At 34.7% G+C, this 72,089-nt stretch overlaps 1 non-coding gene and 1 pseudogene across 1 annotated transcript; one reads left to right on the top strand and one right to left on the bottom strand.

The window, feature by feature from the left end:
- LOC108477604 (wall-associated receptor kinase 5-like) overlaps positions 1 to 1,065 on the bottom strand; it is a 10,042-nt pseudogene extending 8,977 nt beyond the window's left edge.
- Positions 1,066 to 55,667: 54,602 nt separating this feature from the next.
- LOC128291342 (small nucleolar RNA R71) lies at positions 55,668 to 55,774 on the top strand. The gene has a single exon (XR_008281118.1). It is a non-coding gene; the product is annotated as a small nucleolar RNA R71 (small nucleolar RNA).
- The last annotated feature ends 16,315 nt before the right edge of the window (positions 55,775 to 72,089 follow it).

The raw sequence follows: 72,089 nt of genomic DNA, 5'->3' as shown, positions 1-72,089 counted from the left end.
TGAATAAATTGTTTAATTCAAATTCATAATAATAGGTGAAGTCTAGATGAATTCTTTCCTCGGTATTGTCTATCTCATTGGTTATCTTTGATTATTTTCCTATTTCATTCTCTGTTGCGTTCTTAGTTAGATTAATTTAGTAATTTTAGGTTAAAAACAATCACTCCAATTTGTCGGCTCAATAATAGAAAAACGGTAATTACTAGCTAGTATTTTTAGTCCTCGTAGATACGATATTCCCTACTCACCATAACTATACTATTGATCGATAAGTACACTTGCCTTAGTCATATTTATAATTAGTTCAGTGAACATCAAAACCTTTCCAGATGAACAAGTATAATTTCCCAAGGTATTGTCGCAATTCCTTTCAGAAACACAATTGTGGAGGCTTGAATTTTTGCACTCATCAATATCTGAAAATCATTAAAAGAAACTGGTAATCCCAAAATAGCAAAACAGGAGCAGATAAAGCCATGACGAAAATGGTAATATGAGCATAAGATGGCTATACCTTAGCAACCATTGAGAAGATACGGGTTTCCACGGTAGCCATCCTTGCACTTGAAGATATGACCAGACCTGTTTTTAGGATCATAGCATATGCTATTTTATTTACAAGTATATTCAGGTTTATGCTCAGTTGCATTGCAACGTTCAGTTCCAATCGCCCAATCAAGCACCAAAGGAAGAGATTCTACGTTCACCAACTCATTAAAACTTTTATAGCTGAAACTGAACTCTTATCAGCAGCAAAGGCGTAGCACAAGGATTGAAGTCCCACAAATTTGTATGATTGTTGAAGCTTGTTACTGATACGTTAAGATTCTTGAGTCCACTAGGAATGAAGATCTGGTAGCGTCCTATACCGGAGCAAGAACCATCAAGGGGATGTGTCCTTTTTGTTGTAATATGACATGCAGCCCGTATAATATTCAGTATCAGTATCCTCACGTTCAGCCATGATAGTGGCGCAAGTGTCGCAAACAACAGCAGTGAACTTGTTTTTAGGCTTTGAGATAGTGAACATGGAAGCCCGCAGCCAAGAGTATTACCGTTCCACATTTCTGCGAAAGGCCTCGTAACAATCCCTAGCTACATATGCAAGAATTCCAGCTGACCTTCAAGCGTTATGTCGGTGATAAACAAGTTACCATGTAGTTGTTGTGGTCTAAGGGCCTGAAAGACTGGTTGCAATAGATTGAAAAATTCTGGTTCAAGTAACAGCATTGGTTCATGCCGAAAGGATATAATGCTCACATTTCCACACTTCTCCAATCAACCTGGTAAGGCTTGAGAATGAGAAGCCACTGATGCTGATGCGGCTGCAAGAAACCAGGCCCAGCTAAACAAGACAACTGTAGAATTCCACCCTCCATAGCCATTGCCAAAGGTAACAATAGTGATTATATGCACTTGATATATAGTCGAATGCTTGAAACTTTTAATGGTTTTTTCCATCTTCAGTTTCACCTTAACAGAACGATCAAGATTCAAGAATATAATGATTAAACTTTCTAAAAGCCAATTAAAGTTCATTGAATATGATCCAAAGTTGCCGCTTATGATACAAAGCAGCCGTTTTATGAACCAAAGCTACCCTTACTAATTAAATCAGAAACAAACACATTTTTGAAAAGCCGAACAAGAAAATTACTACAAAACTAAAATACTGTTTGATACAATATAGTTATAATTTCGATACGATGAAATATATATATCTTTAAAATATAGTTGAAGTATTCTGGGAGTTCTTTGTATTGTAGAGACCGGAATAAATTAATCCATGGGATATATTAAATAGATTAATTTAATTTTATATTATTAAAAGAATGAAATAAGTTTAAATTATAATTGAGTTAATATTTATTATAATAAAAATGTACCTTAAAATTTTTAAAATATTAACTCTTTTAAATAGTAAATAATATTTTTAACCGTAAATATTAGCTCAATTCTAATTTGATCTTATTTGATTCTTTTTAATAATAATACATAGACTAAATTAATATGGTTTATATAATAAAGAGACATCTTTAAATACATTCACCTTTAAAATATGATAGTAATTATAACGAAAACTCTTAAAATGAAATTAATGAAAATCAAAATATTTTTAACCCTAGATCAAACTCACTTCTTCGAACCAATAGAGTTGTGATTTAATTCTCCTCATTGAAATCAAAGCACAACACTCAATCTTTCTTTCTTTTTCTTTTCTTTTCACCATGCAATAAAAGTTTGAATGTAAACAGAAATTTGAGTAATCTTTTTCTTTTTCAGATTTAAATTTTTAAACAAAAAAAGCATATTTACAACAATTAGGGTTATCAAAATAAAGTAATTTTAGTGCTTTATATTTATTTTTTCTTTAAAACATACTGAGCATTTCACTCTAAAAAAATTGGGATTTTAAATTTAAATAGATTCAAGCATATCACATAAAAAATAGGTAAATTTTGATTTTCAAACATATCACTATAAGATTTTTGAATTTCTTTCACCCTACAACTTGTATATTGCTAGGTGAAAAAAAGGAAAAATGGGGTATTCTAATTTTATTTTAATAAACTAGATTAAATCTTAAATTTAAGGTTTATATTTATTTATTTTGATTTAAAGGTTAAAAATTTGATTTTTTTGTTTTATTTTAAGAGTACTCACTAATGTTGCCACTCTCTAAAATATAGTAAGATAATAATTTAAAGTTTAATAAAAGTTTTCAAATATATATTTTAAAAAATAAAAGAATAATTTTAAGTAGATAATCTATAATATATATATATATATACAAGCACAAGTTTAGAAAAATTTTTAAACTAACGAAAATACTATTTATTTTCTATCATATTACTAAATTGACATTTAAAAATAATTATGATATTTAATTTAAAACTATTAATTAAAAAGTTGACATAAAATAGAATTTGTAATAATTATACATGTACCCGTAATTATAATTTAATGGAAGTTATGATAATTATATATTTAAAAATAACTATAATTATAATTTACATTTATTACTTAAAAAATTAGTTAAAATAATTATAATTTTGTTATGAATATCTTATTAAGTGGATGTCCATCAAGAAAAGTTTTGATGTGCTTTAAATTCTAATAGTCATTAGAAGTAGATCTTTACTTCATTTATACTTCTTATGCCTATAAATAGAGACTTTAGAAAAGCTTTGTAAATATTCCAGTTGACCAATAAAATATGTTATCTCTTTGCTCTCTCATTTTCTTTGTTATTTACTCTTTGTCTTTTTATTTTATAACACGTTATCAACACGATTCTCTTTTATTTTATAATACGGTCACTCCAAATATGTTGCTCAAGTTGTTGTCGATTGCCTTTTAGAGCTATTGTAATTTCACTCTTCAATTGAGGCCTGCGCACTATGGGTAATCACTATCCAAAGAAATTTATATAATCCTTACGTGGGTGATAAAGATGATGTTAAAGATCTTGGATATATTTTATTATGATTTATTATATCATGTTTATTATAATTGGATACTAATCATGACAGCATGAATAGATAGATATTTTATTTGAAATCCATGTATGTTTGCAATGGTGATTATGAAATAAAGAATCTATTAGGACATTTATAAGTTCGTCCTAGTAAATCTATTGCATTCCCAAGTGAACATAAGTATAAAAGAAAATAAAACCAATATTATTCAAATACGTGGTAGTACAAAATTAGTCAAAAGCTCCAAAAGAGCTAATATATTAATATCTTGTGATAGTTAATCCATTAGTTTTAAAATATATTTATAATGGATCTTATATTAAAATTGTGAATGAAGAAAATATTATATTGCATATGAATCATTATTGCTATAACTATCTATTTTGAAAGGATGAAAAAAAATGGAGGATTGAGTTATTGATTACTCTTGTTATTGAATTGAATTGACTTTAACTATATTTGTGATCTTCTTTTGTCATCATCCCAATTAAGGGATTGAAAGCAAAATATTTGACTGTAAAAGATCTACTTATGAGCAATAGAATACGGTAATTCTATCTAAAGCTCGTTATGGTTAGATGCACCTGAACTTGCAAGTTTATTTTAAAAACTGTAAGTATAACTCTACAGGATTCAGAATAAATTCTCAATTAAAATTACGTGGAAAAATATTACTGATGAGAACTTGCAAGAGATAAAACTTATGTATGAAAAGTCATTGGTTATGTACCTATTATACACCTGGAAATTAGTAATTTAAACTTCACATTGATTTAGACATTTCAAGTAGTAAATGTCACAATAGTACTTATATATGGATGCAAAGTAAAAGGAATGACGGTAAAATTATCAATTTGTCACAATTTATATTAACATTATTAGTACAATTGAAATACATGTTAAAGTAAACAAAAAATTTACTGATACAAATGCATTTACTACTTGGTGTGACCAGTTAGACCATCCTGGATCATATATGATGCGAAAATTAATTAGGAATTCATATGGGCATTCATTAAAGAACCAGAAGATTCTTTAATTTAAAGAAATCTCATTTGTTGTTTGTTCTCAATGAAAATTGCTTTGTAAAAACTCACTAGCTAAAGTTGAGATTTAATGTCTTACATTTCTGAAATTAATATGGGCTCATTTATCCACCATGTGGGTGATTTTGATATTATATGATTTTGGTAAATGCATCTACAAAATAATCACAAATGTGTTATCAACTTGCAATCTGTTGTTTGCAAGATTACTTGTTTAAATAATTAATTTCAAATAATGCAATTAAGACAATTCATCTTGCTAATACTAATGAGTTTATATCTTAGTCCTTTATTGATTGAGTTTGAATTTTTTTTGTAAAAGTTTGTTATTTATGCGCATAATGGTTTAAAGAAATTATTTATTGAATGTCTTTGATTAATATCAAAATAATTTCTTATGAGAACTAAACTTCCTATTTCAACATGAGATTATGTTGATTTACGTGTTGTACGCATCAAGCCAATAAGTTATAATGCTCCACATTACAATTGGTTTTGGTCAAGAGCTAAATATTTCTCATCTTTGAATTTTTGTAAGTGCGTATATGTTTCAATTGTTCCACCACAACGCACAAATATGAAGGAATCCTCAAAGAGTGTTGGGAATATATATTAATTACAGGTCTCCTTGTATTATTAGATGTTTTGAAAGTATTGGAGATTCAACTATGACATGATTTGTGATTACTATTTTGATTCGATAGTTTTCCAGACATTAGGGGGAGAGAAATAATAACTCATAATGAGTTAGCGAGAGAGTAATTTGAACCAGAAGTTTAACAATGATAACTTATTACAAGTTTCAAATATGAAAAATTCTCATAAAAGAAAATAATAAATCTAGATTGTCATATAGTGAAGGCGGGTGCTCCAGAAGAGAATCAAGACATAACTAATAAGTAAAACTCTATAAGAGATTCAGGTTACTAAAATTGAAGATTCAACTATTTCAGTATAGTATCAATAAGTACTATCTACAGTGTTTTAGAACAGTTCTATCCAAGTACAAAAATACTTACAGGATCGACACCGGAGACTCAGTGTACCACATACTTTCTCAAATTATTCAAATTATTTAAATACCAATTCTTTTTGAAACAAAATTTTGGAACCCAAAATTCACAGCTAAGTTTTGCTACCTGAATCTGATACCACTAAATGTAACACCCCAAATCCGGCCTAGACATTATGGCCAAATCTGGAGAAGTCACAGAGAATGGGTTTAGTTGCGTAAAATCATTTTGGTTACTTAACTCATATACTCTATATCCATTTCAAAAACGTTTATTAATTAGTTTATTTACCAAAACCAATTTTACTGCGGGAGTCCATCAAAATCGATGCATTTAGAAATCTGATTCGTATTTCTTTAGGAAAACCTCTTTTTGCGTAAAAACCGTCAATTTCATAAAACAATTTAACTAAGCATGCAGAAAACCAACAAACCAAAATCAACAGTTTAAACCAAAAAGTCCAAAGATTCTCAAAAATTACAAACTCTCAAAATGAAAACTAAAAACATAAATAAAACCATAAATTACCAAGTTTACACAATTTACAGTCGAGTGGTCACCGTCGAGTCTTTGCCACACTGATCCGCTTAAGTCTGTGGGTTACTTGAAAAAATAGAAGACAGATGTGAGTTTATGAAAACTCAGTGTGTAACCCATCAGAATTAAGCATACAAACATACAGAATTATATACACAGTCGGAAACAAATACAGTTTCAAATTCAAAATCAGATTCAAATCCAGATTATAGAATCAGATATGCATAAATCCTACTCCCATCCTCTACACACCATCTTTAACCATCCCATCACACCATGTGGGTTTAAAACACCAACCCATCCATACACACCACATTGTGCCATTAAGACACATATCAGAATATATGCAACTAAGCTGCCAAAATGTAGGCGATTAACGCCGAACAGAATACTTCCTACTCATATACAAATCCCACCCAATAACAGATACAAAAATTAGATACAGATTTAACATGCTTAACATATATATATATACAGATATCAGATATACGTATAGCAGTACAGTTAGGCATACATTCAGTATCCTACTTAGACTAGTGTATCAGGGTATAATAGCATATAAATTAGGGTTTAATTAGCGCTTACCAACCCTACAGTAGGCCCACAGTCGATCGGAGCGACCCATGTGACCTTAGGAAATATTTCAGAAAATGGCCCACATGCCCGCGTGGTTTGCCCGTGTGGGCCCACACAGCCTGGTCAAAATCTACACGCCCTTGTGACATGCCCGTGTGGGCCCCACACTCGTGTGGCCCATACACCAAACTTGACCTAGCCTGTGTGGCCCATACGGCCATACTCACGTCACTACACGGTCGTGTACTGCGCACGGCCATGCCTTCGTCGACCACACGACTGTGTCTCACACATGGCCATCCACACAGCCAGCCACACGTACATGTGACATTGTAACGTGTAGGTTTGTGCAAGTGTACACAGTCGTTATCAAGTAATAAGTAAGTATCGAGTTATCGTCTCCATAGGGATTGTATTTGAGATAAGTCACTTAATTTGAAAAATTATATTAACAATTTGATAAATAAAAACAATATAATTGAGAAGTGATGAAAAATTAAGTATATGAAACTAAATGGAATGATCCCTAATGCAATTTATCCTAATTATGCAAACTATATGAATGAGATAGATTTTAGCAAAATTTAAACACAATTTGCAACAATTATAACATAAATAAACTAGGACAGTTACTTTAATTAAACTCAATTTATTATCAACATGTTTAATAATATTCGGAAAAACATTCCATGGCAACTCTATCTTTCATGAGTTTGGAAACCATGTTAGGTCCTTTTGGAAACCTTTACTTAGTAAATACACATTTTACTGATCTTTATTTACTAAGGGTTTCTTAGTATTCGTGTGAAGTAACAGGGACGTGTTAGGTTTGAAACAGTTTAATCACACAAATCTAAAAACTATGCAGATAATAGAGCCTGGTTAGGGTTGTTATGTAACCTGCAATTTAATCGGGTTAGGATCTAAATTGAGCATGCACATTTCAATTATGCGTTCAGTAGCTGTCATCTGGTTAGGATCGCTCAACTAATTCAAGTGCGTTTCAATCACGTATGAACGGATATAGACTTGATTTTAATTGAAATCGTGATCGATTAAGACACAAACATTATAAGCATGAATCTAATAAATATTATTTAATCAAAGCAATCATCCTAGCTTAAATAAAATTAAGCTAACATTGTTGTAAACAAGAACAAAGAACACATAGCAAACATATTTAAATTAAATTAAAGAAAAGAAAGATTAAACCCAATTCAGAGTGGCTGTCACCCAAGACTCTGACTAATGAGGCTCCTTCGTTCTTTTGCTTCACTCCTTTGATGATGGCTCTCCAAGTTGGCCGACCAAGGGTTCTTTAAGAGGTTCAAATGCTAAAATCTTTATGTAAAAATGATGATAGGTGTAGGGAGAAAAAAAGATTGCTAAGAGAATGAATAAGGAATGAGGGACGAGTGATGAGTGATGAGGGATGATTAGAAATGTGAGAATGAGGTCTTATTTATAGGTGAGGAGTGGGGGATAGTTTACTAAAAACAGAAGTTTTCGTCTTTTGAAACATCTTCCATAGGTGGCCGACCACAAATGGAGGAAGTTGAGCTGATTTTTGCTTGATTTTTAGAGTGCAAATCTTCAGGTAAATCTCCAATTTCTTCAACTCTTTAAGGACCTTATGCAATTAAACCAAAAATTGGTTTATGGACAGCCATGTGCAACCGAATTTCGGGTTGACTTGGTCCCCAATTTTGACGATTTTGTAATCCAGCAAAGCTATTAGACCTGCCCAGAATAAATCAACGAGTTAGAGGACCAAAGAATAAAATTTATTCAATTTAATTAATTAATTAAAAACCCAAATTATTAATGAAGTATTTAAAATGAATTATTAAATATAATTTTATATTTTATTATTTAATTTAATCATACATGGCCCACTTTATGACTTAAAAAATATAATATGTTCAAATTAATATAAAATAAGCCCGTTATTGCATGAAAACTATATAATAAAGCATGAAATCACATTTTAATAATTTATATGTTCTAATATCATATTTTCACATATTTTATTAATTTGTTAAACAATTACTTAGTTTTAACAACAAATTTAAGTAAAAAGGTGATAAATTACATAGGAAAAATCCTATATATTTTTCCTTTTACACACCCCCAAACTTAAATCATTTCTCGTCCCGAGTAATGTTCATGCACAGCAAAAGGTCTTGCTAAGGCAAAATTGCTAATTGTGTAGGCAGCATCAATCTTTGTCCCATAATCATGCATTAATAACTTCATGCTCATCGATCTTCTTTATTAACAAGTAATTCATATGCAAACATTCCTTAAGATTGTACTAAGCTTCAAAACATGCCAACATGAATCATAGTTTGCATGTATGTCACAACCATAGATAGCATTCTTCATTCAACATAATTTCCTATCAATCAAGAAAACAATCATAAGGCTTATTTTTTATCTTCATATGTTGAACTTAGGACTTCCTCTCCACTAACGTAGGTGACATAATCATCAAACCAATAGGTCTTTTATAAGGTTGTAATGAGACTCGGTAAAGGTAGGGATTTTAAGAGATGGGACATTTCTGTTTTAAAAATCTTAACTGTAACGCCCCAATTTTCGGGAATTCTGTGAATGTTGGCATAGGTTTAATTATGTTAGTGGGCCTCTAGAAAGCCCAAACTTAAGATAGAATCCGGCAATTTTAGTTAATTTTTGTTCCATAAGAAAAAGGGGGTGAAATTATGAAATAGGACCTATGTGAAAATGTTTGAAAATGCTATAGGCTAAATTGAAGTGGCCAAATAAATAGGAGTGCAAAATAGGAGGATTTGCATGACAAACCTCCCATTTTACATGAAGTGGCCAGCCATCATGTTGTTGTAGACAAAATGTACACTTGATATCCATAATTTATGGTACAAATTGATACAAATTGATAATAGGTTAGGTAAATGTTCCATGATAATGGGTTAGGTAAATGTTTCATGATAATGGGTTAGGTAAATGTTTCATGATAAGAATATCATGTCTTTTGTATTAAAGAATTAAATGGATAAAATATGAAGTTTTATTAAAAGAAAAAGGGGTGAAAAGAACAAAGTTTTGTCCATCTTTGTTCATCATAGCTGAAAATTAGAGAAGAGAAAGGAGAGGAGAAAGCTCTTGAGTATTCGGTCATTAGGAGGAAAAAAATTGAAGGTAAGTTCTTGGCACCTTGCTTCTATTTTGAGGTTCATGAGTTCTTCTTGATTCTACCTTAACTCTTGAAGTATATTTTGATTTTTGGTTGTATTGTGAGCATTTGGTCATGAATTAAAATGAAGGAAATGGTTGTTGTTTCATGTTCTTTTGATGAAAAATGGAAGATAGGTGAAGTTGAGCCAAACAAATGAACATGCATGTGCCTTAGATGCTAAAGGGAAAAATCGGCTAACATGTTGTGCTTTAAAATGATGAAATGGAGATTATACTTAAGTAAAATCATAGATATGTGATGATTGATTGGTGATATACATGTTTAAATAACAAGCATGCAAGTTAGGTGTGAAAGAGTGAATTTGGTAATAAATCTGCTTGGGACAGCAGCAGTAACGTGACTTTGGAAAATCACCATAAATTGTGGGAGAAGAATTAGAAGCTGAATAAATTATGTAATTAAAGCTTAATGAGTCTAGTTTCAAATGAAATAAACAAAAACATATTTTGAATTCTGTACAATGAGAAATTTGATTCGTAATGAAGAGTGGTCAGATTAGTCAAACAGTGAAACATGGGAAACTTTGAGAAAAATCTGGTATTGATTGGATAAACCAAAAATTCTGAAAATTTTATGGATAGAAGATATATGAGTCTATTTTCAAGGAAAATTAACGGAACTTGATTTGGAGTTTCATAGCTCCATTTATAAATGATTTAGTGACTGTTGCTCAGGAAGACAGCTTGCAGTGAAATTATGATTATGTGGTAAACATTGACAAAAATTTGTTAATGAGTTGCTTATTGTTTTCTTATAAGCTTACTATGATCTGTAGGTGTGGTTGGCGAATATTGTAAGGGGTTAATCGTAGTTTGTATTTGAATAGTTAGATTAACGTGTTAGTAATCCAATTGTAGGCGGTTCGTGTGTGGATCTCATCAAGATATCGTCGCAAGCATGTGTGTAACAAACACCCTCTTTCTTAGTCTAGATCGGCAAAAGTCGAAAAGCGAAATGCGAAAACCGTATTTTGTAGATTTGCGAGTGTGCGAATGCTCGTGAGGTAAATCGATTAATGTTTTTGGTAAGCTGCAATGTTTGGACTGCAAAGTATATGATTTCTGTGCCCTCGATATTTTTGGGCTTAATGGGCCAAAATTAGAATGATGGGCCAACGGGCCCAATTCGATAAGAACCCTCGGTACGTGATTCTGTTAGTACGTGAAAAGTAGGAATATGCATGAAAAACCCTAAAATAGATAAATTACTGAAATACCTTTAAAAGTGGAAAATTTATAATTTTACCTCAAGAGATAAATTACCAAATACCCTAGGGTTAAATTGACCTAAATGCATGTTTGATGTTCTTATTCACTTGCATGCCATGTTGTTATTATCGATGCATGGGATGGGATATTGACGGAGGAAGTACTGAAAGTGGCTTGTCCACGTCTTGAGGCTTTGCCTCAATTTACTAATAACTGAGCTGACAAGGTGCAAGAATGTGGAGTGTTAAATTTGGGTGGGTTGAGCTATTCCCACATGGAGTGTATGGCTGGTGCGGGTGGAGTGTAGTGGTTGGTGGGTTGAGTAGTCTCCCAAATGGGCTTGCATATGTTTCTTGATGTTGCATGTATTTTGAAATGGGCCTATGGGCCATACATTATCTGAATAAGGGCTAAGGCCCGCTTTATTATAATCTGAAAAGGGCTCGGCCCAGTACCACTATTACCCAAATGGGCTTGCATATGTTTACTAATGTTGCATGTATTTTGAAATGGGCCTATGGGCCATATCATTATCTGAATAAGGGCTAAGGCCCGTTTATTATAATCAAAAGGGCTCGGCCCAGTACCACTATTACCCAAATGGGCTTGCATATGTTTCTTGATGTTGCATGTATTTTGAAATGGGCCTATGGGCCATATCATTATCTGAATAAGGGCTAAGGCCCGGTTTATTGTAATCTAAAAGGGCTCGCCCAATACCACTATTACTGAATGGGCTTAGGCCCAATAGGCTTGAGTGACTTGGGCTTTGAATGGGTTTTCCTTACACACCGAGTTTCCCAAACTCACCCTTTTATTTTCATCCACGCAGAAATCCCCAACCATAGTGGGCTTGGAGTCGTGAGGGAATTTGAGTGGCCACCCGTTCGAAAGTTTGATTTTCTTCAGTGAACGGACATTTTTTAATTACGTTTGAGGTTTTGGGCTTTTAAATGTAATAAGGCCGCTTATTTATTTTGATGGTTTTATATGTTTTATTAAGATAGATAATATTTATTTTAAGCTGTTGAAATTGGATAGCTTTAGTAGGCGTTTTCAAAAACAACAGTTGATTTCAAAATAACACGACAACAAGCAAAGCTTCCGCAATGAAAGTATTTTCCAAAATTAATCACTTTTCCTAAAATGACTTAATCAAATCGGTTTCCTAGAAATATCCATGACGTTAAGGTGTGGCAATGGCGTATGCATGTCTAGGATTGGATCCGAAGGAGCTTGGTATAGCGATCCGATGGACTCACCACCTCTTTTCCGGTTTCCTACCGGTGCATGACTTCTTTTCACTTTAACCCTTAATGAATTAATCTTTTGAACATCAAGTACGATTTTCTGGACTTAGAATGGAAATTTTTTTACGTTTTGATGTGGCATGCCGGATCCGGCCATAACTTCTGGGCCGGGTTTGGGGTGCTACATTAACCTTTAACTTTGTCTTGGTTTTCTCGAAATACAACCTTTTTCTTTAAGTGAACCTTTGGAACACCCCCAAACTTATTTAGAACTCAAGCTCATACATTTTTCCTTTTTGGAGACTGAGCAAACTTTTCTTCACTTTTTTTTTTTAAGCATGAGCACATACATCTTTATGAAATTTCCTTAAATGTTGATTACCAAGACAACTTTAGTTAACATAAGTGCACAAAATTAGGATAACTTTAAAATATGGTAATGTTGCTTATAATGTAGGTTCATTGTAATAAACCGGCCTTGAAGCTCAAAATTTCAGTTTCAATGGTCAAATATCATAGGGTTGGCTTGAAACGGCTCAAATGATCCAAAGAAATAGTGCCTATATCATTTTAGATTTTTATGTCTCCTAGGATTTCTCCTCAAGAAAGTTACTAAGTCAATTCTAAAGATATAAACTTTTATGCATGTCTAATCTCAAAAGAAACTAAGTTTTCATGGCAAATATTACTAAGGCTAAGATCATACAAGCATTCCATTCTTTATGATAACATTCTTTCACTCAGATAAAATCATCATTCATACTTGCATACAAACTATCTCATTCACAAAAAATATCTCTAAACATTCATTTATTAAAACATACTGTAACATTCCAATTTAGGGTCTAGTCAGAACATTGATTTTGAGACCACAAATCTGAAATAAAAATAATTATTTTATGATTACTTGATGGTCCGTGAAATTATTGCATGCTTGTGTGAAATTTTCATTAAGAAATTTTATGCCTAAGGTGTCCAATTTGATAATGAGGACTAAATTGAATAAGTTGCAAAATACATGTCCTAGAAGCTTTGAGCATGAAATTGCCATGGATTTTTAATTAGAGGGTCTTAAATAGAAATTTGGCCAAATTCTAAAATTTTGGACAAAAATGGACATGAATAGTAAAAATTTGAAAGAAAAGCCTTAAGGGCATTTTAGTCATATAGTAATTAAAAGAATAAAAAGGGAAAAATGAAGCAAAATTTTCTCATCTTCTCCATGTATGTGCCGAAATTCCAAGAGACACCATAGCTAGGGTTTCTTCACTTTTCAAGCTCAAAAGTAAGTGCATCCTAGTCCCGTTTTTAATGTTCTTTGTATTTTTAAAGTTGTTATCAACTGATCTAGCCATATCTACCATTTATTTGAGCTAGGGTTCATGTTTGGAATTTGACCCATGTGTGACATGCTTGTATTTTGATGTTTAATGAAAGAATATGCAAGTTTGGTGTGTTGAGGCCCAATTTTGGCCTAGACTAAACCTACCTAACAAAACAAAAAAAAACAGACTAAACCTAACCCAATTACATGAGCCCAAGCCCAATCCCGAAACCCTAGTCCCCACTCAGCCCCTTCCTAGCCTCCCCACTTGCACTGACAGCCGTAACCACCCCTGGCCTTACCTGCTCCACCAGTCACCTCCACCTGCCATGCCCTACAAAAACAAAGCAAACAAGCAAGACAAAAAGAAATAGCAAAAGTAATAATAGAAAGGCTTGTACAATGGCTATAAAAGCTGATTCAAAAGCTTTGTAAAGGGTTCGGAGTTTTTAATACAAAAAAGATAGAAACTAGCAATTTTCCAGCAATACCAGAGCAGATCTAGTCTAAAGAAAAACAGTAAGCAGTAAGCAGATTCAATCCAAGGTAGCCAACATCTTTTCTTTTCCATATGCGCATCCATACACACGTATATACATAAAGATTTCATTTTTATTTGTGATTATACGCGTATATATCTAAAAAATAAAGAATATATAAAATAAAAAATAACTAAAAAGAATAGAAAAAAAACAAAAATTTTACCTTTTCCGGCCACCGTGCAAGGTGGCGGGCGCCGGAGACGGACAGCGGTCCGATGGGCGGACCGGTGACCGACTCATGGCCGGAAATCTTTTTTTTCTCCCCCCTCTCCCTTTTCTCTCCTTTTTTTTTTCTTTTCCCCGTTTCAAATGATTTTTTTTTAAAAATTTTCTCTTTTATAGGGACCAAAACGGTGCGTTTTGGTCCCCCCCATTTAAACGAAAATGACGTCGTTTTGGCCCCGGGTCGGAATGATCTGACCCGACCCACTAGGATCCGCGTGTTTTTATAGCGGAAGGGCTAATTGCGCTTTTGGCCCTTCTGCATTTTTATTATTTTACAATCAAGATTTTAGTTATTTTAATTTGGCCCAAAATACGTCGTGTTTCGCAATTCAGTCCTCGTACATACGTCGCGTTTTGATGGGAAGGAGTCATACGCGCGTTGCAATTTGGCTCTAAATGTAGCACCCCAAACCCAGCCCAGACGTTATGGCCGGATCCGACATGCCACATCGAAGCATTCAAAATATTTCCGATCCAGAAAGAAAACTTACTGAGTGTTTTAAAAGATGATTTCATTATAGGTTAAAGTGAATGGAAGTTGTGCACCGGTAGGAAAGCGGAAAGAGGAGGTGAGTCCATCGGACTGCTTAAGTACCAAACTCCCTTCGGATCCAATCCTAGACATGCAAACCGCCATTGCCATACCTTAATGTCATGTATATTTCTAGGAAACCGATTTGATTAAGTCCTTTTAAGGAAAAGTGATTAATTTTGGAAAATATCTTCATTGCGGAAGCTTTGCTTGTTTTCGTGTTATTTTGAAATTAATTACTGTTTTTGAAAACGCGCCCTAAAGCTATCTGATTTCAACATTTAAAATATAAATATTACCTATATTAATAAAACATATAAAAACCATCAAAAATAAATAAGCGGCCTTATTACATTTAAAAGCCCAAAACCTCAAATGTAATTAAAAGGATGTCCATTCACGAAGAAAATCAAACTTTCGAGCGGGTGGCCACTTGAATTCCCTCACGACTCTAAGCCCACTATGGTTGGGGATTTCCTCGTGGATGAAAATAAAAGGGGTGAGTTTGGGGAAACTCGGTGTGTAAGGAAAACCCATTCAAAGCCCAAGTCAGCTCAAGCCTATTGGGCCTAAGCCCATTCAGTAGTGAGTGGTCTTGGACGAGCCTTTTCAGATTATAATAAACGGGCCTTAGCCCTTATTCAGATATGATATGGCCCGTAGGCCCATTTCAAAATACATGCAACATCGGTAAACATATGCAAGCCCATTTGGGAGACTACTCAACCCACCAACCACTACACTCCACCCGTACCAACCATACACTCCATGTGGGGAATAGCTCAACCCACCCATTTAACACTCCACAGATTGCACTTTGTCGCTCGATTAACAAGATAAATTGAGGCAAAGCCTCCGATCGTGGACAAGCCACTTTCAGTACTTCCTCCGTCAATATCCCAATCCCATGCATCGATAATAACAACATGGCATGCGATAAATAACAACGATCAAACATGCATTTAGGTCAATTTAACCCTATGGGTATTTGGTAATTTATCTCCTAGGGGTAAAGCGTAAAGTTTCACTTTTAAAGGTATTTCAGTAATTTATCTATTTTAGGGTTTTTCATGCATATTCCTACTTTTCACGTACTAATGAATTACGCATCGAGGGTTCTTCTTGAATTGGGCCCATTGGCCCATCATTCCAATTTTGGCCCATTAAGCCCAAAAATATCGAGGCGCAAAAATCATGCACTTTGGTCAAACATTGCAGCTTACCAAAAACATTAATCGATTTACCTCACGAGCATTTGCACACTCGCAAATCTACAAAATACCGATTTTGACATTTTGACTTTTCGACTTTTGCCGATCTAGACTAAGAAAGAGGGTGTTAGTTACACACATTTATGACGATATCTTGACGAGATCCACACGAACCGCCTACAATTGGATTACTAACACGTTAATCTAACTATTCAAATACAAACTACGTATTAACCCCTTACAATATTCGGCCAACCACACCTACAGATCATAGTAAGCTTATAAGAAAACAATAAGTAACTCATTAACAAATTTTTGTCAATGTTTACCACATAATCATAATTTCACTGCAAGCTGTCTTCCTGAGCAATAGTCACTAAATTATTTATAACTGGAGCTACGAAACTCCAAATCAAGTGCCGTTAATTTTTCCTGAAAATAGACTCATATATCTTCTATCAATAAAAGTTTCAGAATTTTTGGTATGGCCAATCAATACCAAATTTTTCTTAAAGTTTCCCATGTTTCACTGTTTGACTAATCTGACAACTCTTCATTACGAATCAAATTTCTCATTGTACAGAATTCAAAATATGTTCTCGTTTATTCCATTTGAAACTAGACTCATTAAGCTTTAATTACATAATTTATGCAGCTTCTAACTCATCTCCCACAATTTATGGTGATTTTTCAAAATCACATTACTGTTGCTGTCCCAAGCAGATTTATTACCAAATCACTCTTTCACACCTAACTTGCATGCTTGTTATTTAAACATGTATATCACCAATCAATCATCACATATCTATGATTTTACTTAAGTATAATCTCCATTTCATCATTTTAAAGCACAAAATGCTAGCTGATTTTTCCCTTTAACATCTAAGGCACATGCATGCTCATTTGTCAACTTCACCTATCTTCCCATTTTCATCAAAAGAACATGAAACAACAACCATTTCCTTCATTTTAATTCATGACTAAATGCTCACAACACAACTAAAAACCAAAATATGCTTCAAGAGTTAAGGTAGAATCAAGAAGAACTCATGAACATCAAGATAGAAGCAAACTACCATGAACTTACCTTCAATTTTCTTCCCCAAGTGACCGAACATTCAAGAGCTTTCTCCTCTCCTTTCTCTTCTCTAACTTTAGGCTATGATGAACAAAGATGGACAAAACTTTGTTCTTTTCACCCCTTTTTCTTTTAATAAAATTTCATATTTCATCCATTTAATTCTTTAATACAAAAGACATGAAATGCCCATCATGAAACATTTACCTAAACCATTATCATGGAACATTTACCTAACCCATTATCATGGAATATTTACCTAATCCATTATCATGGAATATTTACCTAATCCATTATCATGGAACATTTACCTAACCCATTATCAATTTGTACCATGAATTATGAATATCAAGTGCTCATATTGTCTACAACAACATGATGGCTGGCCACTTCATGTAAAATGGGAGGTTTGTCATGCAAATCCTCCTATTTTGCACTCTTATTTATTTGGCCACTTCAATTTAGCCTATAGCATTTTCAAACATTTTCACATAGGTTTTATTTCATAATTTCACTCACAAATCACAAAATCAAAGCATGAAATTTTGCCAACATTCACAGAATTCCCGAAAATTGGGGCGTTACACTATTTCCTATTTTATTTCTAATTTCACCCCAAGAATTCTGTTTTGGTCTCAATTTCGTCCTTTTTTCGTTTTTATTCTTAAATAGTATTTGTAATATTAATTTTGCTATATTATTATTATATTATTGTTATGCACATATTATTTATACTAGACTTAATATTATTATTATTATTATTATTATTATTATTATTATTATTATTATATTTACTATTATTATTATAAATATTAGTGTATATTTTATTATTTATGTATATACATATACTCTTTATATATGGTTTCTTTTAATATTATTATATTTACTATTATATATATTATATTTAATATATTATTATTTACTTTCTTTACCTTATTATTATGTCACACTTTCTTTTGTATTTTTACTATTATTGTTATTATTATTATATTATTATTACATATTATTATATTTATATAATATTATTAATAGGTACTTTTAGCATTATTATTTCTAATATGTAAATGCTATGTAAATATTTTGATGCTATATCATATTTTTATTATATTATCTTAGGTATATATTTTTAATACTATATTGTGTATGTATTTTCAACGCCATATTATGTATATATTTTAATATTACATTATATGTATTTTTATGTTATGTATATATTTCTAATATTGTATATTAAGTATTTCTAATATCCTTACTATTTATATCATTATACGTGCGTATCTATGTAGCGTATTAATAAGTTCCTTTTATATTGTTATCATTTCTAATGTATGTGTATATATCGTATATGTTTTATATATATTATGTATATATTTTCAATATTATTAGTTATATTTTTATATACTATCCCATGTACATATTTCCACATCGTCTTATGTATATATCCTTAAACATTATTATATGTATATGTATATTTCTAATACCACATTGTGTATATATTATTATTACATTTATTTTACTCCTACTATATTTATTATTAATATTAGTATATATATTTTATTCTTGTATACTTTTATATATAGTATTGTTTTCATACGTCATTACATTTATATTTATACCTATTATTTTCACTATAATCACTTATTATTTTATTTTAATATTATCATGGGTTATTTGGTGTACATACATCTTTGTGTCATTATTATTATTAGTCTTATTGTTAGTATATGTTCTATTATATATAAATATATATATATACATATATATTTAATTACTTGTAATGTGCATGTATTTTTAACACTATATTATGTATATACTCTTAATATTATTATGTATTTTTAATACATATGTATGTACATACTTTTCATTAATATATATTTTCTCTCTTATGTTTTCTATTATTTCTAATGTATTGTATATGTTCATTTATATATATACATCTATTATGTATATGCTTTAATATTATTATTATGTATACTCTTTCTATTTCTATTATTACATATATTTTAACATACATACATATCTAGCATTATTAGTATATTTTTAATATTAAGTTTACGTCACCTTACTTATTATTCTTATATGTTTATATATGTTCGTTTTATTTCGCGTTTAATAATATTGTTATTATGTTTAATATCGCATACATTGTTATTGATTTAATATTATTATCGTAGTTATTATTTGTTTCAACGTATTTCTAGCTCTGTTATATTTTGTTACCTCCCGTTTTTGTATCATCTCGCTGTTCACCGCTTTAAAGATTTTTTTTTATTTCAATAAATAAGGCAATGTACCGATTTAATATTAAGTCATCGATTTCATCGCTATGTTGGGTGGAATTCGTCGGCTCGTGTTAAAAACGGGACATCCTTCTAAAAAAACGAAAACTAAAAAAAATCTCATTTTTCAATCGGATCACAATTAAATGTCAAATTGAATTAGTATTATTGAAAATCAAGACAACACATGTTTAATAAAGATACCAATTTTGGGCATCACGAGGGTGCTAACACCTTCCTTGCACGTAACCGACTCCCGAACCTAACTTTACTTTGGTTTTTGACATAGACCTAATCTCGGCCTTCTTTTGGTATAAAAATGAATTTTCTTTTAAAAGAAGAGGATTTATTAGGTGTCTGGTCACACCTAGAAAAAGGATCGGTGGCGACTCCATTTTTTAATAAAAACTGAAAGTCGATTTTCAAATTTCCAATAAGTCACCTCAATTAGCGACGAAGCAAAAATTTTTACATCGCTACAGCTGGCGACTCTACTAGGGAACATTTTTGAGAGTCTGAGTCGAATTAAATACATGTTGTCAAAATTTTCAAAATTCCTTGTTCAAATTAATATTTAGTCGTGATCCCAAAATTGTGTTTTTGGAAAATCATGCATTTGCATCGTGTTGTATATATATTCTTCTAACTTGTTTTATCTTGTTGTTTTTCAGCTTTAAATTTTCATGGTTTTAGTTTTGGTTTAGTTTTTAAATAAAACGTAAAGGTTTGTGAGTTTCTCCCCACACACCGTGCACTTGTATTTTTGCATAACATGAGCTCTCTACCCGGGCTCCGTCTGCTTAAGTGGAAGTAAACGCTATGCCTTCGTGAGTTAACTCGTCCCTCCATATAGGCTAGTGAATACTTCCGGGTTACGTATGACTTATGCTTTCGTGAGTTAACTTGTCCCTCCGCATAGGCATAAGTAAATGTAATCCCTCGAATTGAACTCGTGAGCCTGTGATGGGTTACGACCAAGGCTTCGTATTAGTCATAGTAGACGATAGTACGAACAATTCGAGTACCTGTCTAGAACCGAAACCGTATATAGTGAACCATATGAGCCACCTAACTAGAGCCATGCCGAACCTCTGTCCGTTAATAGTCTCCAAAATAAGTACGTGGAAGAAACGCCTCTTACCTTTTATTTCTTTATACTTTTTATTTGGATTTTTATTAATTTTCCTCTGTTCATATTTGTCGTACTAACCAAGGTATTTGTCTTTGTTTTAATTTTGCATCATGCATTATAGACATCATATCAGGAGGGTGTTGATTAAAGATCGGTTGCCAAAAATGGGTTTCTAATGGAAGATTCGATTATACAAACAATCGAGAAAAATACCGTGGTTCGGGACTGGTTTCTAAAAACTCAGAAAGAAAAAGGGGATAGTCTAGTGGAGGGATGTATTGCCAATCTACCCGAGCACGTAACTGTGAATGTTCGTCAGAATAACCTTGAAGATTTGGTTCGGGTTTGGAATCAGTGGGACTCGGACACTAGGGGTATCTTCACTGAGAGGTACGGAGATATAGTCCACCTGATCACTATCAACATAGATGAGTGTTTGATTCAAGCCATGATCAGATTTTGGGATCCGGCCTACCAATGTTTTACTTTCAATCAGGAAGACATGACCCCGACTATAGAAGAGTACGCTGCCTTGCTTCGTGTCGATAATGTACAACCCTTTAAGATGTATGTGAAAGAACCTAAGTCGATGACCTTCAAGAAAAAAATAGTGAAATTGACAGATATAACTGATACATGGGCCAAAAAATAAATAAATAAGAAGAATGAAGTCATCTGTATCCCGTGGTTTTCCCTACAAGATTTGGTTCTAAGTCATCCCAATATGTTGAAGAGAGTAGATCTTTTTGCCTTGGCCATTTACGGATTGGTTGTCTTCCCAAAAGTTCTGGGACATATAGAGGTGGCAGTAATGGACTTCTTTGAAAAGTTAAAACAAGTAATCAACCCTATCCCAACTATTTTGGCCGAGACCTTCAGATCCTTAAGCAGTTGAAGGAGGAAAGGGGAAGGACGCTTTATCGGATGCGCGCAGTTACTCAATGTCTGGATTTTGAGCCGTTTTTAGAAAGTAGAACGCAAACTGTACCACATGTTTTCAAAAACCTTTGCCCCGTTGGAAGCTTATCTTGAGAGAGAATGGCCAAAGGATGTCACTGAAGAGCATTGGGTTTCAGTTTTTCAGAACCTTCGAGCTAAAGATGTAACATGAAGAGCACCGTGGATTCGCCCTTCGGTTCTATTATACAAGGTGGGAAATCAAGATTGGGTGCCACTACTCGGGTTATGGGGAGGAGTTGGATACGCTCCGTTAATGGTCCAAAGGCAATTTTCTTCACGACAATTCATACCTGCCACTGAAGGATTAGCACAGTCCGAGTTTGCTTTTGCGAATGAGGGATATATGAAAAGGGTCTGAGATACCACAAAGCCTTGGAAGAGAATTCATCTCATGGAGTTAGCTCTATACGCTGACACTCTCACTCAAGATTATGTCATATGGAGAAAGCAACGAGTGAATAATCAGCACGTCTCGTCGATAAATTACACCGTCCAGAATCCTTTCTCAGAAGAAGTGCCATCTAAGCTAGAAATGACAAGACAAGAATTTGAACGAGAAAAGGCCAAGATGTCTCGGGACCTTAGTGCTCTTCAAGAGGAAAACTACCAACTGAAGATCGACGTTCAGATTGAAAGATTTAGAATCGAGAAAGTGAAAAAAGAAGCTAAAGTCGTAAGAAATGACTTAAGGGACCTCCATCTGGAAAATAAAAAGTTAAGAGGCACAATAAAAAAAGTGGGTTGGGCAAATCGTCAATAGAATAGAAGGAGGAAATTAGCAACATCAAAGGAGGGATGGAATTCTGGAAAGGGAAAGCGAAGAAAGAGGAAGAAAAGGCTACGCGGGCTATGATGGAGCTAAGGAAGAAGAACGCCGAATATGAAGCTATGTCTGCCGAGGTAATGACTAGTCGATCTAAACGTCAAGAACTAAAAGAGAGGATACGGGATTTAGAAGACATGCTGCAAGATCGTCAAAAACAACTAGATACTCTCTTGGAGGCTTTGGAAGAAAAGAATAGTCAGTATGATAGAGACATTCATGCTTATGAAGAGGGCCTCCAAGAAAAAGAAATGCAACTTAGCTATTTGATCAATGAAGTTCGTGGGGTAGCCATGCACATGGTACAATTATTAGAAGAAGCTGAAATTCTCATTTGCCAATTCCCTCCAAGTCGAAGATCAAACATATCAGAATTCTTAGCACGAGTAAAGAAATATGGCGATATAGCTAAGAAGTTTGTGTAATGGCTGAATCGAAAATGGCAAAATATTTTGTAATGGACTCTTTTGATAAATGAAACGCCTAAATAGGAGCCATCTTGAAATCAACACTAAATTCTTGCATATTCATGCATGACTAACATTCATTTGACATTTATGCGTTCATTCATTCATTGCATATCCCATAATCGTTCGCTAAGGTTAAAATATACAATTCGCAGTTGTAATATCGCAAGACTGGAACCACGTCATTTGTATAGGACACGCCGATAAGCTAGAGTAATGGAGGCTAAACTTAATGAAAGGATTGAAAGGATGGAAAGAATCTGAAGGGAATTACAAGAGCAGTTGGCCAAGTCGCAGTAAGAGACAAGAGACTTAATGGTGAGATCTCGAGAAGAATTGCTCGAACAGAAGGATCAAATGGCCAAGATGATGGAAATGATGTCAGCTCTGGTAAAAGGAAAGGGACCTATGAACCCTGACGTCATGGAACCACAGTCAAGGGTTAACCTCGATCAAGATCCACCCCATCCTCCAGGATTTACTCCACCGCACACCCACGCAACAAAAGAGGGTACGCTCAATGGGAACTTACAGGCCTGGAGCAACGACTGGTGCCACCTGTTAATCTGGGGCAAAGAATGTTCGTATCAAACCCGGGGGCTAGTCCTGCTGATCCACTCGTTCCAGATTTGGATGATCCAGCAGAAATAGCCAAGTTGAAAACTGATGATCACGAGGCTCAAGAGAAGTATAGGAGCTTAGAGGAAAGACTCAAAGCGATAGAAGGCACTGAAGTCTTCTCCGCACTAGGTGTTAAAGAACTCAGTTTGGTACCCGATCTAATTCTGGCTCTGAAGTTCAAGGTGCCTGATTTTGAAAAGTACGATGGGACAAGATGTCCAAAAGTGCATCTTGTCATGTTTTGCCGAAAAATGACCGGTTATGTGAACGAAGATAAGCTACTCATGCATTATTTTCAGGATAGTCTAGTAGGGTCGGCTCTTCGGTGGTACAACCAGCTTAGTAGAGAAAAGATCCGATCCTGGAAGAACTTAGCATCAGTATTCTGTGAGCAGTACAAGCATGTATTGGATATGGTGCCTGATCGAATGACTCTACAAATGATGGAAAGAAATCAACAGAAACCTTTAGACAGTATGCGCAAAGGTAGAGAGATATCTCAGCCCAAGTAGAGCCTCCATTGACTAAGACTAAGAAAACGGTCCTTTTCATCAACACGTTGAAAGCGCCATTCTATGACAAGTTGGTAGGAAGTGCCACAAAGGACTTTGCGAATATTGTGATATCCGGGGAACTTATTGAAAATGCCATAAAGAGTGAAAGGATGGAAGGTTCTGACAGTTCAAGAAGGGCAGTACCCGTAAAGAAAAGAGGGCCAGAAACCCATATGGTAGGAGCTGGAAGCTATTACAGTTCAAACCCATATCTAAACCAACCCCGACCTCAAAATTATCCACCTCCGAATTTCTATTATCCTCCTCAAAACCCTTACTACCAAGCACCACCTCCTTCCTACCCCGTATATGCTACGAACAACCAAAGACCCGTCGCCACATTCCTACAAAACAATGTACCTGCTCAAAGCCAACCCAGAAACGAACAAAGGCCAGCAAGACCCAATCCTGAGAAATCGCAATTTACTCCTATTCCTGTGTTGTATGGGGAACTGTACCCAAAACTCTTGGAGAAGTAATTAATATCTCCCCATTACATGGCACCCCTTAAGCCTCCATACCTGAAATGGTACGATCCAAACGCTAGTTGTGCATACCATGCCGAGAACTAGGGGCACTCTACGAAAAATTGCCTTGCCTTCAAAAGAAGAGTTCAAGGACTCATTGATGCGGGCATTCTGTGATTTGATGGTACTGGTGGTACGGCCGAAAACCCATTCCCAAACCACATGAAGGGAATGTGAGTGCAGTGGAAGAGGAGGACAAACGACAAAGTAGAAGATAGGTTTTTGAAATAAGAACATCTCTGCATAAAATCTGGGAGGTACTAGTTGAAAAGGGGTTACTCTGTCATCTTAATAGAGTATTCGAAGGAAGAAATGCAAAAGGTCTAAGTTTTTACGAATTCCATGGTATTGAGGGGCACGACATTCAGTCCTGCAAAGAGTTCAGGAGATTACTACAAAATATGGTGAATAATAAGGAGATTGAGATTTTTTATAAAGGCGAAGAGGCTGATAGAGGAGAAATATGCGCCTCTGACAATCAATCGTCAGATTTCCCGTATAGCACCGACCGACTGTTAATAATCTATTACGACGCGAAGAAGGAGTTGGTGAAACCAAAAGTTATAATCGAAGTACCATCTCCTTTCCCCTACAAGGAAATACGACGTCAATATCGTCACACCTGGAGATGAAAAACCCAAAGCTGTGACTGGAAATGTTGGGGAAGTAGGTCATTTCACTCGTAGTGGAAGATGTTATTCGAAAGAGGTCAAACCAGTGAAGAAGAATAGTGATTTGAAACTAAAAGGAAAGGCAATGATGTATGAGGCCGAAGTGGAGCAGGAAACTCCACCCGTGCAAGAAACTAAAAAGCCTGTGGATGAGGAGGAAGCACAGGAGTTCCTGAAATTTATCAAGCACAGTGAATACAATGTGGTGGAACAATTGAATAAGCAATCAACACGAATCTCAATTTTTTTCTCTATTGTTAAATTCAGAGCCACACCGGAACGCTTTGCTGAATGTGTTAAATCAAGCTTACGTAGCAAACAATATATCTGTTGAAAAGCTTGATAGGTGGGTGAACAATCTGAACACAGACAATTTCATCTCTTTTAGTGATGATGTGATACCGCCAAACTGTAGAGGCTCAGTGAAAGCACTGCATATTACGACTCGCTGCAAGGGCTACATAATACCAAACGTACTCATCGATAATGGGTCGGCCCTCAACGTCATGCCTTTGGCCACACTTTTCAGAATCCGATGGATTTGTCCTATTTAAGGCCCTGTCATTCCATGGTAAGGGTATTCGATGGGACAAGGCGTGAAGTCATGGGAAAGATTGAGATCCCTCTGGAAGTGGGCCCTTATATATACGATGTTGAATTTCAAGTCATGGATATTACACCATCATACAATTGCCTCTTGGGAAGACCTTGGATCCATTCCGCTGGAGTAGTTCCATCCTCTCTCCATCAAAAAGTGAAATTTATCATGGATGGCTATTTGGTCATTGTCGAGGGAGAAGAAGACATTGTAGCATCTATTTCTACCGACGTACCATTCATTGAAGTGAGTAAAGATGCTATAGAATGTTCCTTCCGATCCCTTGAATTTGTCAATGCCACATTCGTCACTGAGGGAAACAGAATTCTCGTGCCAAAACTATCGAAAAATACCAGGATGGGCATCAAGATGACTGTGGGAAGAGGAGCCCGAGCAAGGAAAGGTTTGGGAAGGTACCTGCAAGGAATAGTCAAGGCTTTAAAGCCAGTACATCACAAAGCTCGATACGATTTAGGGTTCCAACCAGATGTGCGTCAAAGAAAAAAACAATGAAAGAAAGATCAAGAAAGAAGGATCGCAAGAGATTTAGGCCGAGAATTAGAATGGGAGCCCATAATGTACCCTCATTTGTCAAAAACATTTACATCTGCAGGAACGATATACCCCGGGCAAGATAATCCATGAAGCACGGTGTTATTAATTGAAAGAGGTCTTTAGAATGTCAGTATAAATGTCATTGATAAAGGAAGTGATGCAATTAAAGATGTTTCAATGATACGCCGTTGTCCTCCTAGATTTGTTTTGAACAATTGGACTGCTGTGGAGCTCCTTGTAGTTTCTAAATCTTCTCCAGAGTAATGCTCAATATTAACACTATTCTTTTTGTGTGTCCCTAAGTAATAGAGGGATTCTTTTGTAAGAGCTTATGATTTGCTCTTTATCATTTAAATGAACATTAATGAAGATGCATTTTGTCATAGTCTTTACATTTTCATTAACTTCATAATTTTTCCCTATTTTCACAGCCTGCCATTGCATATATCTCATATCATGCCTGTTGGCCCCAATACTTTGATGCTCCTCTATAGATTCCTTTTCCATTCAACTTTCAGGTGCTCAAATATCAACGGCATGAACAAACCCATTACGAGTCCTGAAATCGATTTCGAAAAGGCTATTTATTTAGGAGAGTTCGAAGCTGAGGAAAATGTTGAAGACTATGTCTCATCTCCTGACTTACTAAGAATGGTAGAACAAGAAGATAAACAGATTTTACCTCATCAAGAATCTGTTGAGACAGTAAATTTGGGAACTGAAGAAAGGAAGCAAGAAGTGAAGATTGGGACCTCTATTTCAGGGGGCACTAGGCATAATTTGATTGCTTTACTCCGCGAGTACAAAGATGTATTCGCATGGTCATATCAGGACATGCCAGGATTGGATGAAGATGTAGTGGTCCATAAGCTCCCATTAAAGCCAGAATGCAAACCCATTCAACAAAAGCTAAGACGGATGAGACCTGAGATGTTGTTGAAAATAAAAGAGGAAGTCAAGAAACAATTTGATGATGGCTTCCTACAAGCCTCCAAATATCCAGAATGGGTGGCTAACATAGTCCCGGTACAAAAGAAAGTTGGCAAAGTATGAATGTGCGTGGATTATCGTGACTTGAATCGAGTAAGTCTTAAAGATAATTTTCCCTTACCACACATTGATACATTGGTGGATAACACAACAAAACATTCATTGTTTTCCTTCATGGATGGATTCTCGGGGTATAATCAGATCAAGATGGCCCTTGAGGATATGGAAAAAACTACCTTCTTAACAATATGGGGAACATTCTGTTACAAGGTGATGCCATTTGGGTTAAAGAATGCTGGGGCAACATATCAAAGGGCTATGGTGACGTTATTCCATGACATGATGCATAAAGAAATAGAGGTATACATCGATGATATGATTACTAAATTCTGAGGGGAAGAAGAGCATGTAGTGAACCTCAAGAAGTTGTTCGAAAGACTGAGAAAGTTCCAGCTGAAGCTTAATCCAGCCAAATGTACGTTTGGGGCTACCTCGAAAAAATTGCTAGGATTCATCGTCAGCAAGAGAGGCATTGAAGTTGATCCAGATAAGATAAAAGCCATACAAGAACTACCACCTCCACGTACGTGAAAAGAAGTCATAGGATTTTTAGGGAGGTTAAACTACATTGCTCAATTCATAGCTCAACTTACCAACCAATGCGACCCAATTTTTTGACTCCTTCGAAAACATAATCCAGGAGAGTGGAATGAGGAGTGTCAAGTGGCTTTTGACAAGATAAAACAGTATTTTTCTAGTCCCCCGGTGCTAGTACCACCAACTCCAGGAAGGCCATTAATATTATATTTGACTGTGTTCAAAAATTCAATAGGTTGCGTACTGGGGCAACATGATGAGTCAGGGAAAAGAGAAAAGATGATTTACTATCTCAGCAAAAAGTTCATAGATTATGAGGCAAAGTATTCGTCAATTGAAAAATTCTGTTGCGCATTGGTTTGGGTAGCTCGGAGACTCAAGCAATTTATGTTGTTTCATACGACATGGTTAATTTCAAAGCTGGATCCAATAAAGTACATGATGGAATCACCTGCACTCTCAGGAAGAATGGCACGATGGCAGATCCTGCTATCAGAATACGACATTGTCTATGTGAGCCAAAAGTCGATAAAAGGAAGCGCAATAGCTGACTTCTTAGCAACTCGAACAATGGATGAATACGAGCCATTGAGATTTGATTTTCCGGATGAATACTTGATGTGCAATATAGAAAAAGAGTGCGAGTTCCCAAAAGAGAAGTCATGGAAGATGAGCTTTGATGGTTCATCAAACGCATTGGGGCATGGGATTGGAGCAGTCTTAGTATCACCAGAAGGGAACTATTATCCATTCACTACCAGATTAAACTTCTTCTGTACCAATAACATAGCGGAATATGAGGCTTGTATCATGGGACTTCGTGTAGCAATTGAACGAAACATCAAAACTTTAGAGGTATACGGAGACTCAGCGCTGGTAATTTACCAAATCCGTGGAGATTAGGAAGTAAGAGATCCGAAATTAGTCAAATACAGTGATCTAGTGGCGGAACTGATTAAAGAATTTAAAGAAGTAACTTTTAGTTACTTCCCACGAGAAGAAAACCAATTGGCTGATGGCCTGATCACTTTGGCTTCAATGTTCAAAGCAAACAGAGAAACTGAAATAATGCCTCTGCAAATGAGCATATATGAAGTCCCTGCATATTGTTTCAGCATTGAAAAAGAGCCAGATGGACAGCCATGGTTCCATGATGTCTTAGAATATATCAAGAATCAAAGGTATCTCGAACAAGCAAATGAGAATGACAAAAGAACAATCAGAAGAATGGCAACAGGATTTGTTCTTGATGGGGACATCCTGTACAAAAGAGGAAAAGATCAGGTGCTCTTGAGATGCGTGGATGCTGTTGAAGCCAGAAAAATACTTGAAGATGTCCATGAGGGAATCTGTGGGACACATGCCAATGGTTTCACTATGGCCAAGAAGATTATGAGACTCGGTTACTACTGGTTGACAATGGAAAGCGACTACATTAGTTTTGCAAGAAAATGCCACAAATGTCAAATTTATGGCGATAAGATTCTGTAGCCCCTTCGCCCCTTCATGTTATGACTTCTCCGTGGCCTTTTTCTATGTGGGGCATGGATGTTATAGGGCCAATTTCCCCAAAAACTTTTAATGGACACCGATTCATTTTTGTGGTCATTGATTACTTCACAAAATGGATAGAAGCCATTTCGTTTGCCAATGTGACGAAGACTGCAGTTTGCAAGTTTTTGAAAAAGGAAATCATTTATCGATATGGTTTGCCTGAAAGAATCATTTCAGATAATGCTATGAATCTGAACAACAAGATGATGAAAGAGGTGTGTGAACAATTTCAAATAAAGCATCATAACTCATCACCCTATCGCCCTAAAATGAACGGAGCTATTAAAGTGGCCAATAAGAATATTAAAAAGATTATTGGGAAAATGACCGAGACATATAAAGACTAGCAAGAGAAGCTACCATTTGCTTTGTATGCATATCACACATCTGTACGAACATCTACAGGGGCAACTCATTTCTCTCTGGTCTATGGAATGGAAGTTGTGCTACCTATCGAAGTTGAGATCCCTTCTCTACGAGTCTTAATGGAGTTGAAATTAGAGGAAGCAGAATGGGTTCAAGCTCGATATGACCAGTTAAACCTCATCGAAGAAAAACGTCTAAAGGCAATTTGTCACGTACAGATGTACCAGAAGAGAATGATCGTGGCCCATGATAAGAAAGTACGGCCAAGAGAATTCCACGAAGGAGAACTTGTGCTGAAAAAGATTCTCCCAATACAAAAAGACTTCCGAGGAAAATGGGCACCTAATTGGGAAGGAGTATACGTCGTAAAGAAGGTATTCTCGGGTGGAGCTTTGATTCTCACTGAGATGGATGGGAAGGAGTTACCTAATCCAGTGAATTCAGATACTGTGAAGAGATATTATGCCTAAAAAAAAAAGATCAAGCTGAAAACCCGAAAAGGGCGTCTTGGTAATAAGAAGAGAGATCAAGGTGAAAACTCAAAGAGGGCGTCTTGATTAACACAAAGGATTAGGATGAAAACCCAAAAAGGTGTTTTAATGAAGCAAGCCCGGGCTTAAAGAGCAAGGAGGTTGAACGGTGGGTCAAACAGCAAGACTACAGTATTTGAAGCATTTTCAGCAGCTCGAAATCTTCTACGCAAGAAACCATGCTCGAAAAGATTCTTGATTGAGGAACGTGGAAGAGTTCATGCGTTGAATATTTAGAGCATTTGTATTCGTTGAATGCGATCCCTTTTCTCTTTATGACACTTTTTTTTTACTATCATTGATTAACTCTTCTTTGTTTGCTACATTTGAAATAAATAAATATGAAGTATCCTTTTGTCCCTACCTGACCATTTTCATGCATCTCGTTATGTGGCTCATTTACATGATAAATAGTGAAATGACATACTCTAAACAAAAGAAATGTTAAGCATTACCCAGATAAGAATTTGATAAGTACAAGAGCCTCAAAGCAAGGACAAAGTTCAACCAGGGGCAAAAGAGTGATATCTAAGAAACGTAGATTACTCTTGAAGCTTGAGGACGGGTATAGGGCCTAAAGAGAAAGTCAAGAGTCGAAGTAACGAATGCAGATCATTACGAAAATCGTGACAAAAAAGGACATATGACAAACATGTCTAAGGCGTATATCATAATCATGTAGGCATAAAATCATTTAAGACAAACATGTGCATATCATGATAACATCATGCATGACATATACAGGTACTCTAGTAGAGCAAGAGGATGTGATGATAGCTGTACTAAATCAAAGGAAAAGACACCCGAATTCCACCAGATGACAGGTTTTGGTATTTTGATGTTTTTATTTCTGTTTTCAAAATTCAACTAATATTGCGAGAAATTAGTTGAGCCTCAAGAGACGTTGAGGTATTTTCAATTTCTGTCTTTTAAAAAAAAATCAACTCATATTGCGAGAGGTGAGTTGAGCTTCAGGACACACTGAGGTATTTTCAATTTCTGTTTTTTCAATTTATATTTTTTCAAAAAATCAACTCATATTGCGAGAGGTGCGTTGAGCCTCAGGACACGCTGAGGTATTTTCAATTTCTGTTTTCTTTTCAATTTATATTTCTCAAAAAATCAACTCATATTGCGAGAGGTGAGTTGAGCCTCGGGACACACTGAGGTATTTTCAATTTCTGTTTTTCAAAAAAATCAACTCATATTGCGAGAGATGAGTTGAGCCTCGAGCCACATGCCGAGGTATTTTCAAAATTCCGTTTTTCAATTTCTATTTCTCTCAAAAAAATCAACTTATATTGCGAGAGGTGAGTTGAGCCTCAGCTTACATGCTGAGGTATTTTCAATTTATGTTTTTTCAATTTATACTTTTCAAAAAATCAATTCATATTACGAGAGGTGAGTTGAGCCTCGGGTCACATGCCGAGGTATTTTCAAAATCTGTTTTGCAAATTCTGTTTTCAAAAGTCAACTCATATTGCGAGAAGTGAGTTGAGTCTTGGCTCACGTGCTGAGCTATTTTCAATTTTTGTTTTTAATGTCTAGTTTTAAAGAGTCAATTCATATTGCAAGAAATAGTTGAGCTTAGGATCACATGCAGAGTAAAGAATAAAGATTGGAGCTAATTGAAGACATCAGATTTCGTCTCCCTGAAGTTGCAGTGGGGTCGATCGAGGATATGAAATCATACCTTTCTGAAGTGGCAGAAGAGACCACAAACCTTATCTCACTGAAACAATAGAAGAGCAGATTGAAGTTGTAGATCTTATCTTTCTGAAGTTACAGTGAAGCAGATCGAAGCCACAAATTTCATATCCTCGAAGTTACAATAGAGTAGATTGAAGCTACAAGGCATATGTCAGAAGATGCAGTGGATTGAACTAAAGCTATAAGATGCAATGGACTGGAAGGAGACTACCTGAACAAGAAGAGCATCAAAGAAGTCAATACTTGGCAAGATTGGGAAAAATTGGGCAAAATTGGCCTTTCTTTACGTCTTTGCTCTATTCCCGTTACACGACAATGAGCAAAGAGGGGCAGCTGTTGAGGCCCAATTTTGGCCCAGACTAAACCTACCCAACAAAACAAAAAAAATCAAACTAAACCTAACCAATTACATGAGCCCAAGCCCAATCCCGAAACCCTAGTCCCCACTCAGCCCCTGCCTAGCCTCCCCACTTGCACTGACAGCCGCAACCACCCCTGGCCTCACCTGCTCCACCAGTCACCTCCACCGGCCATGCCCTGCCAAAACAAAGCAAACAAGCAAGACAAAAAGAAATAGCAAAAGTAATAATAGAAAGGCTTGTACAATGGCTATAAAAGCCGATTCAAAAGCTTTGTAAAGGGTTCGACGTTTTTAATACAAAAAACGATAGAAACTAGCAATTTTCCAGCAATACCAGAGCCGATCTAGTCTAGAGAAAACAGTAAGCAGTAAGCAGATTCAATCCAAGGTAGCCAACATCTTTTCTTTTCCATATGTGCATCCATACACACGTATATACATAAAGATTTCATTTTTATTTGTGATTATACGCGTATATATCTAAAAAATAAAGAATATATAAAATAGAAAAGAACTAAAAAGAATATTAAAAAAACAAAAAATTTACCTTTTCCGGCCACCGTGCACGGTGGCCAGCATCGGCGATGGATGGCAGTCCGATGGGCGGACCGGTGACCAGCCCATGGCCGGAAATCTTTTTTTTCCTCCCCCCTCTCCCTTTTCTCTCATTTTTTTTCTTTTCCCTGTTTCAAATGATTTTTTTTTTAAATTTTGTCTTTTATAGGGACCAAAACGGTACGTTTTGGTCCCCCCCGTTTAAACAAAAACAAGGTCGTTTTGGCCTTGGGTCGGATTGATCCGACCTGACCCGCTAGGATCCGCGTGTTTTTATAGCGGAAGGGCTAATTGCGCTTTTGGCTCTTCCACATTTTTATTATTTTACAATCAAGTTTTTAGTTATTTTAATTTGGCCCAAAATACGTCGTGTTTTGCAATTCAGTCCTCGTACATACACCGCGTTTTGATGGGAAGGAGTAATTGCACTTTTGGTCCTCTAGGTCATACGCGCGTTGCAATTTGGCCCTATTTCCTATTTTATTTCTAATTTCACCCCAAGAATTCTGTTTTAGTCTCAATTTCGTCCTTTTTTCGTTTTTATTCTTAAATAGTATTTGTAATATTAATTTTGCTATATTATTATTATATTATTGTTATGCAAATATTATTTATACTAGACTTAATATTATTATTATTATTATATTATTATTACATATTATTATATTTATATAATATTATTAATAGGTACTTTTAGTATTATTATTTCTAATATGTAAATGCTATGTAAATATTTTGATGCTATATCATATTTTTATTATATTATCTTAGGTATATATTTTTAATACTATATTGTGTATGTATTTTTCAACGCCATATTATGTATATATTTTAATACTACATTATATATATATTTTTATGTTATGTATATATTTTTAATATTGTATATTAAGTATTTCTAATATCCTTACTATTTATATCCTTATATGCGTATCTATGTAGCGTATTAATAAGTTCCTTTTATATTGTTATCATTTCTAATGCATGTGTATATATCGTATATGTTTTATATATATTATGTATATATTTTCAATATTATTAGTTATATTTTTATATACTATCCCATGTACATATTTCCATATCGTCTTATGTATATATTCTTAAACATTATTATATGTATATGTATATTTCTAATACCACATTGTGTATATATTATTACATTTATTTTACTCCTACTATATTTATTATTAATATTAGTATATATATTTTATTCTTGTATACTTTTATATATAGTATTGTTTTCATACGTCATTACATTTATATTTATACCTATTATTTTCACTATTATCACTTATTATTTTATTTTAATATTATTATGGGTTATTTGGTGTACATACATCTTTCATCATTATTATTATTAGTATTATTGTTAGTATATGTTCTATTATATATAAATATATATATGCATATATATTTAATAATCATATTGTGCATGTATTTTTAACACTATATTATGTATATACTCTTAATATTATTATGTATTTTTAATATATATGTATGTACATACTTATCATTAATATATATTTTCTCTCTTATGTTTTCTATTATTTCTAATGTATTGTATATGTTCATTTATATATATACATCTATTATGTATATGCTTTAATATTATTATTATGTATGCTCTTTCTATTTCTATTATTACATATATTTTGACATACATATATATCTAGCATTATTAGTATATTTTTAATATTAAGTTTACGTCACCTTACTTATTATTCTTATATGTTTATATATGTTCGTTTTATTTCGCGTTTAATAATATTGTTATTATGTTTAATATCGCATGCGTTGTTATTGATTTAATATTATTATCGTAGTTATTATTTGTTTCGACGTATTTCTAGCTCTGTTATGTTTTGTTACCTCCCGTTTTTGTATCATCTCGCTGTTCACCACTTTAAAGATTTTTTTTATTTCAATAAATAAGGCAATGTTCCGATTTAACATTAAGCCATCGATTTCATCTCTATGTTGGGTGGAATTCGTCGACTCGTGTTAAAAACGGGACATCCTTCTAAAATAACGAAAACTAAAAAAAATCTCATTTTTCAATCGGATCACGATTAAATGTCAAATTGAATTAGTATTATTGAAAATCAAGACAACACGTGTTTAATAAAGATACCAATTTTGGGCGTCGCGAGGGTGCTAATACCTTCCTCGCACGTAACTGACTCCCGAACCCAACTTTACTTTGGTTTTTGACGTAGACCAAATCTCGGCCTTCTTTTGGTTTAAAAACGAATTTTGTTTTAAAAGAAGAGGATTTATTAGGTGTCCGGTCACACCTAGAAAAAGGATCGGTGGCGACTCCCTTTTTTAATAAAAATCGAAAGTCAGTTTTCAAATTTCCAATAAGTCACCTCAATTAGCGACCAAGCAAAAAATTTTACGTCACTACATGGTGTGTCTGTGTGTGTAACATCTTTTACAAAGTGATTTTTCATGAAAACACTTAAAAATGGCTTATTTGTAAAAGATAAAAAAGTGGATAGTAGAAATGTGATTTAATGAGAAATGTGGGCTAATATAAGTAGGAATATGAATCAGCTAGGCTTGGGTAACAAAGAAAATGCATGCATTTCATTTTACGAGCCTAGGGACAAATTTGTAAATAAGTGAAAAGTTAGGGGTAAAAAGGTAATTCTACCAAAATATGTTTTATGGGTTGATTCGAAAAATGTTTGTATTAAATAAGTTAAATTTGGCATTATAGATCAAGAAAAACGTGATTCGGGTCTTGATCGGGAAAAAAATAAGGTTTACGAAGAATAGGCTCGTTTTCATCATTTTGGTACCAAGGTAAGTTCATATGTGAATAATGCAATATGTACTCTATTTTAAATGCTTAAATATTGCACGTATGGTAAGTTCATATATGATGTTATGTCATATTTCTATTACTTTGATATCATGTGAATTTAAATGCTTTATTACAATTATGAGTATGCCTTGATCATTTCATGATTAAATGATGGATATTATGTATATTGAGATCGACATTACGAGCTAGTCCGACAATGATGCGACAAGAAAGGAAATCCCATTTTAACATTAGGAATAGTTTAGGAGACAAGTGACATGTCATTAGGAATCTTATGATTTGAGTTTATGAGATATGTGATATAAGTTTCTATGGTTCCGGGTGTTGGTCTTGTACGTCCTACCTGTGGCTAGGTAGTCCGACATGTGTTACGGATACCTGACAGCTTGTGTGAGTAGCCCGTGTATGTCCTAACTGACAGCTTGTGTGAGCAGACTCGTGATTAGCTCGAGAATGAGCTTTTATATGTTATGCGATATGAGGTAGCTTTAGCTACGTATGTGGCACTTATGCGCGAGCTTCCGTATATCCAATAGTATTCCGAGTGTTCAACGGGTAAATTATTGAGTAACTTGACAAAAGACCCAAGAGGTAAGTCAATGAGAAGAATGAGTATAAGTTGAATTACGAGTTGGTACAGGTATGTATACCGAACTCATGAGTAATGCCTTGATATATGATGAACTTATGATAAGGTTGTTTATGTGATGAGTAAGTTCAAGTGATTTGATGAAATACAAATTTATGTTCATTATGTTAAATGTATGTTAAATACTTGTTTAGATTGCATATTATTTGCATATGGACTTACTAAGCTTTAAAGCTTACTCCTCTTTCCTTTCTTTTTTCTTATAGTATCGCCAAGCTAGCTCGAGGATCGGAGGACGTCAGAGTTTTCAACCACACTATCAATTAGACATTTAGGTATTGTTAGTCTCAACATTTTGAGTATGTCATGTATAGGAAACTTTGTTATTTTGTTATGTGTCATATTGATTGGCCAAATGTGATGGCTCATGGTGGTATTATGATTATTTTGTATATAGTCATGGGAGATGGCCCATATTAATTATTAGGTTGTAACTCTATTTGCTTAAGCATGCATGCAATGTGTTTATGCTTTGTGATGTGTTTGGTGGCTGCTTGCTAGTATGGATGTGATAAATGACATATATGCTTAATGAATGAATTGGGACTAATAGGTATGACTATAACTATAATAAAATTTAATAAATTGAAAGTAGGTTTATAATGATGAATAATTATGATATTGGTGTGGAATGCCATATGAAAGCATGATGGTTTGAATATGTGATATGTTGACATTACAAAGGCATGGACTAATCATGATTGTGAGAATTTGAGTGAGCAGTTGAGGGTGGCAAATGGCTTGGAAAATAGCCTAAAATTTGTCCGCACGGGTAGACACACGGGCATGTGTCTAGGCCGTGTGTGTCACACGGTCTGTCCCATGGGTGTGTGATATGGTCGTGTGTCCCCTGCACCTTAATTAGGTAAAACAGAATGCCCAGTAGTAAACACACGGGCAGAGACACGACCGTGTGTCTCAACCGTGTGAAGGACACAGCCTTAGGACATGGGCGTGTGCCCAGGCCATGTGAAGCCTGCACTTGATTTTTTTTATTTTAATTCCCCACACGGCCTAAGCACAAGAAAGTGTGACAGGGCCATCTGACCTTATTAGACTGATGAAGTCATAAACAAGGAGTTATAGGAGCTGAGGACGTGGGCATGTCCCAAGCCACAGGGCGTGTGCGACCACACGGCCTACCCACACGGGCGTGTGACTCTCCAAAGCATGAAAATTTCTTAAATGTTGTAAAAGTTTCGTAAGTTCTCGATTTATTCTCGAACCACTCCCAATGTATGTTTTGGGCCTTGTGGGCCCGTATAAGGGATGTTATACTTGTGTATGAATGGTTTTAAATTGAAAAAAAAAATTATGGCCCGGATTTGTATGATTGGCTATGTTTAAGTCTGGTAATGCCTCGTATTCTGTCTCAGTGTCAGACACGAGTAAGAGGTGTTACATTTAATGGTATCAAAACTACAGTTTAGTCGATTCTTAGACTAACGTAGCATGTGTACGAGTCTAGTTATACATGCCATACGTATAATATGATAGTGTGACGACTCTTGACGATTTTAAAATGTGTTTTTATATAGTAAATGGATCCCGACAGAGCAGTGGCAGATGATATTGAAAGTAACAATCCTGCTCCTGCTGAAGGAGCAACGCCATATGATAGTAGGCCCACAACATTTAGTTGAGGAGAAAGAGGCAGGGAAGCCTTTCTCCATATGATGGATGCTTGGTATATGGAGTTTGTTTGAACGAACCCGAACGCTCAACCCCCTCGACCCCCTCAAAATCCTAAACTCATATCCCTAGTGCCTCAATGTATAGACTTTATGAGATTTCATAGAACTTCAGTTGATAGAATACGAAAGCAAAAAGCTGAATAATTTAGGGCCAATGCCAATGATGTCCCCGAGAATCAGAATTTTGGCTTGAGAATTCTATTCGGGTATTCGATGAGCTATCTTGCACACCTGAAGAATGTTTGAAGTGTGTTATTTCCTTGTTGAGAGACGCGACATATCATTGGTAGAAGACACTAGTTTCTGTAGTTCTGAAAGAAAGGGTCACATGGGAATTGTTTCAAGAAGAGTTCCGAAAGAAATACATCAGTGAGCGATTCATCGATCAAAAGTGTAAGGAATTTCTTGGCTTGAAACAAGGCCGCATGTCAGTTACTAAGTACAAAAGAGAGTTTGTCCGGCTTAGTAAATATGCTCGGGAATGTGTATCCTCCGAGGCTAAAATGTGTAGAAGGTTTGAAGACAGACTTAATGAGTATATTAGAATGTTAGTGGGTATTCTTAAGCTGAAAGAATTTGTTGTGCTCATTGATCGGGCTTGTAAGGCTGAGAAACTGACCAAGGTAAAACGAAAAAAAGAGGCTGAGGCTAGAGATACAAGAAAGAGGCTGATAAGAAAGTCATTCCCATCTTAGTCTAAGAAATCTAGAGATATGTACTCTCATTCTAATGTTTTAGCGGGGTATTCATATGGAAATCGTAAGAAGCAAAATTCAGGTTTTAAATCTCAGGATACATCTGTGGCTAGCCGGATAATGCTAGACCTTTCAGACCTGAGTGCCAACATTGTGGTAGGTATCACCTTAGTGTGTGTAGGATGAACGATGGATCTTGTTTTAAATGTGGTTTTCAAGACCACTAATCAAAGACTGCCCTGAGGTGGTCGAGAAAGAAAAATTTCACAGTACAAAGTCGAGTAGTACAGCTACAAAAGGGAGACCCCTGAGAAACGCCAGTAATGGACTAGTAGTAAAAATGTAGCGAGGGGTACAGCGGTGAGATTCAAAGCTAGAGCTCCGGCTAGGGCCTATGCCATACGTGCGTGTGAGGACGCATCTTCTCCTGATGTGATCACTGGTACTTTTTCTCTTTATGATACTACTGTTATTGCCTTGATTAGCCCTGGTTCTACCCATTCATATGTGTGCATGAAATTGGTATCTAGAATGAATATGCCTGTTGAGTCTACGAAATTTATGATTAAAGTGTCAAACCTGTTAGGCAAGCATGTTTTATTTGATAAGGTATGCAAGAAATGTCCCTTGATGATTAGAGGTCATTGTTTTCTGGCCGACTTGATGTTGTTGCCATTTGATGAATTTGATGTTATATTAGGTATAGATTGGTTGACACTTCATGATGCTGTAGCTAATTGTAGACAAAAAGTTATTAAATTGAAATGTGAAAATAGTGAAATTACCCGGGTTGAATTAGATGAGTCAGATCGGTTGCCAATCGTGATTTCTTCGATGTTTGCTCGAAAATGTATAAGAAAAGGGTGTGAGGCTTATTTGGGTTATGTGTTGAATACGAAAGGGTCTGAATTGAAAATTGAATCAGTGCTAGTTGTATGCGAGTATTTAGACATATTCCCGGAAGAATTGCCAGGTTTGCCTCTAATTAGAGAAGAGGAGTTTGGTATTGATGTAATGCCAGGGACAACACCTATTCCGATTGTTCTATATAGGATGGCCCCGACTGGGTTGAAAGAATTGAAGTCACAGTTGCAAGAATTGACCGACAAGGGTTTTGTGAGACCGAGCTTTTCACCGTGGGGTGCTCCGATATTATTCGTGAAAAAGAAAGACGGTTCAATGAGATTGTGTATAGACTATCGACAACTCAATAAGGTAACAATCAAGAACAAGGATCATTTGCCAAGGATTGATGACTTGTTTGATCGATTGAAAGGAGCAACATGGTTTTCTAAAATAGACTTGAGGTTTGGCTACTATTAGTTACAAGTTAAAGAGTCAGATGTGCCAAAAATTGCTTTTAGAACGAGGTATGGTTACTATAAATTTCTTGTTATGCCATTTGGGTTGACAAACACACTTGCTGTGTTTATGGATTTAATGAACCGAATATTTCGGCCATATTTGGACAAGTTTTTTGTTGTGTTTATTAATGATATTCTGATTTATTTGAAAGATGAGGCAGAACATGCCAAGCACTTGAGAACTGTTTTCCAGACTTTAAGAGACAAACAATTGTATGCTAAGTTTAGTAAAAGCGAATTTTGGATTTGAGAAGTTGGATTCTTGGGCCACATTGTTTCAAGTGATTGTATCCGAGTTGATCCTAGCAAGATTTCTACTATCGTCGAATGGAAATCACGAAAGAATGTATCCGAAATTAGAAGCTTTTTGGGCTTAGTCAGTTACTATCGACGGTTTGTGAAAGGATTTTTTATGATTGCCACTCCTATGACGAGATTGCTTCAAAAATATGTCAAGTTTGAGTGGTCAGAAAAGTGTCAACAAAGCTTCGAGAAATTAAAGATGCTATTGACCGAGGCTCCAGTTTTGGTACAACCCGAGTTGGGCAAAGAGTTTGTGATTTATTATGATACTTCCTTAAATGGTTTGGGATGTGTATTTATGCAAGAGGGTTAAGTCGTAGCTTATGCTTCGAGACAGTTGAAGCCTCACGAGAAGAACTATTCAACACATGACTTAGAGTTGGTCGTCATAGTGTTTGCTTTGAAGATTTAGCAACATTATTTATTTTATGAGAAATGCCATGTTTATACTGATCACAAAAGTCATAAGTACTTGATGACTCAAAAGGACTTGAACTTGCGGTAACGAATATGGTTAGAACTGTTAAAAGATTATGAGCTGGTGATTGATTACCATCTGGGTAAAGCGAATATGGTCGCTGACACTTTGAGTAGGAAGTCATTGTTTGCCTTGAAGGCTATGAATATACGGCTAACTTTGTCCGATGATGGTTCGATTTTATCCGATTTGAGAGCTTGACTGACTTTTCTTCAACAGATTTGTAATGCTCAGAAAGTTGATAAAGTGTTACAAGCTAAGAGAGTTCAGTGTGAGTCCAGCAGTGAACTAGATTTTTAGAGTGACTCCAATGGTTGTTTGAGATTCCGTGCTAGGGTTTGTGTTCCGAAAGACACTGAGTTCATTCAGAATATTTTAAATGAGGCACACAGTGGTTGTTTGACCGTTCACCCGAGCAGTACAAAAATGTATAATGACTTGAAGAAAATGTATTGGTGGAATGGTATGAAAAGAGATATCATGAGTTTGTATCGAAATGTCTAATTTGTCAGCATGAAAAGGCCGAACACCAAGTACCTTCGGGCTTGCTTCAGCCTATCATGGTTCCCGAGTGGAAATGAGACCAGATTACTATGGATTTTGTAACAGGTCTGCCACTGACTCCAAGAAAGAAAGATACCGTGTGGGTTATTGTCGATAGATTGACTAAATCGGCTCACTTATCCCGATACGTATCGATTACTCACTTGATAAGTTAGCCGAGTTATATGTTGGTGAAATTGTGAGATTGAACGGAGTACCTTTGTCGATTATTTCAGATAGAGATCCAAGGTTCACTTCGCGATTTTGGAAAAAGTTGCAAAAAGCTCTAGGTACAAAGCTAAATTTTAGTACTGCTTTCCATCTGCAAACTGACGGTCAGTCTGAGCGAGTAATTCAAATACTTGAAGACATGCTCCGATGTTGTGTACTGGAATTCCAAGGTAGTTGGGAAAAGTGCTTACCGTTGGTAGAGTTTGCCTACAACAAGAGTTATCAGTCGAGTTTAAAAATGGCGCCTTATGAGGAATTATATGGGTGTAAGTGGTGAACACCTCTGTATTGGACTGAACTCAGAGAAAATTAGATTTACGAGGTTGACTTAGTCAAAGAAACCAAAGAGAAAGTGAAGATAATTTGTGATTGTTTGAAAGCTGTTTTGGATAGATAGAAATCCAACGCGGATTTGAAACAGAAAGAGATTGAGTTTCAGGTCGGTGATAAGGAATTTTTGAAAGTGTCTCCATGGAAAAAGGTTTCGAGATTTGGTCGAAAAGGAAATTGAGTCCTTGTTTTATAGGGCCGTATAAGATAACCGAGAGAATAGGGCCGGTTGACTATCGGTTGGCTTCGCCATCAGAGTTGGAAAAGATTCACGATTTGTTCTATGTGTCTATGTTGCACCGATATAGATCATATCTTTCACATGTGATTTCACCGACAGAAGTTGAGATTCGACTGGATATGACTTATGGTGAGGAACCGGTTAAGATTTTGGCTCGGGAATCCAAACAATTGAGGAATAAAAGTATTGCCCTTGTGAAAGTGTTATGGCAAAGACATAGGTTTGAAGAGCCTAATTGGGAGCTCGAAGAGGCCATGAGGAAACAATACCCAAACCTTTTTACCGGTAAGATTTTCGGGGACGAAAATCCCTAAAGGGCGAGAGAGTTGTAACATCCCGATTTAGGGTCTAATTGGAACAGTGGTTTTGAGACCATAAATTTGAAATAGAAATAATTATTTTATGATTATTTGATGGTTCATGATATGATTGCATGTTTGTGTGAAATTTTCACTAAGAAATTTTATGCCTAAAGTGTCCAATTTGATAATTAGGACTAAATTGAATAAGTTAAAAAATACATGTTCTAGAAGCTTTGAGAATGAAATTGCCATGGATTTTTAATTAGACGGTCTTAAATAGCAATTTGGTCAAATTCTAAAATTTTGGACAAAAATGGACATGAATAGTAAAAATTTGAAAGAAAAGCCTTAAGGGCATTTTAGTCATTCAGTAATTAAAAGAATAAAAAGGGAAAAATAAAGCAAAATTTGCTCATCTTCTCCATGTATGTGCCGAAATTCCAAGAGACACCATAGCTAAGGTTTCTTCACTTTTCAAGCTCAAAAGTAAGTGCATCCTAGTCCCGTTTTTAATTTTTTTTTATACTTTTATAGTTGTTATCAACTGGTCTAGCCATATCTACCATTTATTTGAGCTAAGGTTCATGTTTGTAATTTGACCGATGTGTGACATGCTTGTATTTTGATGTTTAATGAAAGAATATGCGAGTTTGATGTGTGTGTGTGTGTGTAACATCTTTTACAAAGTGATTTTTCATGAAAACACTTAAAAAGGGCTTATTTGTAAAAGATGAAAAAGTGGATAGTAGAAATGTGATTTAATGAGAAATGTGGGCTGATATGAGTAGGAATATGTATCGGCTAGGCTTGGATAACAAAGAAAATGCATGCATTTCATTTTACGAGCCTAGAGACCAATTTGTAAATAAGTGAAAAGTTAGGGGTAAAAAGGTAATTCTACCAAAATATGTATTATGGGTTGATTCAAACAATGTATGTATTAAATAAGTTAAATTTGACATTATAGATTAAGAAAAACGTGATTCGGGTCTTGATCGGGAGAAAAATAAGGTTTGCGAAGAATAGGCTCGTTTTCATCATTTTGGTACCGAGGTAAGTTCATATGTGAATAATGCAATATGTAATCCATTTTAAATGCTTAAATATTGCATGTATGGTAAGTTCATATATGATGTTATGTCATATTTCTATTGCTTTGATATCATGTGAATTTAAATGCTTTATTACTATTATGAGTATGCCTTGATCATTTCATGATTAAATGATGGATATTATGTACATTGAGATTGACATTACGAGCTAGTCCGACAGTGATACAACAAGAAAGGAAATCTCGTTTGAACCTTAGGAATAGTTTAGGATACAAGTGACATGTCACTAGGAATCTTATGATTTGAGCTCATGAGATATGTGATATAAGTTTATATGGTTCCGGGTGTTGGTCTTGTACATTCTACCGGTGGCTAGGTAGTCCGTCATGTGTTGCGGATACCTGACAGCCTGTGTGAGTAGCCCGTGTACGTCCTGACCGACAGCTTGTGTGAGCAGACCTATGAGTAGCTCGAGAATGAGCTTTAATATGTTTTGCGATATGAGTTAGCTTTAGCTACGTATGTGGCACTTATGCGCGAGCTACCGTGTATCCAATAGTAATACAAGTGTTCAACGGGTAAATTATTGAGTAACTTGACAGAAGACCCAAGGGGTAAGTCAATGAGAAGAATGAGTATGAGTTGTATTACGAGTTGGTACAGGTTTGTATACCAAACTCATGAGTAATGCCTTGATTTATGATGAACTTATGATAAGGTTGTTTATGTGATGAGTAAGTTTAGTGATTTGATGAAATACAAATTTATGTTCATTATGTTAATGTATGTTAAATACTTGTTTAGATTCCATATTATTTGCATATGGACTTACTAAGCTTTAAAGCTTACCCCCCTTTTCTTTCCTTTTTCTTATAGTATTACCAAGCTAGTTAGGGGATCGGAGGACGTTGGAGTTTCGATCACACTATCAATTGGACATTTGGGTATAGTTAGTCTCAACATTTTGAGTGTTACATGTATAGGAAACTTGATTATTTTGTTATATGTCATATGGTGGTATTATGATTATTTTGTATATGGCCATGAGAGATGACCCATATTGATTATTGGGTGGTAACCTTAATTGCTTATGCATGCATGCAATGTGTTTATGCTTTGTGATGTGGTTGGTGGCTGATTGCTAGTATGGATGTGATAAATGGCATATATGTTTAATGAATGAATTGGGACAAATAGGCATGACTATAACTATAGTAAAATTTAGTTTGAAAGTAGGTTTATAATGATGAATAATTATGAAACTGGTGTGGAATGCTATATGAAAGCATGATGGTTTGAATATGTGATAAGTTGACATTACGAAGGCATGGACTAATCATGATTATGAGAATTTGAGTGAGCATTTGAGGGTGGCAAATGGCTTGGAAAATAGCCTCAAAGTTGTCCACACGGGTAGACACACGGGCATGTGTCTAGGTTGTGTGTGACACACAGTTTGTCCCATGGGTGTGTGATCTGGCCGTGCGTCCCCTGCACCTTAATTAGGTAAAACAGAATGCCCAGTAGTAAACACACGGGCAGAGACACAGCTGTGTGTCTCAACAGTGTGAAGGACACGGCCTTAGGACATGGGCATGTGCCCAGGCCATGTGAACTCTACACTTGACTTTTATGAATTTAATTCACCACACGAGCTAAGCACACGGGCGTGTGATAGGGCCGTGTGACCCTAATAGGTTGACGACGTTATAAACAGAGAATTATAGAGGCTGAGGACATGGGCGTGTCCCAAGCCACACAGACGTGTGCAGCTGTACGGCCTAACCACACGGGTGTGTGACCCCCAAAGCATGAAAATTTCCTAAATGTTGTAAAAGTTTCGTAACTTCTCGATTTAGTCCCGAACCACTCCCAATGTATGTTTTGGGCGTCGTGGGCCTATACAAGGGACGTTATACTTGTGTATGAATGGTTTTAAATTGAACAAAATTTTGTGGCCTGGTTTTGTATGATTGGTTATGTTTAAGTCCGGTAATGCCTCGTATCCTGTCCCGGTGTCGGACACGGGTAAGGGGTGTTACACATACTATTGAAAGCAATGATTGAAACATACTTGAAAAATTTTAAAAGTTTGAGCAATTTATTTGCCTTACCCCCCTTAAAAAGGAACAATGTCCTCATTGCAAGAACAAAGTAATGAATGAAAACTGAACACCAGGTAGGGTTGTAAAGAAAGAGAGGTGAGTCATTAAGACTGCTTAATACCAAGTCTTGTAACACCCCTTACCCATGTTCTAAGCCGGAACAAGGTACGGAATATTACAGATCACGAAAACATGAATTCACACATTTACCTAATCTTACGTAATTAATTCTTCTAGCTTGAACAAAAATAGATAACATCAACAGATATACATAAGTACAAGTAAATTATTAAATTTTGAAAAGTAATATTTTAAAACAAATTAATTATGACACATAACAAAATGATTCAGCCCTCTATACATGCCATAACTCCAAAATACTGTTTACAAAATACCAAAAAGTATTGATAGTGTGGATGGGTCTCCGACGATCTCCAAATCTCGAGCTGGCTTAGTAATTCTATAAGACAAGAAAAATAAAAGAAGGTAAGCATATAGCTTAGTAAGTAAGTACAAAATTGATATTCAATTTATCAAAGTAAAACAATCATACTAGTATATAATCACATATTCAGGACAGGCTGTTTTCTAGAGTCCCGGTTTAAAAAAAAAATCATATCTCGAGCTACAAAACTCGAAATCCAATTTTGTAAATTTTCCCTAAACTAGACTCATATGTCTACTTACTAATTTTTTTCTAGAATTTTTGGTTGGGTCAATTAGTACAGTTTATTAGTTAAGGTCTCCCTTGTTTTACGGTTTGACTACTCTGACCCCTGTGCACTACGAACCAAATTTCTCCCTGTATAGAATTCCAAAAACAATACTATTTGTTTCCCTTAAAAATAGACTCAATAAGGAATCCATGCATATAAAGTATGACTCTTAATAACTTTTTTACAATTTATGGTGAATTTCTAAAGTCAGAACAGGGGATCTCAAATTCATTCAAACCCTGTTTCACAAGAATTCAAATATCACACAATATAGAATTCTTTTGCTTCCCTTGTTTCTTTTATGTGAAACTTTTATGTGAAAATATACTCATGAAGCTTTATTTTCATATATCATTTGCATTTTTATTTAACTTCCACGATTTTTGGTAAATTTTTACATGTAACTACTGCTGTCCAACACTATTTTATTTCCAACATTCAATCTTGCATAATTTCACCTAGTCCTTTTTGTTATACCAGAATTCACTCAATTATCAAGCACATAGCTCCTAACTTTTCATAAACATAAATTTGCACATATCCACCTTATAATAACTTTCGCATATTACCACTTTATCGATTTTCCCCGTTGAACTCAACAGAAAAATAACAAATATACCATTGTTTGCACATATTTCTCCTTTCCACACTTATGGCTGAAGCTATCTGATTCGCATAGTAGCCTGCACTTAGTACTACACATGCGACCAACAATCCGGTACACGTAGTAGCCTGCACTTAGTACTACACACATGACCTCACCATCTGATACATGTAGTAGCCTGCACTTAGTACTACACATGCGACCAAAAATCCGGTACACGTAGTAGCCTGCACTTAGTACTACACACATGACCTCACCATCTGATACATGTAGTAGCCTGCACTTAGTACTACACACGTGATCGAAGTCATTGAGTATGCATACTAGCCTGCACTTAATACTACACATGCGACTTAACAGTATGGTACACGTAGTAGCCTGCACTTAGTACTACACACGTGTATTCACAATGGGTCATTCGTATTCTTCCTATTCTGAGGGTTCAATCGGAAAATCTTTCCTTTTTCACCGTTAACACTTATTCATAATCTAATTAAATTTGCAAGTTTCCATCATCTAATCATTCTATGGAAAGTCACCAATTCATATGATAACAACATAAAATAACATAAAAAAATAGATAAATTATTCATGTACAAATTTACCCCGGTGCAAACTTTAGAAATGTTATAATTTAGTCCGAAAGCTTTTCTTTTCCCCGATCACGATCGATTCCACGTCTTTCTTGATCTATAACAACACATTTAGCTCATTTAACACTCATACTATTTATTTCAATCCAAAAATCACATTATGGAAAAATTACATTTTTGCCCCCTAACTTTTACAAAATTATGATTTTGCCCCTAGGCTTAGAAATTTAATTTCAGCCCTTATTCTTATGTTTTATGACATGCTAAACATTTATCTCTTCTATGGAAACATCAAATTCTCACTCTAACATGTACTTATGAACATTAGGTATTTTTACCGATTAAGCCCTTTTACTCGTTTTCACTCAAAACTGAGTAGCACAAGTTGTCTAACATAATTTAAAACCTCATATTCTATCATAAAACACCAAAATACACAAATTTCACCTATGGGTACATTTCCAAATATGAACCCTAGGTTGAATTATTGCTAACATAAGCTAAATCGAGCTACCGGGATTTCAAAAATATAAAAATCATTAAAAACGGGGCTTGAAATCACTTACTATGAAGCTTGAAAATTGAAGAAACCCTAGCTATGGAGGAGAGCAAAATTCGGCAGCAACTAATTGAGAAGATGACCATTTTTGTGTTATTTTTCCCATTTTATTTCATTTAATATACAAATGACCAAAATACCCTTACTACTAAACTTTCCAAAAATTCCATCCATGTCCAATTTTTGTCCATAAACTTAGAAATTGGTCAAATTACTATTTAAGACCTCCTAATTAATATTCCAAAGCAATTTCATACTAAAAACTTCTAGAACACAAGTTTTGCAAATTATTCAATTTAGTCCCTAATCTCAACTTAAGCGCTTAGTGCATAGAATTTCATCACGAAATTTCCACTCAATCATGAAATCATATCATAAACCTCAAAATAATTATAAAAAAATTATTTCTATCTCAAATTTATGGTCACTAAACCACTATTCCGATTAGGCCCTAATTCGGGTTGTCACAAGTCTTTCCTAATAACCCAATCCTAGACATGTTTATTCCCATTGACACATCACTTAGTCTTTTTCTTTCTAAAAAAGTGTTAAGTTTATTCATGCTTGCTATGTTTTATTCTACAGAAATTAAATCCTAATTACAAAAGAAATAAATTCCTAAGGACCTAAAAATAAATAAATAAGACAAGAATCCCTCTTTTTATTTTCTTGACTCATTCCTCTTGTCTTTTTCAGTTTCAACTCCACTTGCATTGTCAGTATCTTCCGTCCATGTCTCAAAGATAGCATCTGGGAACTCAAGAGCAAAAGTATTAGAGATATTCTTAAAAGAATTTCAAATTGAGTCATCTCTAACTTTTGCATATTTCCAGTAAGTTTGTTGTTGATTGTGCATGAACTTGTACATATGCATCAAAATTGACAACTCTGATTTCCTTGAAGTACTTGTAGAAGTCAGCATAGGAGTTGTGGGTTCAGGTTAAACAATTAGTCTGACTGGTTCTTCTTCTGGCTCAACCCTTGGTTCAGGAATGTTCGATTCCTTATCAGATTCTTCCTCTTTAGTGTTTGTAACTAAATTAGCTTTAGTCTCAGTTTCATTTGTTGACTCCTCGGTATCTGGCTTAGTTGGCCCTTCTTGCACGCCTTGATTCAGCTCATGCACCCTCTCTACTAATCTTTCAAGATCATAATTTGTAATGCATCCTTGAACATATCACCCTTTCAGATTTGCTTGTGTTTTAACGCGGGCCCTTAAGAAAAGTGAAATGATTAATGATGGGAAATAAGCACTTCTTGCCTTCTTTTTAGCACAATCGTGAATCTCCTTTAGGATAATTTTCCCAACATTAATGGACTTTTTGTCAAGATTGCGTATAACAAGAGCATCCATTCCATCAAGATGGTGGAACTATGTGAGATAAGCATAAAAATGTAACGAATAAAATAAAACCACACCTTTTCTACTGGTTTTAAGTATTCCCTTCGGCAAGAATGGCTCTCATACTTTCTTATAATCTATTAGGATCTCGGATTTGTCACAACATCAAGCACTTGTTGAAGAAAATCCAAATTGATATTGTTCATCATAGGGTAGTACTCATCTTCTTCAATATCAGGTAAGTTAAACAAATCATTGATGGACTTAGAAGTAAGAGTTACCTTTTTCTTTCGAACGATGACCTCAATAGCATCTTGTGCCATCAAACTTGCATAGAATTCTCAAACTAGTTCATCATGGAGAAGTGAACGAGCATCACAAAATTGTTCACACTTGAGAGCATTGATTATCTTTCTAATCGGTACAGGAACAACCATCAAATCATTACTCTTCAAGTTAAAACCTTTTTCTGGCATCATTGGTTGATGCTTGAAAATTGAATCAAATCTCTCTTTCACTTTTTCATCTATCAAAATCAGGTTTTTAGGAGTAGTTTTTGAAGATCTGATTCTTTTGCGAGACATGGTATCTTTTCCTGAAAATTTTGGCAAAGTTTCTGCACAAAGGGAAAAAGAAAGAAATCGTCAAGGTGGTTAAGACTTGCTACTGTAAAAATCGTGTGACGGCAAGGATGGTGCTTCGGCAATCTTCTTGCGGCGGCAATAGGTGATTTAGAAAAAAGGGAAGAGAACTAGGGTTTCTTTCAAAATTTGAGGTTCACGGATTAAAAGAGAAATTTAGGGATTTTTAGGGTATAAGAAAATTGCTTTGAGGGATATGAAATTTAGTAGAATGGAGAAGGGTTTATATAGGGAAAAATTAGGGCAACATGTAGTAAAAAATTAAATACATTAGGGTTACTTGAGCGGCAAGTAATGGGAGTGGCGGCAATAGGTACAAATTTTTCCCTCCTTTATGTTGTCTTGGGCCTCAAATTCAAGCTCTATTTTCAGGCTTACTCAAGAGAAAAAAAAACTGATTAATACTTGGGCCAAATTTGACCCCCTTTAAAAATTAAAAATTTAAACAAAACAAATTAAACTTAAAAATTTTAAATCTCAATTAGAAAATTTCTTTTCAATAAATTACATTAAATTAATTCTCAGGAAAGGTTGGAGGGGTCACAGTGGTCCCACTTAAGTTCCAATCTCCGTTGACAGAATTAATTAAATGTACTAAATTAAGAAAATAAATTCTAACTATTTATTTATTTACAAGTTCATGTCTGTTAATTTGAACGAGGATTCAACTTGCTCAACTTCACCATCCCAATGATGTTTGAGACGTTGACCATTAACTTTAAACTTACTTCCGTGATTGCATATAATCCAATAGCTTTATAAGGATACACTTAGTAGATGGTATAGGGTTCTTTCTATCGAGATTTAAGCTTCCCAGGAAATAACTTCAACCTTGAATTAAACAACAAAACCTTCTAACCTTCTTTAAACTCGTGAGGTTGTATATGACTATCATGCCATCTTTTTTATCTTTCTTTATACATTTTGGCATTCTCATATGGAAACAACCTCAACTCTTCCAATTCATCCAGTTGTAACATTCTTCTCTCACTGGCTTGCTTAAGATCAAAGTTCAATTGCTTCAAGGCCTAGTGAGCTCTATTCTCCAACTCTAATGGAAAATGACGTGCCTTTCCAAACCGATAAGGAGTCATTCCTAACGGTATCTTAAATGTTGTTCAATAGGCCCATAAGGCATCATCGAGCCTTCAAGACCAATCTTTTCTACTAGGGCGTACTACATTTTCAAGGATACTTTTGATTTCACAGTTCACTCTCTCAACTTGCCCATTAGACTGGGGGTGATAGGCAGTAGCAATCTTGTGCTTCACACCATATTTGTCAAGCAACCACTTAAGCTATTTGTTCACAAAGTGAGAACCTTCATCACTAATAATAGCTCTTGGTGTCCCAAATCATGTAAACACATGCTTATACAGGAATCGTAAGACTACCTTAGCATCATTTGTAGGGTATGCTTCAGCTTCAACCCACTTGGATACATAGTCCACAGCAACTAAGATGTATTTGTTCTCATACAAAAAAGGAAACAGGCCTAAGAAGTCAATGCACCATACGTCGAATAATTCAATCTCTAAAATGTTTGTCAAGGCATCTTTTTCCTCCTTGATATATTTCAGGCCCTTTGGCATTTATCACAGTTCTTTACATAAGCATAAACATCTTTAAATAGTGTAAGCCAAAAGAAACCTTCTTGTAAAATCTTTACTGTAGTACGTGAACTACCAAAGTGTCCCCCACTTGAAGATGAATGGCAGTGATATAAGATCTCAGCAATCTCACTTTCAGCTACACACTTTCGGATTATATTATCTGCACACTGTTTAAACAAAAATAGATCCTCCCAAAAATAATACCAGCTATCATGAAGGAATTTTTTCTTTTTTTGGTATGTCATTTCTCGAGCAATTATTCCACATGCAAGATAATTGGAAAATTAGCAAACCAAGGTGTTTCATGAATTCGATTTACCTCAAATAAGTGCTCATCTGGGAAATTCTCGTTGATAGGCTCACATGATCGAGTTACCTCATCTTGTTCCAACCTCAACAGATGATCAGCTATTTGATTTTTGACACCTTTTCTATCTTGGATCTCAAGACCAAATTCTTGAAGTAATAGTATCCAACGCATTAGCCTCTGTTTGCATCTTTTTTCGTGAGCAAGTATTTAATGGCTGCATGGTCAGTAAATGCTATGACTTTGGTACCAATAAGATATGAGCGAAATTTGTCAAAAGCAAAAACTATTGCAAAGAGTTCCTTTTCGGGTACCGTGTAATTGTGTTGGGCTCCCGTCAAAGTTCTACTTGTATAGTAAATAGGGTGAAACACTTTGTTTCTTCTTTGACCCATCACAGCTCCAATAGCATAGTCACTTGCATCGTACATCAATTCAAAATGTGAGTTCCAATCAGGTGTAATGATTATTGGGGCTGAGATTAACCATTTTTTTAGATCTTTAAAAGCTTCCAAACATGCTTTGTTAAACTCAAACACTATATCTTTCTCTAACAACAAGCACAACGATTTAGAAATTTTTGAGAAATCTTTGATAAACCTTTGGTAAAAATCGGCATGGCCTAAGAAACTTCTTACTCCTTTCACATTCATTGCGGCTGGTAATCTTTCAATTACGTTCACCTTTACTTTATCATCTTCAATTCCTCTCTTTGATATTTTATGCCCTAAGACAATCCCTTCCTTAACCATAAAATGACATTTTTCCGAGTTAAGAACAAGATTCGTCTCTTCGCATCTCATCAGTACCTTAGCCAAATTACTCAAACAAATATCATAAGTGTTACTAGAAACATAAAAATCATCCATGAAAACCTCAACAAAATTTTCAACCATATTAGTGAATATTGTCATCATGCATTGTTAAAAGGTTGCAGGTGCATTGCATAAACCAAAAGGCATTCACCTAAAAGCAAACGTACTATATGAACAAGTAAAGGTTGTTTTATATTGGTTCTCTAGGGCTACCACTATTTGGTTACATCCCGAATAGCCATCTAAAAAACAATAGAATCCATTACCTAGTAGTCGATCTAACATTTGATCCATAAAAGGTAACAGAAAATGGTCCTTCCAAGTGGCTTTATTCAATTTTATGTAATCAATACAGATTCTCCAACCAGTAACAGTTCTCATTGGAATTAACTCATTACGCTTATTTTCAACAATCATGATTCCATCTTTCTTCGGCACACACTGTACCGGACTTACCCACAAACTATCTGAAATAGGATAGATGATTCATGCATCTAACCATTTGATCTCTTCCTTTTTAACGACTTCTTTCATAATAGGATTGATCCTTTGCCCATCAATTCGAGCTCTTTCACCTTCTTCTAAAATAATTTTATGCATGCAAAAAGAAGGGCTTATACCTCGAATATCAGCTATGGTCCAACCAATTACTTTCTTAAATTTCTTTAGAACATCAATTAATTGCTCCTATTGATCTTTCGTCAGTTCTGCTGAAATAATCACAGGCAAAGTATAACAGTCACCTAAATAAATGTATTTCAAATGGGAAGGAAGTACCTTTCATTCAAGTTTAGGTGGTTCTTCGATTGACAACTTGGGTTGCATAAATTCTCTGACTTCTAACTCCAACAGTTCAAACCATGTGGATTGAATAAAATTTCTCAAATTGGCTTCCATCAAAGCCATGTTTTCTTCACCTTTTTCATCCTCCAAGGGGTTAAGATCTAAAGCTTTCTCCAACGGATCTTCTTCAAAATTGCTTTCCATATAAATTAAAGTTTCTATCTCTTCCATAACTGAACACTCTTCTGTTGAATCAGGATATTTCATTGCTTTAAGAATGTTAAAGGTTATCTGATAGTCTTGAACTCGCATGGTGAGTTCACCTTTCTGCACATCAAATGACGTTTTTCCTTTGGCTAAGAAAGGTCTCCCTAGAATGATCAGCACTCCTTTATTTGCTTCAAAATCTATGACAATGAAATTAGTAGGAAAAATAAATTTATCAACTCTTACCAAAACATCCTCGATCTTTCCCTCGGGATATGCTAAAGATCGATCCGCTAGCTGAAGCGTCACAGTTGTAGGTCTTACTTTACCTATCCCTAACATCATGAAAATAGACTTAGGCATCAAATTGGTACTCCCTCCTAAGTCACACAAAGCTTTACCAAAGTAAGATTCACCAATGTTACAAGGTATAGTAAAGCTTCCTAGGTCTTTCAATTTCGGTGGTAGTTTGTTCTGCAGGAACGCACTGCACTCCTTTGTCAAGGCAACAGTCTCATACTCACTCAGACATTTCTTCTTGGACAGTATATCCTTCATAAACTTCACATAATTTGGCATTTGCTCTAAAGCCTCCACCAATAGAATATTGATGTGTAACTGCTTCAGAACATCTAAAAACTTCTTGAATTGCACCTCCTGCTTCTGCTTGTGCTACTACAGTCTTTGCGGATATGGAGGTGATGGAACTTTCTGTTGAACTAGACAAATTTTCTGAGTAGGTAAATCTGCATCCAATGAAGATGTTAAAGTATCTGAATTCACTAAGTTAGGATTTACCTTGTTAGTCTTTGCAGATTCTGATTTCTTTGGTGTAGGTATTTCAATAGCTGGTTGATTCTCCTCAATGGGCTTATCTTCAACATCAATAAATCGGGGTTCCAAAATTTTGCCACTTTGCAATGCCACTGCCTTTATATGTTCTTTACCCAAATTTCTTAGATTCTCAGTATTGCTCGGCAAGGTTCCTTGCGGTCTATTATGAAGCTCTGTAGCTAACTGACCCATTTGGTTTTCCAAATTTTTTAGTGTTACTGCTTGGCTTTAGATCAAAGCATCATTCTTTGCCATGTACGCTTTCAACAAGTTCTCCAAACTGTTAGATGCCTCAGCTTGAGGTGGTTTTAGAGCTTGCTGATTAAACTCTTGAGATTGGTTAGGTCTATGCTGCAATACGTTGCGGTTCGATCCATTTCCTTGGTTGCTCTAAGAAAAGTTAGGATTATTACGCCATGAAGGATTGTAGAAGTTGGACTGGGGTCCTTGTCCACTCCTATTTTGATATTGGTTCCCCACATAATACATTGACTCGGGATTTGATGGACAATTCTCCAAGGAATAACCTTTCCCATAGTACATACAAGAAACTACTTCGAACTGACTTAGTGGCTGTGCTGCAAAATTATTAGCACTATTAGCGGTAAACTGTTTTAACATAGAGGAAATAGACGACACCTGAGCTGATAACGAAGAAGCATCTACCATCAATCTTGTATGTGCATTGAGACCATTATAGAATGTCTCCAACTGGATACAATGAGGAATCCCATGATGAGGACTCTTACGAAGTAACTCCTTGAATCGCTCCTAAGCCTTACACAAAGACTCGTTATCCAATTGTTGGAAAGTTGTTATCTCGTTCCTCAAATTAGCATTTTTGCTAGGCGGGAAATACTTAACCAAAAATCTCTCTGCTAATTCTTGCCATGTAGATATGGAACTTGGTGGCAGTGAATTGAGCCATGCTCGTGCTTGATCTTGCAACAAGTACTGAAACAACTTCAACTTTATTGCATCTTCAGTCACACCGGCTATATTGAATGAATCACTCACCTCCATAAACAATCGAAGGTGGAGATGTGGATCTTCTGTGAGCATACCACTGAATTGGCCCACCATTTGGAGCATTTGAAAAATCACTGGTTTCAATTCAAATTGGGTTGCCTCAATATCTGGCCTTCTAATTTTTGGGTTTAACTCACTGAAAAGTGGCACAGCATATTGTTTGATGCATTTCTGATTTCCAAGGTCCATCTCGACTTGTCTTTGAGCTGTTCGTTCACGTCTTCTTTGTCTGAAAGTTCGCTCAATTTCAAAGTCTACAAGGAGTAAATCGATAATCCGATCTATTCTCATAAACACCTGAAAAGAAAATAAAAAAAATTAAATAGAATAAGTTAGTAATGTTAGAAATAAATCAAATTGAAAATAAATAATTTCACGAAAGAAATGACTATGGCAATAGTTGACAATCCCCAGCAATGGCGCCAAAAACTTGTAACGCATAGGTTTGTGCAAGTGTACACAGTCGTTATCAAGTAATAAGTAAGTATCGAGATAGGGATTGTATTTGTGCTAAGTCACTTAATTTGTAAAATTATATTAACAATTTGATAAATAAAAACAATATAATTGAGAAGTGATGAAAAATTAAGTATATGAAACTAAATGCAATTATCCCAATGCAATTTATCCTAAGTATGATAACTATATGAATGAGATAGATTTTAGCAAAATTTAAACACAATTTGCAATAATTATAACATAAATATACTAGGACAATTACTTTAATTAAACTCAATTTATTATAAACATGCCTAATAATATTCGGAAAAACATTCTATGGCAACTCAATCTTTCATGAGTTTGGAAACAACGTTATGTCCCTTCAAAATCCTTTACTTATTAAATACGCATTTTACTGATCCTTATTTAGTAAGGGTTTCTTAGTATTTGTGCGAGGTAACAGGGACGTGTTAGGTTTGAAACAGTTTAATCTCACAAATCTAAAAACTATGCAGATAACAGAGCCTGGTTAGGGTTGTTATGTAACCTAAAATTTAATCGAGTTAGGATCTATATTGAGCATGCACATTTCAATTATACGTCCACTAGTCGTCGTTTGGTTAGGATTGCTCAGCTAATACACGTGCATTTTAATCACGTATGAACAAAATACAGACTTGATTTTAATTGAAAACATAATCGATTGAGGCACAAACATTATAAGCATGAATCTAATAAATATTATTTAATCAAAGCAATCATCCTATCTTGAATAAAATTAAGCTAACATTGTTGTAAACAAGAACAAAGAACACATAGCAAACATCTTTAAATTAAATTAAAGAAAAGAAAGATTAAACCCAATTCAGAGTGGCTGTCACCCAAGACTCTAACTGACGAGGCTCCTTCAATCCTTTGCTTCGCTCCTTTGTTGATGGGTCTCCAAGGTGGCCGACCAAGGGTTCTTTAAGAGGCTCAAATGCTAAAATATTTATGAAAAGATGATGATAGGTGTAGGGAGAAAAGAAGAATGCTAAGAGAATGAATGAGGAATGAAGGATGAGTGATGATGGATGATTAGAAATGTGAGAATGAGGTCTTATTTATAGGTGAGGAGAGGGGGATAGTTTACTAAAAATAGGAATTTTCATCTTTTGAAGCATCTTCCATTGGTGGCCGTCTGTAAATGGAGGAAGTTGAGGTGATTTTTGCTGGATTTTTGGTCAATTTGAGTGCCACAGCAACTCAGGACTGAGACTCGGTCAAGTGCAAATCTTTAGATAAATCTCTAATTTCTTCAACTCTTCAAGGACCTTGTGCAATTAAACCAAAAAATGGTTTATGGACACCATGTGCAGCTGAGTTTTGGGTTGACTTGGTCCCCAATTTGGACGGTTTTGTAATCCAGCTAAGCTATCATACTTGCCCAGAATAAATCAACAAGTTAGAGGACCAAAGAGTAAAATTTATTCAATTTAATTAATTAATTAAAACCCAAATTATTAATGAAATATTTTAAAATGATTATTTAATATAATTTTATATTTTATTATTTAATTTAATCATGCATGGCCCACTTTATGACTTAAAAATATAATATGTTCAAATTAATATAAAATAAGTCATTTATTGCATGAAAACTATATAATAAAACATAAAATCACATTTTAATAGTTTCTATGTCCTAATTTCATATTTTCACATATTTCATTAATTTTGTAACACCCCGTACCCGAGTCCGTTACCGGAGTCGAACACAAGGTGCACACAGACTTAATTATTTCACAGTCCATTTAAAAATTTCCAGACAAGCTGGTTACTGCGTCACTGTCGCCTTAAAAATCATATCTTGAGTTTCAAAGCTTGAAAATAAGTTTCATAAATTTTCCCTGAAACTAGACTCATATGGCCATCTACATATTTTTTTCTAGAATTTTTGGTTGGGCCAATTAGTACAGTTTATTAGTTAAAATCTCCCCTTTTACAGGGATCGACTACACTGACCTTCGCGCATTACAACTTGGATATCTCCCTGTACAGGGCTTCAATACTGATTTTGTTTATTTCTATAGAAACTAGACTCAAAGAGGAATATATAAATATATGGCATGACTCCTAATTATCTCTGGTTAATTTACAATGAATTTCCAAAGTAGGAACAGGGATTCCAGAAACTGTTCTGGCCCTGTTCCACGAAAACCTAAATATCTCTTAACATACAACTCATATGACCGTTTCATTTCTTCCATATGAAATTAGATTCATCAAGGTTCATTTAAATAATTTATTCACTATTTAATTCCATTCCTACAAATTTTAGTGATTTTTCAAATCCACACCACTGCTGCTGTCAGCATCTATTTTCAGGTAAACTTTACCTATTTCGTGGTTTCCATGGACCAACTAGAGTTTTGTCATACATAGGCCCACCTATGATCATATTTAGCCATTCCAAGGGCTGATCATTGCCCAACACTTCCATTCCAGTCCATAGTCACATCATGAAACCATATATACATACATAAACACAAATGGTCTAATGCCATACTCCACTTCTACGAGCCATTTTCGCATGGCCGTACACACGTACATCACAAAAAGTACTTGAAAAACAACAACGGGTAGTCCTATACATGCCATTTCAAAGCTCAACCAAAATTGTACCAAAAAGGGGGCTTTGATAGTGTGGGAGACTTCGACTTCCAAAAATCCCGAGTCCGATAGCTGACGAGCCAAAATCTATAAAACAAAGAAACAAAGAAACGAAGTAAGCAATTTATGCTTAGTAAGTTTGAGCGAAGAATTTAAGCACAACAGAGGTATAGCATTCATATAACTAAACGGATAATTCCGTATATACATACTTTCAAATCATTTCTACTTTACATTCCAACCCCTATGTTCATACATAAGGGATCATCTTAGCCAAATACCGGAAGCTCATTACTCAACTGAGCGAATATTATTCGACGAAACTCAACTATTCCAATGCACATACGAACATACCTCATTGCTGGAATTTTTCAAGCATATTAACTGGGATTTTTACAGCAAAATCGTTCATGTCCGAATCACGTACCTTCGGAATTTAACCGGATATAGCGACTCGCTCGATTGTCTTCGGGACATTGCCCGGTTATAGTGATCCGCACAATTGCCTTCGAGAATTAGCCCGGATTTAGTAACTCGCACGAATGCCTTCGGGACTTAACCCGGTTTTGGTAACTCGCACAAATGCCTTCGGAACTTAACCCGGTTTTAGTCACTTAGCACAAAAGCCTTCGGGACTTAGCCCGGACACCATTCGAATAAACATGCACATTTAACACTAAATCATGACCCATTCGTATTTCATTTCCATTAGCAAAACTCAAATACAATACACTTATCACTCTTGCACATTTCGGTTCAATATCCACACACAAAGAGCATGATTTCGATTTACTTGAGACATGATCTAATCAAATCATAATTTAAGCTCTATTACTCAAGAACTTACCTCGGATGTTGTCGAATGATTCCGATGGCTATTCGACCACTTTTTCCTTCCCTTTATCGGATTTAGCTCCCCTTTGCTCTTGAGCTTAATTTAACAAATAAATTGATTTAATCATTTGAGCATCGAAAGAGGAATTCAAGGTACTTAGCCCACATTTTTTTCATTAGACATTAAAGTCACATATGTACGGAAATCATGAATCAAACTCAACACATTAGTTAGTACTCTCCTTAGCCGAATTTTCCAAGCCAAGAATAGGCATCAATATGCTTGCCTCTAACCGAATGCATGCACACCAATCCCCCTCATGTAGCCGAATATGCATGTCCATGTTGAGGCCAATTATACACTTAATACCACACAAAAACAGCATACATTTTACTAACTAACGCATTCCATATTGTAACTCAATACGCATCAATCATTTATTTCATAACCGAAACATCATCATATGCAAATATATACCTTGAGATAGTATATATGTCATACCAATACATCATGTGCAAACATATATATATATATATATATATATGCTAGAGCCGAATCTCAAAGTTGCTTATATCCAAATATAAACATATATCCAAAGCTCAAATCTTACCTACCATGCAATATGCATAAATCATACTTATGGATATACCATGGCCGAATACACCACAACACCATACCTTTTCGATTTTGGTCATGGTTAAACAAAGAACTTAATGTCTCACTCAAAAATGCTAAAAGAAAATCCAAGAGTCCTCAATCCACCATCACATGTATCATTATCAAGCTTCATATTTAGCATGCAATGGCATTAACACAACATCTACCTTGGCCGAATATCATCCCCATGACATAGCAAAGATTTGAACCATGGGCTAATAAGAACATCAAGTTAGCAACCAAAAACATGCATGAATCTCATGGCACAACATCAAACATACCTTAATCTAGATACAAGTATGGCTAAACCTCCTCCAAATCCTCTTCCAAACCAAGCATGAAGCAAAAACCCCTTCCTTCTTCCTTAGAATTTTCAGCTCAAAGAAATGAAAAAAAAGATGAACAACAATTTTTTTCTCTCTTTTCTTCAACTCACGGCAATGGGGGGGGGGAAACACTCACCATTCTCTTTTTTTTTTCTTCCCTTTCATTATTCAATTCCCATGCTCATTATTTTATTTTTTTCTTACATACACCATTGTCCCAACATGTTTTATGACATGTTTTGCCCATAATCCTTTGTCATGGCGGCCACTAGCTATTAGGGGGAAATTTGACATGCAAGTCCTCCTTTTGATTACATGCACTATTAGGTCCTTATAGATTAGCCTATCACATTTCAAAAGTGTCACATAAGTCCTAATAACTGAATTCACATGCAATCAACTAAATCGAAGCTTGAAATTTTCACACATTCATAAATACATATTCTAGACAATAAATATTTCGTTCAAACATTTCGGTGACTCGGTTTAGCGGTCCCAAAACCACTTCCCGACTAGGGTCAATTTTGGGCTGTCACAAATTTATTACTTAGTTTTAACAACAAATTTAAGTAAAAAGGTGATAAATTACATAGGAAAACTCCTATATATTTTTCCGTTTACAAGCATCGACAATGGCCATTTTTTACTTTTGCCGGAACTTAATTTTTAGTGTTTCAGGAACACACCTGGTTCGATTTTGATGTTGCTGCCAACACGAACTCACTAGAACCTAAAAACAACATACCAGCGCTCAGAATTAGACTCAGAACACGATTGAATCTTGACTATGAAACTGACAACAATTCAATTCACACGATCAACAGTTACCCCAAAACTCCGAACGTTATCGACTATGATTTCGTAAGAGTAGAGCCCTGTTCTTCTCAATTCTCTATTGCCAAAACAAAAATTTCAAAACAACCAGGAGCAACAACATCACTTTAAACGAGTTAAAGAATAATCCCTTACTCGAGCAAAAGTACTATCACCACTTACCAACACGCAAGAATACTGTAGACTGAAACACTGCAAGTTGAGAGTAAGAAAAGAGGGTTTCAATCAAAGAGAAAATAACAAAATAGAAGAAAAAGGGAAGAAGCAAAAAGGACATCAGAAATTGGAAGGGAAACCAAAATTTGAGAAAGAAAAATAATAAAACAAAAAAATAAGAAAAAAAAAATGTGCTATACATCCCTTTTTTCTCCCACTATTCCACTAACCTACAACCACCTCAAAATCCCAAATCCACCGAAATACTTCCCCATAATCGAGTCAAAAATAACATCCAGACTCGCGCAGAGATTTGAACTTAGGACCTCCAACATATTGAATTCCTTACCACTCAAACCAGTAGGCTCATTCTAATATAGACTAACAGAAGATTTAATATAAGCCCACTCCACAAAGGTAAAGGCTTGGGTCAAAAATAACAAAATTTGGCAGAAGTGGGACTTGAACCCAAGACCTATCACACACGCCCAGAACACTTAGCCACTAAAGTTGATACACACTTGTGTCAAATTTTACAGAAACATAAATAAATTAATCAGGGCGTTACAGTTCATAAAAGATCTAACTTGCGTCTAATGGTTGTTTTTATAACCTTTTATGAATCACTATATAGTAAAGTTTATACTAAAATCCTTGAAGGATTTAGAATTCTAAAATCATATTGAAATTCTCAAAAAATTGTTCACTTCTATGAATTAAAATAATTTGAATATATGTGGTAAATTTGACTGAGTGAATACTAGTTGAAGGAGGATTATGAAATGATTCAAAATACCTATTTATATTTTTATATAAGAATCATTATTAAAGCTTGGTATAATTATTGTTGAAACTTCTGAAGAGATCAAAATATATTCTCCAAAATTTTTCCTCACTCATGACTTTCAAAAGAACGATGATATAAATGCTCATTTGAAAAGTTAGTATTCAAGATTGAATACGTAGAATATGAGATACTATGTGATGTTTTCATGATGGGGAGTAAGTACGTGTTGTACTCTTTTTTCCTTAACTAAGGTTTTGTCCCATTGGGTTTTCCTGGTAAAGGTTTTTAACAAGGCAGTTTGTAATAGAAGGTTGTATACTCTTTTTCATTTATTAGGTTTTTATCACACATAGATTTTCCTAATAAAAGTTTTAATGAGTCACATTATCGACAAATTGACATCTAAGGTGGAGTGTTATGAATATCTTATTAAGTAGATGTTCATCAAGATCAAGATAAGTTTTGATGTACTTTAAATTCTAATAGTAATTAGAAGTAGATCTCTACTTCATTTATACTTCTTATGCCTATGAATAGAGACTTTGGAGAAGCTTTGTAAATATTCCGGTTGATCAATAAAATATGCTCTCTCTGATCAATAAAATATGCTCTCTCATTCTCTTTGTTCTTTACTCCCTGTCTTTTTATTTTATAACAAATTGAAGTAAAAGTCCATGCAATTTTTTTTTACAATCGCAATCATTTAAAAAAAGTTTCATATATATAAATATATTAATTTTACTTGATATTATTTTTCTATATTTTAATTAATTTGGGTAAGTATTTATTTGCACTAGTTAATTTTACACCCTTCAAGTGCGATTAATATTTTAACGATCTAACTAACATATTTCATATTTCATTCATATATATCGTAAATGTCAAGTTTGACGAAAATTAAAATTTGGGTTAAATATAAAAATTGGTACCTGAATTTTTTCACTTCTCAAACTCATCTTATCTAATCTCATCTCTTCTCTCCTTTATTTCTTCTTATTCTTCTTTTAGCATATTCTTCTTGTTGATGAGATTACTAATGAAATATTGCAGGGTAAGAACTTATACGACTATTCACACGACTCCTCAGTCGAAATCGACGATTTAAGGAGGAGGTATGGTGGATTTTTTACCTGTTGGGGATGGATGGGCGGTGATGAAGCGAGCATGAGATGGAAAAAATGACAAACAAAAGATGAAGAAAAAAAGGAATAGGAAATGTTTAGAAGTCATTTTTAAAGGAATATTGTTGGGGTTTTTTTATCTCTCAAAAAAAAAAATTCTCCTTTCCTCTCTATTATTTCTTCTTATTCTTCTTTTTAGTAGATTCTTCTTCTTGTTGATGAGATTATCAATAAAATGGTGCAAGGTAAGAACTCATACGACTGCTTGCATGACTCCTCAACCAAAACTAACAGTTTAAGAAGGAGATAAGGTAGCTTTTTTATAGTGGAAACCCCATTAGAAATGAGACTTGTTGGGGATGGACGGGTGATGATGAAGCAAGCGTGAGATGGAAATGATGAGAAACAAAAGATGGAGAAAAAAATGGAACATGAAATGTTTAGAAGTCATTTTTAAAAAGAACGATACGTGATGGCCAAAGTGGAATCACGTGGTGGTGCGCGAATGGTCAATGCTGACACATCAGTGAAAAAGTAACAATGTTAGGTTCGGGTACCAATATAGTGGATAGAAAAAAGTTCGGGTACCAATCTAAAAAAAAAATATAAGTACCAATCTGGGAGAAATGAACAAATTTGAGTACTAATTTTATATATAACCCTTAAATATTTTTAATTATTTATTTTATATTACAAAATTTTAATTAATATTTTAGATAATGGACATGGACGCCTTCAACGCAGAGCCTCTCTAGTCCACATTTTGTCGGAAGCATTGAAACAATCTTTCGCTATATAATTCAAGATTTTGACCTGATCGTCTATTATGTTGAAGACTACGATGTTACTTTGTATTAATTGTGGTCGAGGGAGTCGAAAGACTGGTTGCAATAGATTGAAAATTTCTCATTCAGGTAACAATTTGGAGTCATGCATGAAAGGATATGGAATGCTGATAAGTACTAAAAGAAACATGTTTTACTCTCATCCTTAATGTGATTTTAGGTGATTATTCGATGTTAATGGTGAATTTTATGCTTCTAATCCTTTAAATTCATGTTTTTATACTTAGGAGAGCATTTGGGAGCAAAAGGAGTGAAAACTAAAAAATCGGAGCAAGTTAGAAGAGCCACACAGGCTGACCTCTTCTACGTGGCCTAGACACTTTGCACCCTAAACTACGGGAAATTGCATTTTTTTTAGGTTTTCGGACATTCTAAGACGTATATATGATAAAAATAAGAAGATAGTAGTGAGATGTCATAGAATCTTCAAGAAAACAACTCGAAAAACACCATTGAAGCCGATTCTGAAGGAGATTTCTGTCAAAATTGAAGATTCGCATTTGATTTCTTTGGAGATTATCATGAGTTTCTTTGTTTCTTGTGGTTATATTGTATTTTGGTTATTTTTCTTTTCAAGCATGAATTAATTTTCTAAATATCTAGGGGATATGAACCCTATGATGAATTCTATCTTTTGATTTTTATTTTACGTAATAAATATTTAGATCTTGTTCTCAATTATGTATGCTTAATTCTTGGTTTGATATTTTTAGATTGTTGATTCATGTTTGATGTGCTTAAATTAGAGGAGGAATAGACCCTATTTAAGAGTAGATCTTGCATAATTGAGTGGAATTGCATGCAATCCTAGAAAGACAGCGACATAAATCTATCAAATTAAAATCAATTTAATAGAGGAATCCATAGATCGAGTTAATGCGATAATAGAGGTTTTAATTAATAAGAAATTTCAATTAATCAACCTAGAGTAAGTTGCTCTTATTCTCGATAGAGATATTAGCATAATTTAGTGATTTCTACAGATCAAGATACTAAGTAAAGAAATTACGTAATTTATATTGATAGTGATAGAAGAAGTGTAGGTGAATCATTTCTTGGGTATTGTTTGCTTCTTGATTGTTAATTGGTTATTCTTCTATTGTGTTATTTGTCATGTTCATTAGTTAATTAATTTGGATGATTTTAGTTCTTAATCAATCACTCAATTTTATCGGTAAAATAATAGAAAGACAGTAACTACTAGTACTTTAATCTTCGTGGGAACGATATATTTACTCACTGTATCTATACTATTAATTAATAGGTTCACTTGTCTTAATCAAAATTTTAATTAGTTTCATGACGCATCAAATGCTCATATTTCCACACATATTTGAGCAACTTGGTAAGGCCTGAGAAGCCACCGATACTGCAGCTGCAAGAAAGCAGGCCAAGCAAAACAGAATAGACTATAGAATTCCCCCCTTAGTAGCCATTGGTAAAGCTAACGAATGTTATATAATCGGATGGTTCATAACTTGAGGTTCTTTTATACCGTAGAAAGGGCAATCCGGATTTTTGTTTAAAACTTACTAAAAGCGAAGTTAAAATTCAATCACTATGATCCAAAGCTGCCGCTTATGATACAAAGCGGCCATTGATAATTACATCCGAAACAAACACATAGTTTTTGTAAATAAATAAATCTGTACAAAAACAAATAGCTGTTTGATAGAATAGAGTGATGATTTTTATCAGTGATCATGATATGAAATAAATAAATCAACCACGAATTATTCAGTATCAAATTTTGTTATAAAATATAATACCTTAAATGTAATTATAATAAATATATATAATGTAACACATATATACACTAATTATTTTAACGTTTACTGAACATTGAAGAGCTTAAGTTTTGACTTTGTTATCTAGGGCTCTTTCCTTCCTCTTCAAAAGTTTTTGTAAGCCTCAAGTTTCGATTTTGTCTCTTTTAACTTAAAATGTAATTAGGGAGGTAAAAATTTGATTTGATTTAAAAATTTTGAAAAAATTTTGACTTACGAGTTAATCAAATTGAATTATTTAAGTTATTTGATTTTTTTTATTCAACTCTAGTAGTAATTTGGTTTTTCGAATTTGAGTCAAGTTTAATTTTACAATTCAAATAACCCGAATAATAAATTTGTGTAAATACTCTCTTGATTCCTGTCAATTTTGAAAATGTACAAATTGGTCCGTCTCAACAAAAATTTCAAAAGAAATCAAAATCATTCTCAAAATATTCAAAATTTTCATAAAAATTTTCAAAAATTTCTAAAATTTATTTAAAAATTCTAAGGAATATTTATAAAAAAAAGTTAAAATAATGTCAATTAAATCTTAACTTGGTTGACATCGACATTGCTAGTGCAAGAAAATGTGGTTTCGAGCCCACTCAATTGTGCTTTGTTTTCTTATTTAAGGATTTAGGAGGGGTTACAGGTAGTTATAAACATTATATAAAAAAAAGTTGAAAAAATTATTAAAAAATTCCAAAATGATATTTTTGAAGACGTGAACAAGTAAATTACCGATTCAAGTTTATCATACTAAATTATCTTAGTTTTTCTCTTATTTTGCTTTTAAAGAGTTTTCAAGGTTTTAAATTTATGTATTCTAACATAGAATTAGTAATATTGTAACAATATTTTAATTTAATATGTTTAATTATTTAAAATTTAAATTGAAAATTTTCACTTAATTAAAAATTAAATTAAATTAAGATAATAAAATAGATTTTATCAACTCAATTAACTCAATTTTTTTTACTCTATTTAATCCAACATCCATCTCTAAATGCAACCACGAAATTTTTAGGTAGGATGATGAATGAGAAGTGCATGGGATCTCTATTTGAGCCACGAGGTTACATGCTGAAAAGAAGACAGCCTTTTTGGGTGTTTGGAGCTTCAAGGATTTTAGCATTTCATTTTTATTTCTTTAGTTACACCAATTATTCTTGATCGTTTCTTTTTCTTATTAACAATGTGCTTAGGTACTGTCAACACATTTGCAAGCTGCGGATGATTGAACTTGTCATTGGTATGATTTTTACTCTAGATTGCAAATCTATGTAATATATGGGTGTCATTTTTCTTTCTCTCTCACCCCACTTATGTATTATATGGACTTATGTATTATATGGGAAAATGAATGTAATATATGCACTGTTCAATAAATCTTCACATATAACTAGGGCGAAGCCAGGAAATTTCAAGAGAGGGATGAGATAAAGAAAAATAATAAATTTAAAAATAAAAATTAATTAAAGAAATATAATTTAATAAATAAAAATAAACTAGAAAGAAATCTTAAAATTTTTTTGAATTGCACTCTTTGATCCTTGACCTCGCTAAAATTATCAATTATTTCGTTTATATGAAATTTTTCAGCAATTTCTTTCTCAATATATACAACCAAAGAACTTCTTAAAAAATCATCTTCCATTTTGCTACGAAGTCGAGTCTTCACAATCTTCATAGCAGAAAAAGCACGTTCTGAGGATGCCGTTGAAACTGGAAGAGTCAATATAAGACGAATCAATCTGTCAACGAGTGGGTACGTGACTGAGTTTCCACTCTCAACTAAGGTTCTGCAAAGTTCAGAAAGTGTTGATAGTTTCCTCAAATCAGGATGCCTACATACATCAAGTTCATGATGCTTCAACTCATATAGGAGACGTTCTTTCTCTGTTGAGAAAAATCTTTTAGATAGAACTTGTTTACAAGAATGCAAATTTTATCAATATCAAATAACTTGAAAAACTCCTTGGGATCTAAAGCTGTAGTAAGAGTGAGAAGCTCGAGAACATTTTTGTTAAACCTGCTCTTCAATTCTTGCAACTAAGTATCTATTGTAGCAAAAAATATATCCACTCTATAATGATACTCCATTGTAACATCTTCCTTCTTATTGTGATTACGACCCACAATGTATTGAGCATTTATATTTGGAAAATCCAACTCTAAGTTTCACAAAAAGATATCACATTTTTCAACAATTCATTCCATCCATCATCTCTCAACTTTTGAATTAAATCTTCCGTTGTCAAAATTAAACTCGTTGCATTTAATATATCTTGATAACGACGTTGCAAAGCTTGACAAAGGTTATCAGTAATCCCTAAAACTTCCTTCATCATATGCAAAATAAAAATAAACTCAAAACATCTCAATCTATTATATGCGTTATGAACATCTCCTCGCTAATAATAGTTAGAAGTGGTATTTTTTAGATTTTTAAGAACTGTGCTAGTAACACTGTACATCTTCAGTAAACTAGTAACTAAATTTAAATGGGTACCAATCGATTCATTCTTGTCCCAGTTACTAAATCATTTATGGATACCAAACGAGTTATTTCAGCTGCTTAGGTTTTTTGTAATTTATTGTGTCGTTTGGAAGAAGCCAAAGCAATATTAACAATATCAAGCAAGTCTTTAAAGAATTGATGCACTTCAACCACTTCTCTAGCTGCTGCAACCAATGCTAACTGAAGACGATGAGCAAAACAATGAACATAATAAGCATATCAACAATCGTTCAAAATCAAAGCTTTCAAGCCGTTAAATTCCCCAAGCATATTGCTTGCTCCATCATAGCCTTGACCTCGGATATTTTATATGTCAAAACTATGTTGCAAGAGAACATTAAAAATCACATTCTTCAAAGTCAATGATGCAGTATCTTTAACATGGACTATATCAAAAAATCGTTCTTTTACCTGTCCTTATTTATTAGCAAATCTCAAAATAATTGCCATTTGCTCTTTTTTGACTCATCTCTCGCTTCATCCACAATAATGTTGAACTTTCTGTCACCAATTTCTTCACAAATTACATTACGAACTCTACTGGCATAAATTTGCAATATCTCTTTTTGTATTGTTGAAGTAGTATAACTAGCATTTTGTGGAGCACTTTTCAAAACATCTTCACTTTCTCATCATACGATGCTAATAGTGATAACAATTCGAGAAAGTTCCCATGATTTGTTGATCCCGAGCTTTCATCATGACATCTAAAAGCACACCCTTGAAATGACAACCATCAAACAACATCTATACTAGTTTTCAGACGTAGACGATTAACTACAATATGTTGTGTTGTTTGTCTATCAAGTGATGCTTCAATATGTTGAGCTTGATTCATTAAATTTACATAAGCTCATTGTGCATTGTTATGCGGCGAATTCAGATCTTTTCCCATATGTGTCAAAAAAACATAATTGCATCCGTCGTCTACCATTTTTCAATTACTAAAGCCATTATGAGTAAATGCAGTTGATCAAAAATGACTACTTGAATTTCTATTAAAAAGAAAACAAGACAAACAAAATACTTCATCTTTAGAAGGTATATTCTAACTGTAACACCCCAAACCCGAGACCATCGCCGGTGTCGGACCCGAGGGGTTAACAAGCCAAGTTCACATGTTTTGCCCACCAATTTGACATTTCCAGTCAGGCTGGAAAACTGCGTCACTGTCGCCTTAAAAATCATATCTCGAGTTTCAAAACTCGGAAACTGGTTTCGTAAATTTTCCTGAATTTAGACTCATATATCCATCCATGGATTTATTTCTAGGATTTTTGGTCGGGCCAATTGGTACAGTTTATTAGTTAAAGTTACCCATGTTACAGGGATCGACTGCTCTGACCTTCGCGCGGTATAACTTGAATATCTCTCTGTACAGGGCTTTAATGCTGGTGTCGTTTGTTTCTAATGAAACTAGACTCAAAATGGAATCTGTACATATAAGGTATATTTCCTAATTCTTTTTGGATACTTTATAGTGAATTTTTAAAGTTGCGACAGGGAACCCAGAAACCATTCTGGCCCTGTCTCACAATAGCTTTAATATCTCTTAACCTGTAACTCCTATGACCATTTCGTTTCTTCCATATGAAAATAGACTCATCAAGGTTCATTTACATAGCTTATTCACTATTTAATTCCATTCCTATGAATTTTGGTGATTTTTCACATTCATGCCACTGCAGCTGGCAGCATCTGTTTTTAAGGTAGGACTTACCTATTTGGTAGTCTCCATGAATCAACTAGTCTTGCCATACATAGGTTCATATATGATCATTTTAACCATGCAAATGGCTGATCATATGACCAACATTCCCATTTCCAAGCCATAGCCACATCATGACACCAAATATATACATACAACCCACAATTTGTCTAAGTTCATGCTTCCTTTTCGAGCCATTTTCGCATGGCCGTACATACTTACATTACAACATATTTAACAAACAAGAGGTAGTCCTATACATGCCATCTCAAGTTCAATCAAAAATTTATACCAAAATGGAGGCTTGATAGTGTGAATGACTTCGACTTCAACGATCCCAAATCCAATTGCTTGAGCGAAATCTAAAAAAACCGAGAGCCAAAGCAACGGGTAAGCATTCTTATGCTTAGTAAGTCTCAAGGAATATAATCAACTCTAATTACAGCAATACATTCACATAGCCAAATGCATCATTTCATTAATACACATTCTTACTTCACACTTCATCATTATATGATTTCACAAAATATCAATCAATTCAATAACTGAAATTTATTAGTCGATTGAGCGAATGTTGCTCAAACATGTCGACCTTCCAATGCACATATAACGTACCTTATCCTTTGGGCTTTTCGAGTGTACTAATTGAATTCATTACAGCAACCAACACTCACCTCCAGCCCAAGATTCTTCGGAATATAACCGGATATAATCACGTGCACAAATGCCTTGGTCTTAGCCGGATAGAATGTCGCGCACGAATGCCTTCTTGGTCTTAGCCGGATGTAGCCACTAGCACAATTGCCTTGGTCTTAACCGGATATAATCTCCAGCATAATTGTCTTTGAGATTTAGCCGGATATCATTCAATTTCCATGAACACATACATCAATTATCATTGGACATACATAATTCATTTTCGTTACTAAGGCTCAAACGCAATTATAGTCAAGCATATTCGCCTTCGGGACTTAGCAGGGCAGAATTCAAATACTCATGCATACATAATCAATAATCAATACACATCCATACTTTATTTCACACAATTCAAGAAGGGTCACTTCTTGAGGACTTACCTCGGATGTTGTCGAACGGCCTAAAACCCTAAACCCTAAACCCTAAACCCTAAACCCTAAACCCCTTGTCCGATTGTGGCCCTCTAAGCTCTTGAGCTAATTCAAACAAATTCAATTTATTAAAACCTCATTGTGCTAGCTTTTGGCCGAATATGACAAGGAGTTTAAATGGTCATATGGCCACCCTTTAGCTTGAATACACAATGGTCATGCACATTTTATACTACATCAAGCAATTCAATACAATTTATTCGAGCATCAAGGAAATGCTAAGGCCTTCAATAGGCTACCCAAGGCCGAATATTCATGTACATGTTGAGGTCAATTTTTGCACTTAATACCTCACAAAACAGCATGCAATTTACTAATTAATGCTTTGCACATTGTGG

Source organism: Gossypium arboreum, chromosome 3 (genome assembly GCF_025698485.1).
Source record: "Gossypium arboreum isolate Shixiya-1 chromosome 3, ASM2569848v2, whole genome shotgun sequence".
Lineage (NCBI taxonomy): Eukaryota > Viridiplantae > Streptophyta > Magnoliopsida > Malvales > Malvaceae > Gossypium > Gossypium arboreum.
Note: the sequence above shows the minus strand (reverse complement) of the source record. Positions and strands in the feature narration are given on the sequence as shown.